The sequence below is a fragment of the Rhipicephalus microplus genome, chromosome 1 (genome assembly GCF_043290135.1).
Source record: "Rhipicephalus microplus isolate Deutch F79 chromosome 1, USDA_Rmic, whole genome shotgun sequence".
Taxonomy (NCBI): Eukaryota; Metazoa; Arthropoda; class Arachnida; order Ixodida; family Ixodidae; genus Rhipicephalus; species Rhipicephalus microplus.
In genome coordinates this window covers 135,908,256-135,980,344 of record NC_134700.1, presented here as the reverse complement: position 1 = coordinate 135,980,344, position 72,089 = coordinate 135,908,256, and the positions used below count along the sequence as shown (strand labels likewise).

Here is a 72,089-nt window from a genome sequence, read left to right as displayed (position 1 = left end):
ATCGGTTTTGAGTCTCGGAGGGACGGAGCGCCGTATACGCTGCTTGCTTTGCGGCAGGCGCCGTTAAACAGTCTTGACGAGGCGCGGAGCGCCGTTACGCTGCTTTCTCTGCGGCGGGCGCGAATAGTGGGCTCGAACCAGCGTGTGTCGCTGAGTCCCCGGCGGATTCATATTTGCTGGACCATGACGGGCTCCTGCTGAAGTATATAGCCACTGACGACGAGTCCATAGACCCGTTTAAGGTTGTTATGCCCAAAAGTCTGAGAGCCGCACTGTTGCGATCCTCTCACGACAAACCCATGGCCAGTCACCTCAGTGGCTCGAAAGTTTTTGCAAAACTGAGCCGCGTTGTGACCTGGCCCGGCATAAAGCGAGACATTTTTCGCTATTGCCGTTCTTGCCACGTCTGACAAACGGTTGAGCCAAGGGTAGGAATGCCACCCGGTCTTATGAACCGATTGTCAGTGAGCGTCCGTGGCACGTACTAGCTGAAAGATCCCCTTTGGGAAAACTCAGCCGTGCCACATCGCAGACCTGAAGCCCTTTGTCACGGTCTGACGAGCTCGCGCCAGTGCCCTGCGGCACTTCGCGCAAGCAACGGGCACACCCGGAGCGGCGGACCGCATTCGGACCCCGCACCGGTATAATCTGAGGAAGCGGTCACCTCTGTGATTTCACGCCGGACGGCGGACTTCTCCGCAATCGAAGGAACTCAGTTTACTGTCTAGCCTCAGTATAGGTTAGCTTCTTTACGGCCTTTTCTCGTAAAGAAGTTGACCCCGCCCAGTCTGCTGCCAGTGTTTCCTTTATAAGTGTTCATGTGTATTTGATGTTTCTTTTGTCTAATCTTAGGTGTTATTTGTATTTTATGTTTTTTGCCAGATGTTGAGTGTCATTTTGCTCTGTTTTTACTTTTTTTCCCGTGTTCGTTTCGTCTACCCCGAAGGGAGCTGTGTGTGACCTTGAGTGTCGGTGCTTGCCGGGGAGAGACGAAAGATGCTTTGCGCCTACGCTCGCGCAGCTGTCGGCGGTGTGTGTGCGTGCGTGCTTCTGTGCGTGTGTAAGTGCGTGACGCTTCAGGGCAAGCCCGCGAAGTGTGCGTCATGGCTTTTCCCCCATCGACGCGGACACTGGAGGTGCTGGGGGGGCATTGACCCACTGACGTCAGACCGTCTGGCTGTGCTCTGCTGTCGTCGAAGAAGCCCTGCTGCCTTTCTCACCATGGCTCCTGCGCGAGGCCAGCTGAAAGCAGCTATATGCTGCCGGCCAATGCCAGGGCGCCTCGCAGCCAATTTTGGTTCGGCCTCCCTGACCACTGGAGAGGCCCGGCTTCCCGCAACGTCCAGCTCCTTCATCGAGCCAGAAATGCGGGGCCTCCGAACAACCGAAGCGGCTTTCGTCGGACTCGCGGCTTATCAAGAGCAGCAACAAGCCATCAGTGAGCCCCCTCCCGCACCTCTGACCTCGCACTCGGGCATCGCTCCCAGCGGACACTGTCACGCCCTTCCGCCCCTCCGCGCAGTGGACGTATCCCGCTTCAGCACCACGAACACTAGTCCCACTTTTCTGTGCTCCCTTCCGCAGTTAATTTTATAGTGTCATGTGTTTATTTTGTTATTTATGTTTTGTTTCTCCGTTGTGATCATTTTTTTAGCAGCAGTAGCAGGGCTGGACTGAGGTTAGCTGTCGCTCAAAGCAGTGTCATTTTAACTGCATGGCTGACGTCCGGCTGCCTTTTGCAGACCGGTAAAGGGCAAATGTAGGAGAGGGGGATGTGGGAATTGAGGCTGGCCTGCGGCCTTTGCGCGGGCTTTCCCGCCTTTTCTGCCGTTCTCATGTCCCGACATGTCTGCCCTCCTTTGCTGTCTGCCGCGCTGGAAAGGGCGGAGTGACGTTTAACTCCCTCACCCGGAAGCGGATGTTGACTGTGGCGCCGCGCGTGGTGCCTCCCGAGAGGTTTTTGCGCGCTGCGTCAGGGGCAGGCAGTACTCTCCGGGACAGCAAACGGTGATCCACGCAATCTTTTCTTTCCGTCGACTCCCGTCGTTCGGGGCTCGTCGGACTTCGCTGACGGCGCCTCGCGCCAGATGCGAGCGCTCACCTTTTGTTGCGCCGCTGCGTACGCACGGCCGGAAGGTGGTACGGTGTCCTAGTGCGTGGCCTGGCTACGCCGACCCGTCTCCCTTCGAAGCCAACGCGAGCGCCTTTGCCCTCGCTCGAGCAACCGGGCCTTGGTCCCGGTGTCTCCGTGGATCACCTTTACCGCGGAGACGTGCTCGTGGCACCCTGTGTAGTACTTTGTGCCCATGGCGTGGATAAGCCTACTTGCTTTCCCGCCGCGCCTTTTAGATGCGGAGCATCTAATACTCGAGGCTTGTAGTGCGGCGCCGTCCGCAAGCTTCCTCCTCCTTCTTCCACCATCTGTGCATCCCTTCCTCCTCTACACACCGCGCGCGCTTCACTCCTCCACCATCTGTGCACCCTTCCTCCTCTACACACCGCGTGCGCTTCTCCTCTTCACGAACATTCGCTAGCTGTATAATGTAGCGCGCATGCGCCGTCACGCTTCGAGAACATCGGCAGCTGACGCGCGCATGCGCCGTCGCGCTTCGAGAACATCGGCAGCTGACGCGCGCGCATGCGCCGTTGCGCTTCTCCCCCTTCTCGAACATTCGACAGCTGACAGTGCATGCGCCGTCGCGCTGTATATATACTCAAGGTCGGCGCTCGCTCGCTCAGTTGCCGCTCGTCGGTTGGTTTGTACGGCGCGTCGACGTCCAAGGTCACGGTGAAATGAATTTCAACGAATCCACAAACACAATGATCGACGTCCCTTTGACCAGCGCCGCCCTTTCGCATACGTGTGTACGTGTTCACTCATTTAACACCCCCTCCTACAACCACGTTAACCAATTTAGCCATCGACCCAAGTAAGTCGCAATTTAACACCCCATTTCACAACCACGTTAACCAATTTAGCCATCGACCCAAGTAAGTCGCACTTTAACACCTCTTTAACCAATTATATGCTCCGCATTCTCCTCAGTGTTCCCCCGAGGGAAGCTGTGGGCAATTTTTTGCAACGGGCTGTACTGCGTTTGGTGTTGCCACAATAAAGTGTTGCGACTTTGAGCAGTATCGTGTTCTCGCCACGGCGACGGTTAACGCGTGCCCTGCGGCTCGCTAAGACCGGACCTACGCTGGTGGCCGTAAACCTTCGGAATACGCGTACACGAAAAATGCTACGCTTGCTTCGGCGAAGTAACATTCACTGATGCGCTACGCATCACCAGCTTCTACTATGAAGTAATTCGCACTCGTCACTGACCAGAGGGTGTGACGGAGCTCTTACCAGTGCTTATCAGCCACCTCAGCATTTAATTTGTATAGGCGCCAAGTTTACCAAGAAAATGAAACGCCCAATGAGCACATGGAGGCGCTAAAGTGTCTCCCTCCTTTTCAACAAACGATTCCGGAGTAAGTGCGTGATCGCCAGAGGGGTGCTGCATATATGTGTGGCCTTCCTCCTCCCCCCCACCTAAATAAAATTGGAAGCATGCACTGGCCAGGTCTAATTTTTCTCCGTCTATAATCTAGGTTGCGTGTTTTGGCACAACCATTGATTCTTGAGAACTGCGTTGTCGTGTACCGATAAAGATTGAAGACCTATGACAGTCCGTCTACAAGGTACGTTGATCAAGCTAGAGTGTCTCTAATTAGGTTAGGCAAAAAAGGGGCCATCACATGTGGTGGAATTCGACGTACTGTGTCAAGGTCATTGCTGCGCCTGCGTTGTCTCGCAAGCGACGCAAGCTACCATGAAGGCCCACGCAACATTTTATTTTTATTTATTTGGGGGGAGGGGCAACGCGAATGCTGAAGCCTAACAGTAACTTTGGTTATATGCATGCACCAAGGTGGCTCGCGAGTTATGACGGACCAAACTCTCAAGGCCCAAGTTCGGCCTCCTTAACAATACCTAACGTAGCGCAGGAGGAAGTATGTTTATTTACAGAAAGGCAGAGAGGTCGGCCTGAGCGATAGTTTGCTCTAGCCTGCTACTCTACACTGGGGGAAGGGAAAGGGGAAAAGAAAGATTAATGGATGACGATGGTGAGATAGAGAGGTGAGCATGTAGTGTTTTTTCTAGCTGAGACACATTTTAGAGCCACGCACATAGTCCAGTTGTTTCTAAAAAGGTAATAACTGCTCTTGTGACCGCAGTTGCACTGTTGGTGTCTGGCCAAGGGCCCAACATGGTCTCATCAGTTAATGACCTACTGCGATATTGTTCAGTAGAAGAAATCAGTGTTTGTCGTTCACGTGCGTATGCTGGGCAGACACAAAATATGTGCTCAAGTGTTTCTGGCACATCACAGTGTTCACAATTAGGACCGGTGTCACTGCGACCGATGATATGTGCGTAACGTCTAGTGTACGCTACACCAAGACGAATGCGGTGGATCATACTTGTGAGTTGCCGTTTCAATTTATGAGGCTTGCGGAACCTCATTTCCGGGTCCCATTTGTGAAGTCGCTGGTGTCGCCGTTCCGGTTTGGTCCAGTGCTGAAGTGTGTAGCTGCGCATCACGCAGCGAAGCAGGGCGTTGGTGTCAGCTCGTGAAAACGCAATGCGTACTTCAGGGGCACTGCTTAAGGCATTTTTAGCTTGAGCGTCTGCCTCTTCGTTTCCCATCACGCCGCAATGAGCGGGAATCCACTGGAAAGTTATAAGATGGCCATTTGTTGAAGCAACCTGAATAAGTTCTGTGATTTCTATTGCCTAGCTGTAATATTGACCTTGTTTCATGATGCAATTAATGGTTTGCAAAGCGGGTTTGGCATCACAGAAAATCGTCCAGGCTCGAGGTCGCTCTCCGTAAATAAACCTTACTGCCTCTCGGATAGCGACAAGCTCTGCGGCAGTTGATGTAGTTTTATAGTCCACTTTGAATCGTCGAGCAATATCCATGTCTGGGATGACAAAGGCTGCGGTGGAGGTGTTTAGCGTGGTTGATCCGTCGGTCTACACGTGCAGAGAATCACTGTACGTTGTATAAATGTGATATAGGGTCAGTTGTCTGAGGCCAACAGAAGAAATGAGCGACTTCTTTGTAATTCCAGGTATTGTAAAAGAGATAGGTGGTGTAGGCAGAACCCATGGAGGCACTGCAGGGGCATTTGGCGGAGAAAACCTTGGTGGTATAATATTTTCATGCCGCAATATTACTTTTGAGAAACTGCAGTCTGGGTGAGTGGCGGGTAGTACTGACAGTGGGTGCTGCCTGTGTCTGCTCAGTAATCGTAGGTGAACTCTAACTGGCTCGCAGAGCATGTAAACACTGATGGGACAAGCCCGAGCCTCTGCGATTGTCCCATTTGTTGAAGTGCAGCGTGGTAGACCCAAGCATCTTCGTAAGCATTGAGCTTGAACACTCTCGAGTGTCTTCACACAACTAGGTCTCATATTGGAAAGCACCGGCATGCTGTATTGAATGTATCCCACAAACAGAGCATTGTATAATTGAAGTAGCGATGATTCTGATGGGCGCCATCTTGCTCCTGCTACGTGGCGAAGAATGAGAGCAAAGCTCTTCAATTTAGATTTAAGTACGGCGACATGCCTCGTCCACAATAGATCTCTGTGTACGACAACCCCAAGGAACTTGTGGTGCGTTACAGCAGGTATCGCTGTCCCATGAATAAATATCGGGTATTGCGACATATGCTTGCGCGTGAACGCAAGCACTGCGCATTTGTCGATTGAAAGAGTGAGCCCCTGACGTCGTAGATATTTGTATGTGATCGTCACTGCACGCTGTAGTCGAGCTCGCAATTGCGGACGAGTAGTTCCGGATGCCCATATGCATATGTCATCAGCGTATGCAGTGATCTTCACCGTGCTGGGAAGTTCTGCTGCTAGGCCGATCATTGTGACATTGAATAGGATCGGGCTGAGAACTCCTCCTTGGGGAACACCACGATGAACCTTATATCGATCGGTGTCTCCGTTACTTGTCGTAATGTAAATGGTGCGGTCCCTAAGGTAGCTAAAAATCCAAGCGTACAGTCGTCCACCGATGTCGAAATCTTCCTGTGCGTCAAGGATCGCATAATGCAGCACATTATCGTAGGCACCCTTAATGTCTAAGAAGACCGCCGCCACTAGTCTGCGTCAGCTTCTTTCCTCTTCAACGCTGGTGATCAAGTCGACCACACCATCAATGGCAGATCGGCCTCTTCTGAAGCTGTTCATAAATGTAGGAAAGGAGTTGTTGCTCTCTAGAAGCCACTCTAATCGTGCCAGTACCATTCTTTCAATCACTTTTCCGACGCAGCTGGCTAACGCGATTGGTCTGTAGAAAGAAAGTGCATAAGGACACTTCCCCGGCTTGAGCAGTGCAATATAGCGACTGCATTCCCAGTTAGCTGGGACTTCTCCTAACTCCCATGAGGTGTTATAATGAGATAACAGGATACGTCGTGCTTCTGTATCAAGATGGTTGAGTGCAGCATACGTGATTCCGTCAGGTCCTGGTGCCGATGATCGGCGGGAGGCAGAAATCGCAGCGTCAAGCTCATGTATTGTAAAACGTACATCAAGGCGCTCGTCAGACGATGGAGGCGCAATGGTAGCAACAAGCTCATTAGTGGCAAGATCATCAGTGGTGTCCACGATGAGGCTACAGTAGTCACTGGCTATCTCAACTTCTGTCCGTCCCTGATGTAGAGCAACAGCTTGAAATGGTTGATGTTGTTGGGGAGTTGTCTGCAAACTTCGTACCACCCGCCAGATCTTAGATAGAGGTTACCTGGGGTCCAGAGATCCACAGAAATTTCTCCAACGTTGCCTGTCAATCTTGTCAAGATGCCGAAGAACATGTCGTTGAGCTCGACGACAGGCGGAAAGGTCTGAAGGTGACTTCGTTCGTCTGTATCGGCGTTCGGCACGGCGACGTATTGCACGAAGGGCCTCGTATTGGGAGTCAACTGCTGATCTCTGCATCGGTAGGTTAACCTGTTTGGTTGTGTCACGCAGTGAAGAAGCAATGATGTTTTCTACCTCGGATGGATCAGTCGTGTGCTCACAGCCAGACTTGACAGATGCCTTGAACAGTGTCCAGTCGGTTTGACGGATGTAGCGTGTGTGTGTGCGGCGAAACCACCTGAACTGAACATAGGTTGGAAGGTGGTCACTGCCGCGAGTGTCCAAATTTGTGCACCAACATGCGGAAGACAGAAGGTTTCTGGAAACGAAACAGAGGTCGAGGCAGCTGCTGTAGGACGTGCCACGAACAAATGTAGGTGATCCATCGTTGAGTACGCTTAGTCCATAGTTGTATATAAAATTGGCTAAATCCTTTCCGCGATAATTCGTTGTAGTGCTACCCCAGAGAGGATGATGAAAATCGCCAATCACAATGTGTGGCTTTTGTGCTGCTTGAAGAATGGTCCCCAGGTGGAAGCAGTCCATCTGTGCGCTTGGGTGTATGTATCCTCCTATTACGGAGAATGTTCGCTTTTTATGTGTTATAGTCAGGCTCACGTAATCACTGCTGGTATGCGACGCGACTTCATGTCTCAAGAATGTCAAATCACGGCGTATACAAACGAGAACTTTGCTCGTACGTTGATCACTGCGGGACCAAATCTGGATATATCCAGATATACGAAAAGGTGAAACCATATTCGGTTCACATATAACGATAACAGAAAATTTATATTTAAAAACCCATTGTCTGAAGTCTGACAGACGGCCACGTAGGCCACGAGCATTCCATTGAATAACAAGCGACTGGCGCATGCGTTCTTCGAACATCAGTGCCATGTTCACTTACTGAAGAACCAGTAGAAGAGGCTCCAAAACCTCAAGTAGCTGCACAGCCCCCTTAGCAGCGGGAGTCTTAAGGCTGCTGGGAATCTTACGCATCGAACCCATCAAATTTTTAAGCATAGCCTTGACATCTGTGTTGTCGATCTTCTTGTTTTCTTCATTGGAGGTAGGGGCACTATGTGATGATGGCGCTACCGTAGCTTTTGACGGTAGTGAAGGCCACTGAGTCTCCGACGTGGGGAGAGCCAATGACTGATTACATTGTACTTGCGTGGACTGTATTGGCATTTGAGCATCTGTATCCTCCTTTTTGGCCGACAAAAGTAGGCTAGGAGGTGGTGAGGGCACGGTTTTGTGTGTCGAATTCGATAAGCTATGAGCACTGCTGCTTCGTATGCGTCGATGTCACGAACGATGTTTACGGCGCCGAACAGCCCTTGCAGCTTCTCTGTGAGTGGAGTGGTCTCAAACCATCTTCTTCAGGATACTAATTTCATTCCTCATTTTGGGACATTCCTTTGATGTTGCGTCATGGGCGCCTGAGCAGTTTGGGCATTAGGCTACAGCATTGCAGTTATCACCATCATGAGGGCCACCGCAATGCTTGTAGGTTACTGCACCCTTGCAAACTGCACTAACGTGCCCAAATTTCATGCATTTATGACATTGCAGAGGTTTTGGTACGTAAGGACGTACCGAGTGCCTCACGTACCCAACTTTTACATGTGTGGGTAACGTCTTCGACTGAAACACTACTTTAACACATCGCGTGCGTCCAAAGTGGTGGAAGCCAAGCACGGGAGCCGACGATGACAGCAGTTTCTTGAGACTCGAGTCTGTTATCTCCTCATCGACATCGTATATAACTCCTGTTGTCGTTTCTTCGTCGTACGCGGAGAATGCGCGAACCGGAATATTTCCTAATCGAACAATCGCTTTCAGCGTGTCCATTAAGGCCTTCGTAGTGACCTCCACGGACAGTATGTTCTTTCGGGTATTTATGCGTATTTTTACGACTTTCCCTGGAGCGATGAGCTCAAAGTACTCTGTCAGGCTCTGCCTATTTTGAGAGTTCAAGATGTCTGTCTTCGATGTCGGCACATACGAAATGGTGTACGACCGCATGCTACTCGCCTTTGTCTGTGCTTGCCGGCTAGTGGGCGATGTCCGGCTGATTTTCCTCTTCAGTCGTCGGCTTGGTACGACCACGTAGTCGCTGTCCGAAGCCATATCTTCAACGGAGGAGTCATCAGAATTGTCATCGTGGGCCCCGCTTGGGCCGGGGTGAGAACTTGCGTCAGACGCACTATGATGTGGTCGGCCCGGTCCCGGTTGCTGGATGGGGTTTTGATCCCCCATTCTAAGAGGCAACGCCCCTTCGAGGTGTGTTGATTATTGAAAAAACTTGGCAAAAGAATTAGAAAACTCACAGAGCTCGAAGCAGAGGCTTTTCTCTGTGATAACTTCTTCTTCTTCCCCAGCACTCCAACGTAGCGCAGGGCTGCCTATAGTAATATATAGGTTACTGATTCGACTGCTTACATGGGTAAATAGTAAACTATGACGCAGCTTGCTTAGGAAGCAGCGCAGTATCGTTCTCCTAATCTGACCCCGACCCTACTACGCAGTTACGACAGATAAAGAGAAGCAAACCATAGTTCCACCACAACACGCAACCATATATCCCGTCGACGATCAGCGGATAAAAAAAGTAGGACACAACAGTTGCCAGAAGAATCAAATATTGTCGTTTCAGGCACATGACAGCTCAAACATCACAGTCTGAATATATTATACAGTTGGTTCTTAATCATATTTGGCCTCTAAAGCGTTGTAGCTCGGTCACACACGTAATGCTAATAGGTGATGTTTCACTACATCAGAATCAAACAAATGTTAAGTGGAGTGGTGAGGCTGATGAAAATGCAAAGTGGTGCGATTCTAGGTTGCGAGGTTTGGCTAACAGCTTTGTTCTTGTAAGTGCGCCGCGCGATTTTTCACTTAGCTCATCGATCCTTGCCATACCAGTCGCATTTGGACAGGGGTGCATTGCTTGAAGCCCTGACGCTGTGTGATATCGGTGCACGCTGAAGAACGCCAGGCAGTCAAACATTTGCGGAGCCCTCAGCTGCGGTGGGCCTAATAATCATATAGGTTTTGCACGTAAGACCAACAATTATTTTTAAACTTAGTCAATGTTATTAACTGCAAATATATTGACGTGCCATGAGACCATAATTGTGTGAATATATGTGGTATATTATCACTCCACCAGTGCTCGACTCAAAATGCAATCAACTTGGTCATGTTTACCAGAGGTTCCCGAAATAAACATGAAGTACATAACACTTCCGCGTAAAGCGACAGATTTCAGCTAAGGTGCTAAAATGCTAACCCAGTAATTGATGATATAAATCATTAAAAAACAAAGAAATACACACGCGAAGCTGCATTTTATTGCAGACACGTCGCTACGGAATCAATCAGCACTGAATCGTCAACCTATTTTCGCACATTTCTCGCGTGATGTGACACTTGAATAGCATGAAAAAGGTGGCTTATCTTAGAACTATTCTTGCAGCACCACTACCGATGTAAGGGCTCCTGGAGAAATGGGCATGGTCCCGAAGCAATGTGGCTTCCGGCAACACCAGATCCCGTGGTCTTCAACCAACACAAAAGTTGTCAGTTTGATCATGGGCAAGTTTTTGGCATCTTCCTGTGCTACTCATGTTATAGTCTTTCAGACGAGTTCATTTTCCATAGCAGTCTACTTAAGCGTAAGCAAACAACCAGAAAGAGAAGTGATGACAACAAAAGCGATAACTGCAGAGGGATCATTTATTCGCAAAACTGCATAATATGAACACTTTCGTCATGACGTCCTAAGACCGTGTTGCCGATATTGCGTAATGTTCCAGACACTGCGTTTGCTTAGATTACAGAATAGAGGGGTGGCCGCGGACCCACGACTTAGCTACTTTTGTAACGAAATCAGCCTCTAAAACGGCTTTTACTTCTCGCTGCCACCCTAAACGCAATGTGCAATGTTAACAAGGCTTCCTGTTCTGAACCCACACCCAGGTAAATTACAATACCGCCGGTTCTCCAACTACCTCTTTTGTACCAAAGTCTTTTCATTCAAACGCCTATCAGTCTATCAGATGTAGCTGAAGCCGCGTTTTAATGCGAACTCAAATAAACTGAAGAGAAAACATAAATCTTCTTCATAACTGGCTCTAGAACTACCTGTAGCACTCTGAAAGGGTAACACATGTATAGCTATCTATATTCAGGTGTACATAGCCGGAAAGCTTATTCTGTGACAAGGAATAATATAAAGCTTGGATGCCCAATCAGCATGACGTGAAAGCTTTTTTCAACAATCTTTTCCTAAAAACCTAGAAAATTTGTTTTAAATTGGGGCTGTATATGGCGTCATCAATTTGTAGGTCACTTTTTTGGTAAGAACAGTGCAAGCGAATTCTGCCACGTATTAGTCGCTGATGCCGTGAAGAGCATTTAGCTTTATGGGTTTCGATCAACTTTTTGGGGTGGCTTTTTGAGGAACGACCCAGCGGAGATCGGCACGTAGCGAAAATTGCTAGTTCGGCTCCTACAAGAGAAGGTAGAACTAAAGGTTTTGACCCTTTTAAGAGCCCGATTTCGGGAAAAGTGTTAAGTGATCTGAGAGTCAAACTCGAGAGAGCTTTCATGGTAGGCTTATGACGTAAATCATTTGTGTTATTCGTTTCCACGAGAGAGTATCCTCAGTTTTGCGGCAGAGCGCTAAGATAACTATGAATCTGTAGCAACTCAGAAGGCTGCATACATGTCTAGAGCTAGTTTTCTGGATCTGCTATGTATATTATTTTTAGGCTAGTTATATTGATTGGAATGATCTAGCCTTTGTTCGAAAAGCGGAGTTAGTATTGGTTCGTGTATCGCTCCAGTGCAAAGTGACCTGTTTTTGGTCTGTTGTAACAGATTGGTCTTTCAGCGTCAAAAGCTCACTGACGACACCGTTTCCCTCGCCGTCATCGACCGTCAATTGCTCATTGATGTTCGCTTGTTCTTCTCTGCCAGTGCGATCGAAACAGTGTCATCATGGAGGGCATTGTCAAAGTGAATGATAGATGCGCAGTTTGGTGCATTAGTTTTCATTTCGCCAGCTAAAATAGCCAAAACTGATTACTCCGTAGTGATTGCCAGTAGCCGCCTTTCCAAAATTTCAAAGTGGCTGTGGACTATTCGAAGAACGTACCTTATTTCGCCTAATGGACTCGATCAGCTATTTCCACTGGTTAAAATTTTATTGTTTATTTTTTAATTACTGCCGTAATTAAAGTTTGCACACACCTGGAGATCTCTTCCGCCAAAGTAAATAGAACACCGTTGGTAGCCAGCAGAAGCCTCTTTTTTGTGACTTTTAAATAATACTGAACACATTTCTTGAAAACCCTGTATAGTGACTGTCTGACTTTATCGATCTGCACTGCATATTCAGTTCTAATTCAAAGTATTCTTGACTCGATTTATTTTTCTGCTTACAGTGCTGATGTGGCCAGAGTGGAATTGAGCTAGGGTAGGTGGATGAAGCTGTTCGGCGCGAACGCTCACACATTGCCTGTGAATAGCCGTACCCGCGTGGCCATCCTTTGAGCAAGCACTCCGCCTCGCAATTCGCCGTGAACGATGCGCGATAAAGCCGCCAAGTCCCACACAGCTCAAGGCCGAAGCCGAGTCAAATCAAAGGCCACGAGAGCCACAGTAGAGAGCGAACAGACATTGTGGCCACGGGGTCGGCCATATAGTAGGCGAAGCGTAACGACGGTGGTAAATCGACGCGGCTTCGCCTGCTGAACTACCAGGATGTAGCCGGCAGCACCTCCAGCCAAGCGTCGCCATCTCAGGACGTTGCGGACCATGATATCGGTAGTGGTGTTGGTGAAGCTGATTGAGGGTGCTTCATTGACGCTCCTTCGCCTGTTCAAGTACTAGAAAGCAGCCGGCAGTGTCAGATGCCAGGCGTCCCCAGCTGAGGACGTTGTCATTTGTCCTCAGAACACGATCTTTCGTAGGGAGTTATAGCGACGGTCTTGCACCCGTCTCCTGTGGCGAAGTAGATTTTCCGTCTCCTGTGGCGAAGTAGATTTTTGCGTCTATATTGCGTTTTATTCGCCGGAAGATATTTATTTTTATTTCGCATTTAGTGTTTATTTGGTTTATGCTGTTATCGGTGGTATATGTCGTTTAATTATGGTGCTATACTTAATCTACAAAAATTGTGCTGTTAAAGGTGAAGAATTCAGCAAGGTTTGTCATGTTACGAGATATGGAATGGTGACCTTGCGAGTAGGCATCGTAGAATATCATGCCCTATGTGACAGAAATCTATAAGCTCTGTATTTATTGAGTATCTTCCAAAAGCGTGTATATGCAAAACATTCGTGCTTTGTTTTTTATAGATAACCCCGGCTATTTGTTTTCTGTATTTGTCCACAATGTGCATCATTGTGTGTTTGTTTTACTATGTTCGTTTAAAGTTTTCTTTAATTGTTTTATATTTCTGTATTTTCGCCCAATATATATTTCTGTAAGATTTTCGAAAAGTTTTCGAAGCTTTGCATGCTGAGAAAAATTAGCGGCAGTTTTCTGACACGGCATTCTACTAATTGGGTTTTTGCGGATACTTAAAACGAAAGTTTCTTTGGGTCTCCTCTTCATCTGCTGTCGAACTTCATGCTAATATACTTGACTTTGTGACGAACGCTTTGATGATGTGCTCTTCACGTTTATGTTCTGCTTTACCTTGATATCTCGTGGAAGTGGGTGGTGTGCCTGTCGGACTTAACACCAACTTTTTTTTAATAAAACATATTCCTTAGCGAACCTTTTTGTAACGATATATGCTCGTGATACTTTCCACTGTTCTATTGCTGTTTAGAGAAAGTTGACTCGTGTTGAAGTTGGTTTGAATTTGTGCTGTAAATCAATCACGTACAAGAGAATAAGCATGTGCGTGCTCGAACAAGCTCGACTTTATAGTTTGCAGCTGAAACGGAGGCACCTGCAATATTTACGATGGTGCTCCGATTGCAAAAAAAAAAACAACGATGTAGGTGTGCGATTCAATGGACCGCATGAACTAATGTTTTGAATTTCATTCCCGAGAAGACTCTACACTGGTGTCATGTCGGCAAAGAAATCGCTATAAGGTATGTGCAAGTTGTGCTATAACGCATAAAAGATTCCGTCTATAATCATGCCTGAGGATTCATAGACCACAATGGCGCGCCGAGTTCAGAATAAGTCGAGTTCAATGACCACCCTACTGCCGGGTTGGGTGATCTCATTCGCACAATAGAGGACAATCTGCCACACTGAGAATACTCCAAACGAATTCTCACGCCTCAAAGAGCTTCCTGGGTATGTTACATGCGGAGATGAACCCAACATGTTCAGACTGCGGAGAAGTCATCTCACTGAAACGCGTGCGCTGGCGATGCCCTCCTATGATGCAGACCTGCTGTCAACAAGGAGGAAGGAAAAATGTAGGAGGGAGCTTTGCGCAAGGCGATTGAAGCCCACCAAGTCGGCCCATTACGTGACCAAAAAGTCAGCGCACGCGGTAAGTTTTAGTACTCTTGGTTTAGTTTTGTTTTAAAAAGTGAGTCATCGCTCGTAGCGTAGAAGCACTACCGCGAACGCTGCGCTCACGTTTCTGGACTTAGGCGTCAAATCACAGTGTTTCATGGAACCAAGAGTTCTCTCTGTCGACGATTCTATGTAGACACGTCTCAAGAAATGCGGCGTAAGATTATTGCGACAAGTTCAAGAGCGAAATTCCTACTACGTGGCTGAACCCTATTGCAGGTAGGGTTGTTTCTGTGGTAAAGTTGCGCTGCGGCTCGTGTTTCTGTACGTGGTGTATGTTGCCATTTCAGAAGCTAAGCTCTTAAGTTGTAAATCAAGGGTAAATAGCGCGGTTTTTAAGCCTCCCTTTATTAGCGATGAACAAAACCCCGACGTTGCTATGCGAATGGCTGGTAAAACCACTACTGGTTCGTAGTATAGTCACATGATGTTTCCAAAGCAGGCTATGGCGTGATCAACTCAATCTGTACCACCAAATAACTGTCCACGCGGAAATTGCGGCTGGCCGCTCGTGGAAGCAAGCATCCGATACGATCGCCTTGTGATGTCACGTCGTTGCGGTTTCGGTGGTGGTTATGCTACAGTGTACTAGTTATACCGTAAACAAATCAAACAACCGGCGAACAACTGTACTGGTGTAAACCGGTGGCACTCTTCACTTGACCGTCCGCTCGCAAAAAGAAGCTTCAACAGATGTCCATGCCAGCAAAGCGCATTTTGCTACGCGAAGCCTGCATTCGCCATGTGACTGCAGCCGGCTAATGACGAAACACTGCCGGCCAAGTTCCACACGCACAATTTTGCCGGTTGCCGAGCGATTATCCACTACCAGGAAGGATACACAATGATAATATTTGCCACAAAAGTTTTAGGAGTACATGCGTCCTATGCTCACAATGATGTGACTACTTCGACTGAAGTGCACGCCTAATGTTGGTTCGGGTTCCTTCTCTGACTCGCCCTAATTTCGTGCTCGCACGGAACGAATGAAGCGGAACAAGCACTGAGAAAAAAGTAACAAAACCACGATCAGAAGTGCAGGCGGTGACACCTAGCACTTACGTGATTCTTAAAGAGAACAGACGAGAAAAGTGAGTCCCGTAACTGTCTGTATCAGAGTGCGACACCTCAACAGTAGCTCACGAGGGATGGGGGTAAGGAGAGATTAAAATGATAGGAATAAAGGTAGAGAGATAGAGAGGGGTAAGGAGAGAGCGAGGCGCAGGGACAGCGAACGACAGAAAACGACGGAAGTAACCAAGCAGCGTATGAATCAGCTGGGCGCTCCACGAAGCCTTAGAGTTTCTCAATATACACTAGAGGGAACTCTGGCGCTAGTATCTATGCGAGCTGCAACGCATGGCGCTTCAGCAAGCATGGGAATGATGGGTAGTACATACAATTGTGTAATATTCGTACTTCTGGCCAGAATTTGGCTCCGTGTGTGTTCGTGTGGCTTCGAGCTGTTTTTTTACGGAACAAATATTAGCAAACGTTCAGCGGTTGCGCTTCACCATTTTATCCTTTTAGACTTACCTTTCCCAATCGGGTCCCGAAGTTCAAAAGGGTTGAATTTTTCTTTCAAAACAAAACCAAAACACTGCAATAAGCGAAGCCGCAAGTACGATTCGCCACCCGCAAGTACAAAGACTAGACACATGTGTATACTACCCATTGTTCCCATGGTCGCTGAATGATCGCAGCGCCAGAGTTTCCTCTAGTTGCCTTTAGGAAACTCTATGCGTGAAGTGGCCGAACTGCCGCTCTCCCACTAAAAACTACCGAGAACCAAACGAGAACATCTCGGCAAGTCTTGCTTATTGCGTGATCTCACAGCAAAGGGTACCCTGGGTGCGAGGGGCATGCCACATGGAGCGGTAATTTCACCCCTTTTCTTTAACATAGCCCTTACAGGCCTCTAGGAGCGCCTCTCCACTGTAGCCAATACCAACCATGCCTTATATGCCTACGACATTACAGTGTGGTGCATGGGCGGTTCAGATGCTGAAATGAAGCAGGCGCTCCGATCTGCTTTGTCAATGACAGAACGTCTTCTGCAGGGTACAAGGCTTCAGCTATCCGCCTCTAAATCGGAGTTGCTTCTATATCAAACAGTTCGACCCGGCAGAAGGAACGAGTCACCGCTTGATCAGGTGCAGATTAGTATAACCACACTGGATGGGCAGTCGATTCCAAGAGTGAATTGTATGCGGGTGCTAGGCTTCCTTCTTGAATCTAACGGGAGAAATTCACAGGTTTTAGCTCGCATCACCTCCAAAATGGTGAACATGCTCCGACTAACATTGAGGGTTTCAAGGCGCAGGGGAGGGCTGACGGAGAGCAATCTCCTTCGGCTCCTCCATTCATTCCTGATGAGCCACAATAATTACGAGGCATCCTCGCTAAATTGGTCTAAACGCGAGGAGAATAAACTCGACACTTTATTGCGTAAAGGCATCAAAAGGCTACTAGGCCTACCTATGAGCACCAGCACGGACCGGCTCATAAGTCTGAGCTTGCACAACACCCTCACGGAGGTGACCGAGGCACAGACACTAGCTCAGGCCACACTACTCTCCTCCACGAAAGCTGGGCAGCGTCTTCTACAGTCGCTGGGTTATTGTCATGCGGCAGGAGAGAATCGGAAGATCTCCTTATCACAAACAATAAAGGGGACGTACGAGGTGGCACCCTTCCCGCGTAACGTTCATCCACAGTACATTGTTGGCCGGCGAAAGGCACGGGCCAAGTCTTTCCTTGATTTCGTGGCTAAGTCCACGGGCAGTGTAGCTTTCGTCGATGCGGCGCAGTACGGCCGCTCCGATCGTTTTGCAGCTGTGGTCATTGATCATCGCGGTCACGTACTCTACTCGGCTGCCGTGAGGAAAGCGTTTGCCTCCGTAGTAGAGCAGGTAGCGATAGCCTTGGCGATGACGGACCCTTGGCGTCCAGAGATATTTACTGACTCCAGGGCTGCTGCCCGTGCCTTTGCCTCGGGGGTAATCTCTAGGAAGGCTGCCGCTATTCTAAATTCCAGGGGTGTAGTAGGCCACCACACACTCACCTGGTTTCCGGCCCACAAGGGCTCAGAGGTGCATCCGACTCTTCCCAACGCCAACGAACATGCCCATAACCATGCGCCTGAAATCACATGCCGCGGTGGTCCGGGCGGGTATGGAGGTGGGTTCGCGGATAGCTTTAAAGATCCACTTGACACCTTTAACGAAGTGACGCCCCATTATGAGTTGTCTAGGCGGAGGTACCCGCTTCCGCATTCCAAGCTCACTCGGCCACAGTCGTCGGTTCTTCCGATGCTACAGGTAGGTTCATTCCAATCTCGTAGCACATTCAGCCACTTTGCTGATGGCATACCTCCAGGATGCCCTAGTTGTGAGGCACATAACTGCCCACTCACTCACATGCTCTGGCAGTGCCCGACGTTACATGGCGCAAAGGTCACCACAGAAGAAGACTGGGAGAGGGTTCTTAACAGCCCCGAACTCTCAGTCCAATACTCGGCAGTCCAGGAGGCCTGCGTACGGGCGGAGAGCCACGGTCTTCCAGTCCCGGTGTGGACGCGGCCAGCAGCTGCGGCGGACACCTCTTAGGGGGGTGTCTGACCAGTTCTCCAGGACCAAATAAAGTTCATTTCACTTCACTTCACAGCAAAGGGTGACGTGTTTGGCCGATTTTGACGGCTTCAGAACGGGTTGGCTGCCCAAGGCTGGGTGCACGACATAATGCTCTCTCCTGGTTTAGAAGCGAAGCTTCTTAAGGCGTGGGCTGAGTGTCTCGTCGTAATCGTAAGTAGCCACCTCTCGTTAGTTCTTGAACCAGCCGTAGAGAATGGTACTTGTACATATAACGAAACACATATACGCAAAAAATGCAAATAGTACGATACTAGAGGATGTTACATGTAGTATGATAAATAGCGAAAATCACAGCATATTCATGGAGTGAATGATGATAAGTGGGGCGAAGCGTCCATCATTTCGCCCATGCTTCTGACCGTCCGTTCGTTCTTGCTTCCGTCGATCCATGCGTCCGTCCATGCGTCCATCCATGCATCCGTCTATTCATGCATCCACCCATGCGTCCACCTGTCTGTTCATGCGTTCACCGATCCTCTGGTGCGTCTATTCGCGCGTCCATCTGTGCGCCCATCCGTCCGTCCATGCCGACGTTCCTGCGTTTGTCCATTCTTCCGTCCGTCCGTGCGTCTATCTGTTCATCCGTCCATCCATTCGTGCGGCCGTTTGATCGTTCATGCGTCCATGCGTCTCTCCGTCCGTCAATGCGTCCGTCCGTCCTCTCGTGCGTACATCCGTGCGTCAATTTGTGTGGCCGTCCCTGCGTAAATTCATGCGTCCATCCGTCCGTCTATTCGTCCGTTCATGCATCCATCCCTGCTTTCGTTCATGCGCACTCCCGTACGTCCATGCGTCCATCCGTTCACCCATGCGTTCATTCCTCCATCTGTGCGTCTGTTCGTTCGTGCATTCGTCTATGCGTGCATCCGTGCGTCCGTCTACTTGTCCATCCGTGCGTTCAACCCTGCGTTTATCCCTGCATTCATTCATTCGTCCGTCAGTGAGACAGACAGAGACAGACAGACAGACAGACAGACAGACAAACAGGCAGACAGACAGACAGGCAGACAGACAGACAGACAGACAGACGAACGGACGGATGGACGCGGCGAGTGGATGATTCACGGTTTGCCGATAAAATGTATGATACGCAAGGCGGTGGCGGCTCGAGCTCGAAGACGGAACCCCAATGTGCGAGTGCGCGAGAAAAGAGCAATGATGTCACACGAAGACGTCGGCGATAGCGTGTTAATTGGAGGCGCTGTACAATAGCGGGCGGGGTGTAGTAAAATAAAAGCCGTTTTGGTGAGCGCGTGCGTTCAGAATTGCGTTGGTTGGGCAAGGCTGCAGAGCGGCGTGCGCGCAAGGAAGTTGTGGCTTCCGCTCGAAGACAGAGCCCCGATGTGAGATCGTGTAAGGCAAAAGCGTGTCGTGATGCTGCGCGGCAGCGCCGACAAGATTCCGGCGTACGATAACGGTAGGCCGAAGCGGCGCGGGAGTGGCGTGCGGACCGAGCTTCACTCCACTCTCTACAATTCAACCCGTGAATATGCTGCCATTTTTTCCCTTCCTCCATGGCTGTCAAGAATCTTGGTGGACGAGTTGTATCAACGACCACCGCTAAGACGTCCAGCTCCTGAATGTCCGGAAGACTTGCGAGAGAGCTTAGACGCTTGGCCTCTGCGTCCCGGCATGAGTCCACCCAGGACTTGGATGTACAAGCACTTCATACACCTCCTTCGAGACAAAGTGAATCTGTTTGCTCTCTCTCTCGCTCTCACAATGCGAATTACGAAACAAGTGCGTGTCCTAGACCTTAAAACTCATTACGAAAAACGCACAGATGAATCTTTGTCATCAGCCAGAGGCCCATAGCTTCCACAAATGACACATAATCTTTAAGCCCTAACCACATGCACACGATTTACTAGCTACAGCGACAAACTTCCTCGCTCGTGACCGGGGCACCTGCATGTGCGAGACGAAGTGTCATTGTTGCTTGAATGGAAACTATCGCGTGCATGCCCATAAATTGCAAACAGAAATTTAAAAGTTGGTCGATGACAATATGCCTAATTTATTAGTATCTTGCGTGACATCAGGCAGCCACAAAAGCTTTTCACTACCTTTTTTTCGCAATCTTTGGTATAACCACGACAGGCTGCCCAGAAGCGTACGCTACGACGGCTACGACGCAAGTCACATGACGATTTCTCTTTGTAGCAAGTGATCAAATTACCGTTTGCTACAATGCGTTGGGTCATCAAAACAAAAAGATATAAGACAAAACACGGCCACACTCTCACTGTCCGCGTGAGATGATAATTTAGAAAAATGTAGCCGATAAATTTTATTCCTTGAATTACGCGCGGATAACAACCATCGAAAACAAATTGCCACCGAAGCGGGAAGAAAGGGACAGCCATGTTGCCGGAAATTGCCGCGCTCACTTCTGGCCGACAGGTGATCTTTTATAGTTTTTCAGGAACCACGCGACGCGACAAGCGGCGGCGATATATGGGCCTCCTCGACAGCCAATCTTGTGACTCTTCGCTGTCGTTTTCACTGTCAAAAGAAAATCACTTGCATACGGCAAGGATTTAATGACAACAATGTTTACACTGTCGTGTCCTTGCCGTGTGTTACGAGCGGGAATGGCGTTTTCTGTTCAACATTTGTGAAGTGTATTGTAACGAGCTCGCACTATTAATTTTCTGTACTGTTACTTGCACATTTTATTCACATGCTGCGAGATCCAGCTCTCGCTTTTTATAGTAGGATCAATCTTCCCAATCATTACCAACAATTTTTAGGGTGACGATTACAGACCAGGGCCCGGATTCACAAAGCTCACTTACGAAAACATTTTTGCGCAAGAGAAATTTTGTTGCGTAAGTTGATTCACGAAACGAAAAAACGTCGTAAGAGGCCATAGTTGTCACATCGGCCGCTGCAAATAAAGCGCGCTGTGACTGCCCGGGAACATGTCAGCGATGGTGATGCAGTTGCTATATTTGCTTACGTCACCGAAAAGTGCTCGTAAGTGGATTCACGAAGCGAAATTGTGCGTAAAAACAGCATGGCTGAGAGAAAATCCCAAGAGTGGTCCGGACCACTCTTAGGAACAATGTGGCTACTTATAACCTGCTGCCACAGCGGTATACTTTGGTGCCCTGGCTGGTTTTGAGATAATTCACGCCCATTAAGGGCTGCCTGATGTCTGCTGGTGCGCTTTTATCTCTTTCGGCACTTTGAGTTTCGCGTGTTGTTTCCCTTGTACGTAGTGGATGGTGTTGACAACCACCACCGTCCAATAAGTTCGAGTCGCAGTAATTGAAGAATTCTATTGGGCGTCAATGGCATAAAACTACGCATGTAAAGATTTGTGGTTGGATGAAAACCAATGTGATACGTGAATGGTCGGTGCATTCGAACGCGACATGACATAGGATCAACCTTATTTGTTATGTTGTTGTGTTGCGCCCCATCTCATCCAATTAAAAGTGGGACTCGAGATCCTTGCCTCATTGGTGGAAATTACCACCAAAGAGGTTAATGGGAGCACATTCTTTGCAAGCTATTGGAAATAAAAATGAGAGAAAGTTTCCAGTGAGTGGTTCCTAAAGTTTGTGCTCTAGTGTACTTTCATCGGCTCTAACTGTCCAATGGTTGCGATCTCTGAAATACAGCTGTCGATACACTTTGACACGATGTGGAACAAAGCGTACTTTGTAAACCAAAGCGTATTAGGGGTGCGCGTGATTACGCATGGAACTACAAACAAATCATGCATCTTCACCTTCACTGTTCAGACACCGATATGGACCGTGATATTATGGCAAGCAATCGGAATGAAATGACCCTAGTAACTTTGTATGACACCGAAAATATGCAAACCTTCACGATTCTGGAGCAAACCTTGGCTGAATTCATCCCTGCGTCAATTACCAGTCATTTAACTTGGCGCACGAACATCATTCAAAGGTAGAGCGAGCCACTGACATGTATTTTGTGCGACGTAGTGACCACTTGACCTGAGAATAATAGCGTTGCGAAGGCGAATCCCCTGTCGCATGCTCTGATCGAAGCAGACGACAAACGCGAGCAGACGACGGCTTGGCCGACAGGCACAGCTTGTTATTGGTTGTGAAGCAATACCCTCTACATCAGCTCACTCCGTGACGTTGCCAAAACACTTCTTTCATCTGGCACGCCTGTCCTGTTCGTCATATCACCCCCCTCGCACATAAGAGAAATTTTTTTCACGCCGTGAAAATAGTGCAAGTACTTTCTAAGAGCTCTCTTACGTGCGGTGCAGTTGTCGAAAACAACATGGCGTCGTAAACAGCATATCGGTCGGTGCGACTTTCAGCAAATGCTTCTCGCACGAGTTACTTCAGCGTTTGACCTGATGTGTTGTGATTACAGCAGCTCTTTCAGTGCGTGTGAGCAGTGCGGAAAGCTGTGGCAGTGCAATGGTGTACGGTGAAGCGCAGCGAAGCCTGTGCGTCGGTGTGGTTATCAAGCGGGGATCGGCGTCGATGTATCGACGGCAACTAGCACTCGAGAAGCCTGCAATGTGTGTTTGTGTGCCGGTAACAGTTCGTTCGCTTGACTTTCCAGTCTCTCAGTTGGGTGCTGTGCGACATTTCGGATTGACAGCGTTTTGTCACGTTACTTGAGTGACCCCAAGTACGTACGGAAACGTATGAACTACGCGCTCGGTTCTTGCTTCGCCACTAGTTAGCCCGTACGCTTCTATTTACTTGAGAGCAATGTACTGTTCGGTGGTGCTGTGTTGACGTTCCAAGACTTGTGAACAAGCTGTGCTCGTGTGACCGAAAACTGAAAGACAGCGTCGATAACTGTTTGGCCGGCGAATTTGTGGTGGGGCAGCTTGGCGCTTTTGTTTATTAAGTCGTCACTTCTCCTTTTTGTGATAACCATAGTCCTAGCGCTGTGATGTGATCAACCAAAACTGCGAGATGCTACTTTCTGTTGTGGATCGTGTTACTTTGGAAGCGCACCTAGACTGTTCTTCGTTAACAACTTGAGAGTTCTATGTGGCAGCGAGAGCCCGTGAACGTCCAACTTCCCTTCGGCCCTCAGAAAAAGCAAAGATTTCACCGGTGCCTTGCTTTGGATGAAGTTGTAGGCCAATATCGCCTAACAACAGGTTTCCGAATTCGTTTGGCCATCGTTTTTCACGGCACTAGAGCCTTGACAACAGCCGGTCATGGCCAGTTCTTACACTTTATCAATGGACGTGCACGCCTGGCCAGCCCTTCATTGCTGTCATTGGCAGCTTCCAGTCTGCAGATGCCCTTTGCCTGTTGGCCGTACTTGGTTCCTCATGACACCGACGGCTACTAAATGCTGCCATCGGTGAGTTCACCTTGCAGAACTAAATTTCACCAGTACTATAATTCACGCAGTTCTATAACGTGTGCAAGTTTTTAAGCCCATGAGATGTAATGTTTCTCTATGGTAAGTTGAAGCATGAAAAATATACTACTACTGTTATATACATACATATATTATGGAGCAAATACATAAAAAGTTTTTTGTGATATGATACAAGTGAGCTCTTGTTTGATTATGAGGTTGGGCCTATCGATTGACCACGTTTGATAGTTGGAAAGTTAATGTGAATTTATTTTTCAGAAGCCAGGTTGCACTTAAAAAAATTTATGTTATTTTGGAAAATTAGTTCTATAGACGATTACCACTGTGCTAGTACTATACTTCAGTAGGACATATATATTGCGGTACGTAAATTTTACATGAGGCTTCAGTTTATTTCAAAGTGATTATAGCAGATTTTGGTCACATTAACGAAGTGATAGCTTCCTCAAATAAGTATTAGAAGTGAGTGCTTTAATGATTGTTTTTAAATATCTCGTTTTTGGCTCTTCACAGATCGCAGAGATTGGTTTGTTAAGGTCCTGTGATTCATCGGTTGAACATTCTGGCACATCAATCCTCATCATTACTTGGAGCACCTGTACAAAAATAGGAAGGACACGTTCTCCCTAACTATGGAAGCCTATGTCACTGCTGGGACTGTTATCATTCAGCGGATGGGGCGTGGAAGCATGCATGGCAGCCTCATCTGGAAGGACTGCGATCTGCTAGGGAGCTTCGAGCGCACGAAACTGCCTAACGGCTGGCTGCAAGGTTAGTTTTTCTTTAATACATACGATTACGTGAACACCACTTACTGTGCACAAATTGAAAACCCAAGCATGGTTGCTTTCAGTGGATACCTGTAATATTCTTACACATAATTCTTATTCAACATTTATAGAACTAAATTGCAAGATAATTGAGAATGTTGAAAGCTGAAAGCCTGCAGCTTATGAATGAAACTCCAATAATCTGAGGCTCAAAAGCTTGTGCTTTGAAACGAGCACAAATACTTTGATTCCTTATTGAGCTCTCGAGCTTGTGACTCCCTCTGTGGATCAAGTGCTCTGGAAGGAAATAGCAAGTGGGTGAAAATTGCCTGGCTGTTCACAACTTGTAAGGAGAAAGACCTATTGAAGAAGCTTCAGATGACATAGGGCCAGTAACTGCATCTTTTACCTAATGTAGCTTTTTCTCTCTCAGTGCTGTTGCTTATGTTTCAGCCGAACATGTTCACCACGATTGCATATTGATATATATTTTTCTACAAATTGTACCTGACCTAAGTATGCATTGTTGATCTCTAAAGGTGACGTTCAGTGTGTTTCAAAGCCATGGCTTCTCGTTTCTCTGTCTGTGGCTAGCCTATTTCAGCAGCAGAGCGATGCAGCTAGCACACATGCAATCCAAGTCATGGAGCGCTCCTTTGGTGTTCTGTGCAGGACGCAGCATATCCATCCGGCAAGACACTGGTATCAACAATAATGGTGAGTGTTGGTGGCACCTGTAGGTGCCCGTTGTGTTTGTTGCGTATGATTATTTCCCCTGATGAAGTGCATTTTTGAAAGGTTTTCTTCATTTAGAATAATAGATGTCAGCAACAAGCACACTCGTAATCCACAAGTTCTTTGTGTCTTCTAGACTGCCCATTTGCTCCTATACGCAGTACGGTGAGCTGGCTATGTTAGACAGCCTTAAAGTTAGGAACATTGGCTGTTGCGTTGTAATGCAGTCTAACTTGTATTTCTTAGTGAACTTATTTGTGGTCTGCTTTTCGCACCTAGTGTAAAAGTCAAAATAGAAGAAACTTTATAGGCTTTTTATGTCTGGCAGAAGTTTCATGCCTTCATCTATAACATTGTAGTTTTGCTCTTGTATCATATTAAATATATTTTCAGTCTTCACTGTTTGTGTGTGTGTGTGTTGAGGCTTGTCATTGGCTTCTGAAAATACAACAATATCTGTAAATATGAGCACATAATTGACAACTATACACTCTTGCATGTAGCATGGTTGTAACAATGATCTGTATTTTTCTAAGTTCCAGCAGTAACAAGGGGTTTGGTGCTCCACGGTCATGTACAGTGTATCAAGAACAGAGCACAGAAGACCAACAAGTATAAAGGGACTGCCAGTGACTGTTCTCCTGCTCAAAGTTTACAACAGCAGAAAGAGCACATTGTGATGTCAGGAGCAGCTGCTGCTTAACTTGTTAGCAGTGCATTATTCAGCAGTTCAATTGCTTGCATTCAAAATTATTTAAATTTTGCATGGAAGATACCAAACTATGACACTAATTTAAAGGCTGCTGTAGTGTTAGTGGGCAAATATTTTTGAGCTGAAGTTTTTAACATGTGTGTTAAGTGCCTGCGTGCCTCTACATTTACATGCCAGAAATCACAGCATTCATGGTCGCCAATGGTAACTGTGTCTGCATTCTTTGTAGTACAAGAAGTAAAGCCATGGATGCAGTAATCATGTACTTAGTCGATGTAATCCTTCAGTGTACACTCATTTGTATAGCACCAATGATGCCATGAGTGTATAAGCTCTGGGAAGTGAATCTATGTGGATTATTTTATTTGGAAGGAAGTAGATCATCACTACTCCTAGTATATCTTAACAGAAGATTTTAGTGCTTGGGTATTATCCCACTGCCTGTCCGTCCTTCAACAGTCTACTTATCTACTGTGTAAGTGTAACTTTTTAAATGTATACCTTGCTCGGATAGGTTTGTTCATAATGTAATGCAAGTGACTTATCATCTATGCAGCTCTACTCAGACTAAAAATAAAAGTACTTATTTTTATATGTAGCTATACTATGCATTCACTTGTGTTTTTCTAGGTGCCTGTACAATTGTTTATCCCTACAAAAGTGCTGGTATACTCTAATATTGAAGCTGGCATCTTAAAATAGTTTGTTAGTGGAAGTAAGAATGTGTTTACAATCAATATTACTATCCTCAGATGAACTGTGAAAACTCTGTGGAAATTTATTTACATTTTTTGAACTTTGTGAAGGCAAATGTTGTTATGTTCTTTTATTGTGGTCCCTGTTTCATGCAAATGACACATAATTACTTTGCAGTGGCATAGTATTAGTTGTTATTTTACACATATGTGCTGAGCAACATCGCAGTTGAGGCCAGCAGCAAGACATACATGCAGTGCACTGGAGCATCCCCTCACATAGTGTGCAGTCTTTGCCCACCAGTAAACTCAATATTTTTCAAGCAGACTAATAGACAGCTGTATGGGAACTGTGTTGATGTGCAAACTTTGAAGTCTTCTTGAGGAGTGTTTTTCATCATTTTTGTCCAAGTGAAGTAGCTACCCAAGGCCACAACTGGTGGGAATGGGGTGGTTTCCTCTCTCCAAAAGCACTCTTACCAGCTGCCTCAATGTTAGCATGGGGTGAATTCACGAACTGGAAAAATAATTGGTCTTTGTTTTCTTGGCCGAAAGAGTCGCTTCCACCGTTGAGCCACCACGACGCGCCAGAATAGAAATTTTTAGCTAAATAAAGTTGATTCTACTTTTGAGAAGTGTTTTGGGGAAACGAAATGGCACCTATAGCTGTCAATATAAACACTGTTTGCACCAAGGAGCTTAGTAGCTTATAATTGTATTATTCATGTATTGTCTAGAATTTACTCGCGCTGTGCCAAATTTCAGCCCAAGTGTCCTAACATGCTTTGTTAGTGGGTTGTGAATGAGCCAAGCTATGTAAATAAACAGAGTGATATTGCAGACATGTACAAAATATTGATGCACAGCCATTTTCTTTAGCATGACATTGTCAAGGGCTTTATTCTTGTGTTTTTTATAAAAACTGCTTGTCACTGGGCAGCAGCAGAAAACTATGCATCAAGCTTTTGCGAGATAATTCGAGAAACACCGTGTTCAGACATAACAGTGCCGGTGGATATCTCTCGTAAGTTACTTTCTGTAGTATATTCAAAATGAGTGTATTAGAATTGTTGTTTTATAGCCATTCATTTTAATATTTACACATGAGTGTGTGTACGTATGTATGTATGGGTGTACATATGTATATGTGTGTGTGCGTATATGTATGTATGTATGTATGTATGTATGTATGTATGTATGTATGTATGTATGTGTGTGTGTGTATGTATGTGTGTGTGTGTGTGTATGTATGTATGTATGTATGTATGTATGTATGTATGTATCTTTTAAATGAGAATCCGTTTATCATTGGTGAGTAAGTTTGGTAATGATTTGGCTGAATTTGTTTCTAGTTATTTCTCTTTTGAGCCATTATACATTTCAATTTGTTTTGTACTGCATAAAAATAAATGTAACCTTACACAGAATATGTGTGTTCGAAGAAGTTTCATTTCCCAACCTACAGTCATGGGCAAGAAATTGGGTAAAATGGAACGAACCTGCGAAGATTAGTCTCGAGCATAGCTACTCTACATGGCATATCTCGTAGACATTGCGTTGGTTGAATATGTCAATTTGAACCTTTCAATTTTAATCAGAATAAGCAAGCTATCACCCGTGGTTGTATATGTGTGTGATATTTATGCATACTGTGATACCGGTTCGCAATTACAATTAAGGTCACAAACCTAGTCAAGCTGAATACACGAATTTTGTCCATGCACCTTTCATCTGCACTTGAACTGTTGTTAATAAAAAATAAACTTCAGTTTAGAAATTTATTCTAGTAACCAAAGGCAGGGTATCTCTTTATCACACAAATCAAACTGCCATTGTTCTGTTCCATTCTGGACAATAGGGGACCCTCTCAGCAGAACTCGATTACCTGCTATAGTTCATTTTAACCATTGACAGCGACATTACACTGAAGCGTGCAGCATGACAAATAGCGGGAGAGAAGACACAAACTAATCACTCTGTTTGCGTCAGCTCTAACTGTCCGTGCTCTTTGATCTTGCTGCATGTGATGATGCCCACCAAATTAGCACGAAAGCGTGTCCCTACAAAGGCAGTCAACTTGGCTGCAAGCAGTTAGCTCACTGCATGTGTAGATTTTCTTCAAAACACCGTGAAGACTGATTGCTGGTCGAATATCCAAAGACGTGAAGAGTAATATACCAGGTGTGATATTGGTATTTCAGCACTGGACACTTTTGCGATAAGAGAGGATGGAGGAGAAAATTATGAACCCTCAATTGTTTAATTTTTGAAGGAGCACAGTACAGCGCTTTTGGGTCAAAAGGGGAGTGAAAGAAGCAAGTGCGAAAGCCTACTTCTCAAAAAACTAGTACCAGCCACCACGCATAATGTCAGGCCGGGCAACCTGTTGAAAAAAAAAGTGCTCAGTGATTCTGCGAATCGAACCAAGTACCTCCTAGATTGTAGTTGAGCGCTGTAACCGCTCGTCCACTGCAGCTTTTTTTTTCTTTATTTCGTCCACTGCAGCAGTGCTTGTGTTCGCCCTATTGCTGATATATCGTCATTCCTTCGAATGAAGCCAAATGCAAAAACGTCCCGTGAAACTTTGTCAAAAATAGAAAAAATAGTTAGAATGCGTTTTCCCAAGGTTACTAGAAGATAGAAACCGCCACGTGTGACTGTATAACCGTGCGCTATTTATTCTTGTACATTACTGTCATTACGCTGGGATAGCCGGCTCTAACGTACGCTACCTTCTCATAGTTTGCCAAATATAGATAAGAAAATAAAAATATATATCGGCCTGTGACAACGCTAATCAACTATTATGAGTTCACTGTCACTAGTGTCACTTTCACTAGATGAATGCTCAGTTTGCTTCCATTATCGTTATTTAGGAAAGTTTTGACTCATTAACTCAACTCTCTTAATTAGCATTGATTCTCACACCTAAGGACAGTCACACATCATCTCGCTTTCTGAGTGGCTGTCCCTCCCATATAACGCGTACTCCACTTTTTTATGCTCTCCGAGCATCTGACCCTGCTTTGCGGAGACATTCCCTGACGTCTGCTGGGCCAGAAAATTGTCTTTATTATCTATCAATTTCAAGCTTTCGCGAAGCCGAAACGAGAGTCTCTCTCTCTCTCTTTTAATCCTTTTCGCACGTGTGACAACGTCTCTCGACCTCAAGACTCGTACACACGTCCCTTGCTTCGTTTGCGCACTCAAACAACGCTGGGCGAAATATTTGCACCGTGTCTTGTGAAAAGCATTAGCACTGAGACACCTCCCGACGAGTCTCCCTCATTTTACGTAGACATATACCTAAGCGTAAGCGTATGCACGTTCTCGCATTCCGGCTTTATAAAAACGCTGCGGTGCATGGAACCAGCAAAATTGCGCTCACAATTTCATTTGATTACTGCTGTTATCTATTTCCGCACAATTCGTCTGCAGGCACCAAAGTCGCTCATGTGTCTTGTAATAAGAATATTGTAACAAAGGCTACCTTTGACTATAGGTACAAAACACCCTTACGTTCACCACTATACCGTGCTAGATCGCACCGAATTAGTTAAGTAGCAGCGCAGCTTCAATGAAATGTAAGGTAACTGGTCGCGTTAAATAGGGGAAGACATTCGAGGCACATTTTCAAACATTGCATGCATCGATTTATGTGTGGTTTTATTTATGTGGTCTGGAGTGTTGTTTACTTGTACTTGGCGAGATAGTGCATGGATTGCTCGGTGGCTTAAGGCCATCGAGCAATTATTTTTTTAGCTACAGTCGTTAAATAAAGGCGAGTGCTTGGCTTTGTACAGCCCACCAAAACGTCTATTACAACGTACGCGGCATCCCGTAAGCGCTGTAGCAGACGCTCGCGCAACTGAAACTTAGATGCAGCAAATCATTGGCTATCATCGTATACTCTCGATGCTAGACGCTTTGCGTGCTACCTTGATATTATCGGCACACAGTTCTTTCTTTCCTTGTCGTTTCATCGGCTATCGTGTGTCCTCCTTGCCCTCCTAAGTGCCGAATAAGTTAAATTCATACCCGCGCTATAGTAATCCCTCCAGATAAGAGAACTTTTGGCTAAGAAAATGCGTAGCCAAAGAGAAAGCTTTGTGAATTCGGCCCCAGATAATAGGCAAATGCCTATTTTCTTCCATGCGTTCCTAAATCAACTTTTTATTAGTAATTACCATGAAGTGAATGCTAAGAAGGGCTTTTGTACTGTTTTAGAGTGCGTGTAAATGACCATTATTATTGTTTGCGTCTAAAATCCTATAGGCGCATATAAATGCTAATTTTGAAAACAGTGCCAGTACAAAGGCCAATTAACGTCGCTATTTATTTCCGAGTGGAGTTTGTGATTCAATCAATCAATCAGTTTTATATTTGACCAAAACAATGTCCACTGGGAAAAAAATCAGAAGATGCTGTTGACTTAGCACCACCAACACTGTGACAGCGATGACAGGGTGACAATAATAACGAAGTACAGGCATACCAAATCACTAAACTACACATAAATAAATTGATTACAAAACTTTACATATAACAAGTAATAATGCAAGCAAATGACAAAAGTAGTGACTTGGCAAAATATACAGAATAAAAAATTTAGAAAAATATACTTGATATGGATATGAATACAATAAACCTAGCACCGAGCAGAGCAACCATATTTAGGAGGATAAAGTTTATTCAAGTCAATAAGGCTCTGCTTCAAACAACTTCCTTTAAACAAACACTATACTCGCTCAGAAGTAATGTTGACAATGAAGTGAAGGGCATAAGTAGACGGGGAATTCACACACATTTCTTTTACTGCCGATGTAGTCCGTCGGATTGCATGCAGCCTATATTGGTTACTGTTTCTGTGTTGCTTGCTCACTGTGCTAGCGCATTTACGAAATAGTTCGTACACACTCAAAACGTCAATATTAAAGTGAAATTCTCAACAGTGTGTATAAGAACTTCTAGATACGGGCTATAGAGTGATATTCATAAAAATCTCCGCTTTTCTGAAGGTGTCACAAGTAATTTTTACAATCTTTGTAACGCTGAAGCTGTGGTTCTGTGCATTTGAGTTCGCACCAAAAGTGTGTGATGCATACCCGAGCCTATAAATTAGGCAAGTACGTGCTTCACGTAATGAAACGCTAAGCGACGAAACATGGCAGAACCGAAATGGGGAGTCAGTTGAAGTTGTTCAAGATGATGACCGCCACCAAGCGCACACTTCATCCAAATGTTCCTGCTTATTATTCTAATGGTTTTTTTGTTTTCTTTTGTTTTTTTCATCTTTCTCTTTTTTATGCTGTGTTTATGTTTATTTGCTGACAATGTATTTCAGTGTTGCTTGATAATTACCTTTTTTTTTCGTGGGAGGTCCCGCCTGCGGTTCTTACCTTGGGACCTCCCAGTGAATCTGTACCCATGCACTTTTCCATGTTCACACTTGATGAATAAAGTATTAAAGTATTAAAGTAATAAAACATGGAAATATCATGATGCCGATGAATTCAAAGATTTAGGAGTTTGCATTTAAGAGACATTCTTGAAGCACATATGACCCCTCCCCCCCCCCTCTGGGGCAAGCAAATGCTCAAGAGAAAATACAAGCATCAGTCTGAGGGAGTGATGACGAATGGGTGGAGCTAAGTTTTAACGTCCATAATGTTTACATTCAAGTCTCTGACTAGTAGAAAGGGCGGACGGATAAACAGAAGATGAACGGATGAACGGACAGATCAACGATTCGTTGGATGCATGGACGGACAGATATATGGAAATATGCAAAAGATGACGGACGAACAGATCGACGCATGTACGCATAAACGCACGGATGGACGGTCCGATGGACAGAAAGACAGACAAATAGCGCCAGTGGTTTTTTCACAGCCGAGTAGCAGGGGCTGCAATAGGAATGTGAATTCCGGTAGATCACCGGGGAAGGCTAACCAAAGGAGCTTCCCCGTTAAAGATAAGTACGCCGCAGAAGCCGCCGCAGCCGCTGTCGCGATGAGCGTCCGCGCAAGAGCTCGCTCTTTAGCTTCCTGCTTGCGTCATTTGAGTGAACTCCTCAAGGCTGTTTCGAATGCCACGATCGCAGCGGAAAAACATTTGGGAACCCTTAAGCTAGTGTGTGATAATCTTAAAGGCGAAGAATTTCTTGGCGAAATTCGGTTACTTTCACGGTATCTATCTATCTATCTATCTATCTATCTATCTATCTATCTATCTATCTATCTATCTATCTATCTATCTATCTATCTATCTATCTATCTATCTATCTATCTATCTATCTATCTATCTATCTAGCCGCCTATGACTTTAGATGTCCTGGCCGTTGGTATAATGGTATCGATACCAAACTTGTTATAGCATAACGTGACTGTATGGAGAACATATTTAATTAGTCATAACATGAAAATCATAATATGAATGACATGAATGCCATGATTTACATTTCATGGTTCTGCAGCTCTTGCGGTGGTTTCGGTCACATGGCATGTTGCCAAACTGGTGTGGTATGACCCGATTGCATGGCGCACACAACCGACAGACCCTAACATGAAAATCATGACATGCGTGCCATGTAACAACATGACTACATACCATGGTCATGATGCGCTGGCGACCGTTTCGTTAGCTTCACTTATACCAAATTTGGTATTACGGTACGTGAATGGATGGCGAAGGTAGGATACGGGTGCAAACATGATAAACATAAGATGCGTGTCATGTAATACTATGAGTACATGTTACGCTCATGGTGCGCTCGCGGCCGTTGTGCTAGCTTCACATGTACCAAACACGGTATTACGGGACGCGAACGGACGACATAGGTAAATGACACATCCAAACATGATAATCACGACATGCGTGTCATGTAACAACATATACTACATGCCGTTCTCATAATGCGCTCGGAGCCGTTTTGCTAGCTCCGCATATACCGAATTTGGTGTTACGTGTCGTCAACGAATGACGAAATATATGACTGGTGCAATCATGATAATCCTGACAAGCGTGTCGTGTAAGAACATGACAACATACCACGCTCATGGCGTGCTCGAAGCCGTTTCGCTAGCTTCATATATACTAAATTTGGTATCACGTGATGGGATTAGATGACGAAAGTAAAAGACACATCAGAACATTATAATCTTGACACGGCAGTCATTTGCGGCATTATTTACCTCCACCTCGTAACGTTGTGCTGATTTTCAAAGCGACACATCACTATTTATCATTCGTGCTTCGCATATAATCGATTTCCCCTATACGTGGGATCTGCCAATTTTTTTAGCTTTCTATGCACCGCTACGTGGCCTTAAAAATGGAGCTGTTTGTGCCTTTTGTGGTGAGTGACAGGCTTTAAAATATGAAGACGAATTCATTATAATAATCCCATCTTTGGACGCCCGATGGTATTGTACGCTTGTACAACGCATTATTACGGCAATATCTGTTGTAAAATGAAGCATGTATACAGGACGCGTGTGTTTGTAAAGCATGACAGTTACTTTCATTGCCTTTTCAAGCAGAGGAAGTTATTTTTACTGTATTCACAAGCAGAGGCGGAAGAACTTCTACCCTTTACCTGGACCTGCTAAGTATATACGTACGTACGCCTCTGAATGCTTCTGCAGTAGTTGTGCAATTCTTGTCGCTGAGTGAATGTATCCCCATCCGCCAAAGCATAAGTTATAATTTCAAATTTGCATTATAATAATTACCATGATAAAAGAAGCTGTGGCACGTGGTAGACCATCCACTAGCTACATAAAGAACCCACGTTTGATCCACACTCAGACTCAGAATTTTCGTTATTTTATTTGCATTTTTGGTTTTTTGTTTGTTATGAAAAGATGCTCCATTTTTTTTTGTCACACAAGTATCATTTTTCACTCACAACTAACAACGCCGACGTCGACGCTACCGCCAAAATTTCTGCAAAACGAGCTGTTTAACGCCGTCATGATAAAATAATTCCCTTCGCTTCATTCGCTCTGTTCACAACCCCCCTAATGGTGGTTTTGTTTCACATAGACTGGAAATGCTCTTAGATTTTCTCAAGGTGACTGAAGTCGCCAGCAAGGTTCCTGGGCACCGTTATTTCTGACCGACACTGCGGAAATTTTCTGTGCGTTATGATATGAAATTTCGATAAACGGTAACATAGAGCACGCTTGCTTTGTTATCTAGGATCACTTTTGAATCTAAATTCATTTGAAAACGTGTACACAGGCCAATACGGAAACATACACATCAACGCTATTTCGGCAGCTTGACAGGCCCGACTTTATATTGATGGGTTTCGACCAAAAGTTTCTCCGCTGGTGCGATCAGCACGAACAAATTCTTACATGTTGGTAACTCGCCATGGACCACTGCGGCAGGAGCGAACTGCCCTTCTTCTTTTCGGTGCGAATGAATTCACAGCCTGAAAAACGCTGCCTTTTGGGTCATGTCCAATGGCCTTCAGATAATATTATCAGGAGCTAAACTCCTTCACACCTTGCCGTCGCCACCGACGCCACTGAACCTACTCATCACAACCGCGACTCCCACCCCAGTGTTTTCTGACCCAAGTCAGTTTTACAGCTTCCCATACACGCTTGCATTGCGTAGTAAACTTTATGGGTGACGCAAGAACAAGTGGATCGAAAGTGAACATTTAGCCGAATTGATTGATTGATTGATTTGTGGTGTTTAACGTCCCAAAACCACAATATGACTATGAGAGACGCCGTAGTGGTGGGCTCCGGAAATTTTGACCCCCTGGGGTTCTTTAACGTGCACCCAAATTGAGCACATGGGCCTACGACATTTCCGCCTCCATGGGAAATGCACCTGCCGCCTCCGGTATTTGTATCCGCGACCTGCGGGTCAGCAGCCGAGTACCTTAGCCACTACACAACCGTGGTGGGGCAACGTTTAGCCGTAACCTGCCTAGTAAGAATAAGAATTAGGCAATTAGAAAACTCCAAGCAAAAATTGTATTATGAAACCCGACGGTTCGAAGCCAGACCGGCGTCATCCTCAGGGGTGGAAAGTCAGAGATGTGTGGCGCTTATATACGCTTGCTCGCCTTGCGTGAGAGGCTCGCCGTGTGCCGACGTAAATCCTGGCAGCAGAAGGAGGGCAATGTCCCCGTGGACTGGTTGATGAATACGCCAGAATGGGAGGATGAGTCACCGGCGGGTGTTTCTTTCCTTTTCCAGAATCACTACGCCATCCTGGCGGGTATGGTAGTCAAACCGTTCGCTGTGTTCTGCTACTTCGCTCCGTTGGCTGTTCAATTGACTGAGGTCATTCTCATGCTGCCGCATACCTCCATGGAAGTTCTTTCTTTTCCCAATATAGGAAGTAGGGCAGACGGTGCACTGGATGCGGTATACGACTCCCGAGACTTTTTCACATGTGCGTGATCTTTGGGGCGAGAAATGAAGCAGCCGATAGTGGCAGATGGCTTCTGGGTGACGTTAAGCAATGCCTTTTTCATTAAATGGGCCATTATTTCACTAGCCCTGTTGACGTATACAATCGAAGTGAAAGACCGAATAAGGCTACTTGGAAAAAACTCATAATACACGGTGCCAAAAAGCACAAAAACACAAGAAATTGCACAATACAAGCGCTGTCTGACAACTTAAAGTTTAACGAAAGAATCGTGTCATATATATGCACACAGGAAGGCATAAAAAATTTTGACAACCCCCACCAAGCATGTACAAAGGGATCCAACACCGGAGCGTGTGTCATCTGCTCGGCGCCATCGCCGGCCGGCTGCTGCATCTAGTTTCATGCAGGAGCCGTGAGCTCTGTAGGTGGCGCTCATTGCGGAGTTGCGCAGGAGAAAAAGAAACCGGTGGAGGCTCGAAGCATATATTGGTGGAACAAGGTTTTTTTTTACTGGAACGTGGCAATCAATACTGGTGGGCAATGAGAGACAGAAGAATACAGTGGGTCACAGAGACCGGCAGTCCGCTCTTAGTTAACACGCACGCGGCGAATTTTCACTGTTCAACAACCCACACGAGAAATCTCTTACCAGCTCTACATTGGACGTCAAGATGCAGCGCATGTGCATGAAGTCCAAGGCTGGCAAGAAGATGGTGTTTGCGTTGCGAGGAGAGAGAGGGGGCGTAGGAGAGGAGAGAGAAGGTAGAGGGCGTACATGTGCAATAAAAGTGGTCACGCCGCACGTGGCATTAAGCTCGACAATCGGAAGCTTCCCATCTAAAAGCCGACATCGGCAGCGTTGACCCGACGAACTCAAATTATAAATGTCACAGTCACAGCAGTAATCAAAGCCCACACGATGAATGCAAATGATAAATGTCACGGTCCCAGCAGTAATCAATACCCAGCATCTTGCGTGGCCTTTGTTGGCAGTACCAGCGCACAAACTCACGGGACGAAGAGAAGAGACACAAACAAGCGCTGACTCGCAACTGAAGAATTTCTTGAAATATACAAGTTATCTGAACACATAAGATAAAAACGCACAGAACATGCGCAGAGGGCCAGCGAAGGATCGTGTCGACGTCATTATTAATTTTGCGCTCCGGGTAACTGCGCAGGCGCGCCATATTTCATTCAAACAAACATGGTTTTCTTCAACACTTTTTTCATAAACAGCTGCCTATATGAAATATGTCATATTGTTTAAAGTGTTGCAACAATTGCATATATGTTTTGCGTCATTTCATTAGGTCTTGCTCAGAATAAAAAAAAACTCCATGCCTGCGCAGAAGGGGCAGCACAGTCACAGCGATAGTTAGAAAAGCGGCCTTTCAGAGCCTTTTCAAAACACTCTACGAGTAACTACTGCAAGCACACTTAATTTGTGCCCACTAGGTAATTAATATTAAATTTTTTGGAGTAGTATGCTGGCATTTGCTATGCAATTTTTTGTCATCCTTCTGATAAGCGTGGTATCCGCTAAAGACTTGCATAAAATTTTATGTCAATTGTTTATGCAGTGGCTACCAACGATGAAGAACTAAAGCTGAAGGGAGTATTGTTAGGCCTGAGAGCCTGCAGTGGCGAGACTCATAGCAGTGCCGCCTTCGGGACCATGTTGGCGTCGCGCCTCGTAAAAGTATTCGCAACAGTTAATAGGGGGACAAGAATAAGCTTTTTTATTGGGTTGGAGCATTGGACGGCCCGCTCGTTACGTCATGCGCATTGTGCTATAACTGGTTGTTCTTTCGCTTTTTTCAAACGCCAAGTCGCATTACCGCAATTGCTTTCCCGACATCAAGCCTGCCTAAGGCAAGTTTAAGAAGTCACTAGCACCAGCGCAACTCACTCCAATAAAGAAGACAATTGGCATAGCTCATTGGGAGAATACTGGGCTGGCACCCGGCGGACCCGGGTTAGAGGGCTACTGTGGCATTGGTGCTATAGTTTTTCTTTTTTTTTTTCTCATTTCACGTGATGTGGATAAGGACACCGGCGGTGGTGGCGGACAACTGCGCGTGACCCGAGTTGTAGCAGCTTTCGCTGTAAAATGACGACTCAGTCCGCTTCCGTCTACGTGTTTTGCATAATTGATATATGGGGTTTAACGTCCCAGAACCACCTTATGATTATGAGAGACGCTGTAGTGGAGGGCTTCAGAAATTTCCACCACCTGAGGTTCCTTAACGCGCACCCAAATGTCGGCACACGGGCCTAAAGCAATTTCGCCTTCATGGAAAATGGAGCCGCCACAGCTGCGGTCCAATCCCGCGACCTGCGGGTCAGCAGCAGAGTACCTTAGGCACTAGACCACCACGATGGGACCACCTATTTCGCATACCATCAATTCTCAAGGTACGTTGAATCTCCCGTTTTTGTTTTTTTTTCTTTCAGAAAAGGAATTCCTGCGATACAAACTGCTCAACAGTTAGCATTTCGGAATTGCGCGAAAGTAGCAAAAGGGCATTAAACATGACACGCAAAACGCATCTTGAACCTTGGCGTATTTCTTCCGGCTCCATAAAAAGTGAGAATGCTTTCTTCGAAAGCCAACAAGTATTACAGTGCCATTCACAATAGGGAGCGTTTTGATCATTCTGGAATTAGAAGGCAATATTCTCGTTGTACCTGCAAAGAAATGATTAATGTTGCCGCCCATAATGTCACAGCTACACTATGCACATTATGCCTTGCTAGAACAAAAAGATATCACCAGTTGCAGAGCCAACAGCCGTCGAACGTTTACTGTTGGGTGTGCAGTACTTTTGAAATATTCCTTCACACGTGCCCGCCGTGGTTCCATGGGACGTCAAGCATGCGAAGCATGGCTGGCTTGCCAAATGTCACACAAATAAAGGACGCACTAAGTGAACGAACAAAAACCTTACTGCTGTATCTTTTTTATTATTCACGAAAAAATCCGAAGCGCGGAGATAACAGAAAAAGGTCGGTCCAGTCGAAAACTTCCAGTGCACTTTGAAGGCGCCACGCTTCTGGCGAAGACTGAAGTGCATTTCGCGGTGCCAGGCAGTTGTACGCATAGACATGCTAGACCATCGCATTGTGTAAGCAGCCTGAAAAAGGATGGCAGTGCAGGCAATTGTATTAAACAATTGGCCGCGAGGGCCACCACTAGAGAAGACAGAGCACTGCGATCGTTTTGACGTGACAGGTAGGATAGTAGCTGTGGACTACGGCAACCTTGCTGTCGCGAAACCACTTGCATCATCACCCATGGGTGAACCAGGTATTAGTCGCAATTTCATGATGCAATGAGACACGAGAGTGCCACCGGGGGCATTGATTGGTAGTTTGCTTGCCCGTATTATTAGGTCTCAAAGCACCGAGCTTCAAAACAAAAGGAAGCACGCACGGCAAAAGTGCAAAAAATGCGGTGTTCTTAGCAGAGAACACAACGCGGCACCTTATGAGTGACGTCATCACGTTGGTGGCGCCACGGTATGTCCTCGAGGCCAATTGTCGTCCTTGGGATACTTTAACGAAAAAAAAATTCGGTCTGTCTATCTGTCGTCTGTGTTTAGAACAAAAAATGTTAATGATTTAGAGTACTTTGTACTCTACTACGGGAGAGCATAGAGCCGTCCCAGGAACTCATACGTAGCCAAGAAGGTTACGCCAAGCCAGTCTGTCATTTCATTCTCAGAAACGGCTTTTTTTCTTAGCCTTTTCATCTATTCACCTTTATTTGAATATCCAATGACATCTGTAGCGCTCACCAATATATCTCTGGTTATTGCGTTCATTCTTCTTGAGCGTATTTTAGGCGAAACATCAACACGTCATTATACAGTGGCGTCTTTCTTTACACTAAACAAGTGATAGAAAGTAATTGCAAGTAACATAGCATTTATTACGCTAAGCTGCAATGAATGAAAAACTGGGTAGTATTGAAAATTGGGCGAGTTGGTAAAGATTCTTTTTTTTATTGTAAACAGCGCGAAAAACGAAGACAGAGAAGTAGAAATGCACAGAAAAAGCGCTAGTCCTGTGTCTTCCTACTTCTCTGCCTTCGTTTTTTGCACTGTTTACCTTACAAATGAAAAGGTTGGCGTCTCCTGCGCTTTGCTAATACGATACAGTGGTGGCACCAACCCACTGCGCCCATCAAGTGACCTTAACGCAGCGCCCCCACAATCCCATTCACCAATTTTCTCATGCAGAACGTTCTAATAAATGTTATATTTACTCCCTACAGACGTAAGATTATCGCCATTAGATGAAATTTGCAGTAAACCATGCAGATACGGGGCTAATTTTTTGGTTTTGTGTTTGATTGTATTAGCTGGAGATAACTATCCTATAGCGTTTTATTACCCTTAGGGCATTTTTTTTCATGCTGTGCTATTCCTTATGCAATACTTTTATAAGTCGCCAATTAATCGCAGCATTTTTTGGTAGCAGGATGATTATCATCTTAGCCGATCCGGAAGCATTGCAAGTAGTCATGTTCATATTGCGTAACGTTGAGTAGTGGGCTCGCTTCGTTACCGCCAATGAAAGTGAGAAAGCTTCTAGTGCCACATTTTTATGGATGCATTGCGAAACGTTAGTTGTAGAAATCTTCCGGAAATGTTGGTGTGCATGGAGAATCAATACATTCACCAAGACAATAGATTGCGTGTGCAATTCAGCTTAGGAAAATGCATAAAAACTGTGAGTACGTCGTTTTTTTTTCATTTATCAAGTAAAATCTTCTCAACGAAGCCATCTTCGTTTCGTCCGCTTTTCTTTCTGGTAAAGGAGCGATGCCATCAAATTTCGAGGCTACAACAAGCCTCTTGTGGGCTTCTTCTATATGCACGAAACTACACAAAATGGTCAGACACAGCAAGCGTTCAGAACTAATTTTAATTAATCCTCAATGTGTAACTAAATTCTCATTCTCCTGACCGAAACCTATCGCAAGGGCATCCAGAATTGTCGTAGCTCTGTAGGAAGGGTGACGAAAATTGCATTGACGTCGCACCAGTTTTATAGTGAGCTTAGGCGTGCGCTGGTTTTCCCTTCACAGCGGACAAAGGTTTATCGCAGCGCACCCCCTTCCTGTTGTGTCAATTTGTAGGCCTGACTTCGCGCCCCCTCCCTCTTGTGGGTGACTATGAGAGTGACCCTTCTCCCACCTCTCCTGTGCGCCCACTTATTGTGGGTAGGTGTCACCTACGGCGACTTCCACCGCGTATGTTCCGGGCCTGGTGAACCAACGCGGCTGCTACAAGTCTATTTTACAGGTGCTTGTGCGGCACCTGTGTGCGAGAAAGCCAGTGGGAATAGATGATAATCAGCACAATGTGCATCACAGTCTTGTGTTACCACGTGACCAAACTACACTCTCACGTCAAAGCCCTATTCGGTGCCCAGAAACCAAAAGCCGAAAGCTGCACAGAGAGAAAAGCTGATATCAATTTATTCAGCGAGAGTAGAATAACGTTGGTGTGTGTAATATGCTTCCTGGAGCTATAAGAAACGCTTGTAACAAAGAATGGACATGCCAGAAAAATGGTGGCACCACCGCTTCAAGCAGTGCCCTTCAAAGAGGCCCTGAAATACTTTTTTGAGTAACCATGGAATTAATTCACTGGAAAAGCGTATTGCCTTAAAAGCTCAACGCCGCAAATATTTCAAGAATCTGTCAAGTACGAGTGGAGTTACAAAGATTTGTCACACGCTGCAATTGTATTCTCTCTTCTCCCGTCCCGACGAAAGCGCAGGAAGCTAAGCAGGGAGGAATGGAAGGGGCAAACAAACAAAAAAAAAGCGACGTGTGCCTCGTAACTTTGAGCACTTTTTTTTTTCTTCAATTATGCGGCTTTTTCAGTGCGATTGCACGCTCACGCGGGTACAAGTGACGACCTCTCATGGCGACCACTGTAACGAGCGAAAGCGCGACGTTCAAATCAACCAAAAGCTGATAGATAGGCTCGCTGCGTCTGATTTTGGGGTATATTTCGCGATTTGTTGAGAGAAGAGAAAGCAGTTTTGAGCCGACTTTGATAACTTATAGTGAATCCCAGGCCACGTGCTGCGTTATACTATTTGGCTCGTGTGTTGCCGGTAGCCTCTTCTACCGATCGGCAGCGTTTTCTGACCACGCTCAAAAAGTGTTTCAGGGCCTCTTTAAGTGTCGGACCTGCCACAGTGTTCGTCTGCTCTCATCCTGTGTATGCTGATTTCATGCGTGCTTTATGCGCGAGAGGTGGCCAGCAAGTTTTAAGCTGCTTGCGGTTCTTTGCGTGACAATACTATTTCCTGCTGTAGCGTTCATTTCTTCGCCCTTGTAGCGAAATACGCGCAGTAAACGCTCAACTTCCTTTGTGAAGGCAGATTACACTTTCTGTTCTACCGATTCTTAGATAGAGGGATTTACTTAAGTTTTAGGGGCGAAGCTCCTTATGGCGTGGCTTGTGCGTCCCTCGTAAAACGTTAACCATCAGTGGCACATACCCGAAATAGGTATAGCATTTGACCTCCAACATGGTGCCGGTGAGATATTTTTTCTGTGCGTCGTTTAACAATAGAAAATAGTGCTCAATGTACATGCCAATAGCTGCTAATGGGGAATGAGAGACAGGAGCATTCGGCTTTTAGTCAACGCGCACGCTGCGATCCCCATTAGCAGCCATTGGCATGTACATTGAGCACTATCGAACAAGAAAGGGTTGCTACATTATGCTCGCTGGGTGTAACCTCCTTAGTTTTAAAAAGGTTTGGCGAGCGTTGAGCCGCAGGGCCATGAATACAATGAACTAGTATATACCATGAAGGAATTTGAGGTGGTTAAAGGGGGGAAGCAGATACGAAGCGCAAGCCGTAAGAAATTAAAAGCTGAATCCTCCTGTCTCTCATTTCACATTAGCAGCCATTGGCATGTACATTGAGCACTATCTGACAGGAAAAGGTTGCTAAGTTATACTCGCTGGGCGTAACCTCCTCGGTTTTAGAAAGGTTTAGCGAGCATTGGGTAGCAGTGCCATGAATACAGTGAACTAGTATATACCATGAACTCAAGGTGGTTGAAGGTGGGAAGTAGACCCGAAGCGCAAGCCGTAAGAATAGGTGCATGTGCCACCTCTCGTTTAGTCCTTGGAATGTCCACTGAATGGCGGTGTTTCTATATGGGGAATATATGATAAAAAGATGCGAGATGGTGGGACTTGGAGTGTTGAATAGATGGACGAACGGACACACAGGCAGATGCATGGATGGACGCATGAACGGGCACACGAACAGACGCATGGACGGTCACACAGACGGACGCATGGACAGACGAATGCTTCACCCCACTCTCCATCATTAACTCCGTGGATATGCTAGCATTTTTTTTTACTAAGAAAAATCTGCCCAGCCAAACAAGATTTGTGACACTCGCACATTCATGAGAACTATACAGCCAATGCCACTATTTTTATTTGTGGAGAAGCGGCAACCACTTAAGCCTATTTACCGATCAGTTTCCAGGGGCGCCATTTTGTCTTGTACAAGCGTTGGATATCGCTTACCGCTTCAGCTGTCGCTAATACCCATTATGGTGTTTCTATCGTTACGCAACAGTAAACATGCGACTGCTAAATATATATGTGTGTGTACATCATTTGTACATATGTTTAGCTTTTTTTCATATTTTTTCACAGTCACGTTCCCTCTGTGTGCTTATTATAGCATGCATTCTCAAGGTACGTCAGATCTGCCGAATATTTGTTTGTTTTTCAATGCGAAGGAGGCCTCGGTTTTCCAGAGACTGGTAAAAAAGCAACAAGATAGATGAATTTCATAGGATATACTACCAACTACGCAATATGCATACTTCAAGCGCGGTAAAAAGCTGTCAATATTTGGCCTCCCAATGATAAATTTTATCCCTGCGTTCCTAAGTGACAAACTATCTTTACTCACCACAAATTCATATTATGTATAATATCGGGCAAAGACTAACGGACGTAGTTCGAAAGTCGGCTTACCTGCCACCAAGTGCACCACCGGCAACTTCTAAGGCATCGGGGCCGCTTCCGGAAGCATGTCATAGTTGTTGTCGTCATAAAAGTCCAAAGTCTTCGCGTTGCCTTTTTCTGAGCTTTCAGTTGTCACTGAGGCTTTGGTTTCCTTGCTGATGGCTGTGATTACGTCAGAGCTGGCTGTCTCTGTTGTCGCTAAGCCCTCTAAATTTTTGCTGCCGGCTTCAGTTGCTTTGCTGGTACTCACTGTCTCAAGTATGGCTAAGACCTCCGTTTCATTCTTAGTGGCTCCAGTTATTTCACCAAACCTGCCTGCCTCACCTGCCGCATAAGCCTCTGTGTTAGTGCCACCTGCTCGAGTGGTTTCGGCGGGGCTCACTATCTCATTCGTTGCTAAACCCTCCGCTTCCTTCTTCGCAGCCTTAACAGTTTCACCGTAGCTGCCTTCCTTAGCTGCCTGTAAACCCTCTATGTCGTTGCTGGTGGCCGAAGTAATTTCACCGGTGCTCGCTGCTTCAGTTGTTTGTAAGGCCTCCGTTTCTTTGCCCGTGGCTTCAGTGGTTTCACTTGAGCTGGCTACCGCGCTGGTTTCTAGCGAAGACAACTCTACATGAGCAGCACTCGTCTTTTCAGATGCTTCTGATGACTTGCGTTCTTCAGTCTCCGTAATTTCGGTTGTTTTAACTTCATTCGTAACATGTTCTGTCACGTTTCCTGACTCGCCGCTTATGGTAGAGTTCTCAGGGGTAGGAAAGTCTCCCCGCGTCAATGTCACTGGTTCGGGCGGTGCTGTTACGTCGCCCGGCACCGTCTCTGGATACTGGTCAGTTGGCTCGGTTATCACGGTTCGTTTGCTCGGATACCTGGTCACAGTCCATGGAAATGGCGCGGGTGTAGCCCGTGATCGAGGCCTAGCGGTTACCGAGAAAAAGGGCGGCGTCCTGAGCGTTGTACTTTTGGTGGTCCTTCTTCGGCCGAAGTGCATTTCGAACTCGAAGCTCTCTGGCAGCCGAGTTTGTTCTCGCAGATGCAGAGCTGGTTCGTTATTCGCAATGTTGCTTTCCTCGTCAAATCCGGCCTGGCTCGCCGCTGTGCGGTTGAGCAACGTGGCCACGAGAGCGGAGGAGGCCGCCAAGCAGAAAATGGCGAGCGCCAACACCCAGTAGCCGGCCGTCTTCTGGTCTAAACCAGCTGGAAGTCTCGTGAATGGCATCGTCGATTTCCTTGCAGCATTCACGATCAAAGAGCGCGCGCTGTATGTGCTGAGGAAGCTGCTGCGAGCGCTCGTCTTGCTGCTGCTGTGCCGGGATCTCGGCCTGTGATTTGCAATAGGCCAATAAAACGGATATAGCACACTCTACTTAAACACTCAAATGTTTAAAGATAGGCGTGTACTTCTAGGTGAACAGTATTAGAACATCGTGGAAATTTGATTTATTAATTTAAAAACAGTGGTGTCACACTAAGGGTGGCTGTACCATTGTTCGGAGGAGAGCGCTTGCAAAAACCCGTCTCCCGTTCCAGGTAACGTGCTTTTTTTATAATCGTTAGGATCACTTCATTCATTTCTTTCCATCATTGCCTATTGTGGAGCTTATGAATTACTAGATATGTAAGATGGCCACTTGAACCCGAAGGATTTGTGACCTCGAGTTTTTAAAGTGAGGGCTACTGCTGGATTTCCGCTGCATAAATTCACCACCTTCTTTGGTACACAAGCTTCCAACCGACCATATAAATGCATCATCGTTTTGATCATGTGGCCCATGGAATAGTGTTTATAATCGTAAAAATTAAATCAATTCTTTATATTATAACTTGAACATATTCCTTTAGCTTTAATAAAGCAACTGCGAATGATAACGTTCCATAGAACGAAACAGCGCCTTTATGAATAGTTTACACTTTTTCAGCATATCAACCGAAAGTCTTCAGAGCCCAGGCACGCATGAGTTCACTCAAGTATATACATGTGTCTCTCTTGTTTCTCACATTAAGATCTAAACGCAGTGCCTTTTCACAAGTGCGAGCCTTCTACCTATAGAAACTCCTTATGCGAAAGTATTGCATGTCTTGCTGATGGAAACATGCAGCGCCCATCTATCAGTCATCTGTGTACATGCATGAGGGCATGGTAAATATGAGCGATTCACGGGAAGAAGAACAGGAGGCGCCTGTCATTTGCGTCATAACGTAAACGACACAATAGCTGTGATCCACTGGTTCTTTGCCTGAGAAGGTCATTTCACGGCTTCTCTTTATTCCACATTGCTCGGCAGACTTCCCACAGCTGCTGTTATGAAAAACATAAATGCCAACAAAACTTATGTGTAGGCTGTAGTCGGCACCGCTAGGCTGGCTTAGTTTTGGCTGAATAGTGTACGTTCTAGGTACACTGCTGAGCCGCACAACTCTCGCACCTAGCGACTGGGATTTTCAAGGAACAGTGGATACACTAGCGTTAGCCTCTCCTCGCTTCGCTATAGTACACTATAGCCACGCTCAAGCAGCCGTGCTGCACTACTCTCAAACCAAGCGACGGAAATCTTTTTGGGGGGCCTGCTAGCACTATAGATGCTAGCCTCGCTCCTCCTCACTGGGGTACAAGTCCCGCTGATGTAAAGCGCGCTTAAAGTGCGATATTATCGGAGCGTTGGCAAACGTCACATGCGTCGGATCACATTGGCCGAGTCTAGATATACGTTGGCTGTGGCAGTGCGTCGACTTATGATCTGTTTTCACCAATATACAGTGTATCATCAACACAGTGCATGTGTGCGTCGACCCTACGTCGAACCATAATGGCACTTTACCTGTAGTTAAAAACATCGACGAAAAAAAAAACTAGCGCTCTATGCATGTGTTGTTGTTAATATAACCACATCAAGTGCTTCTTGTTTCCTTCATATGAAGAGCTCAGTTAAACAAGACATTTACGCAACAAACATGAAAAAGAATTTTTAGGCGCTAAAAAGCTCATATAGGCACGAAGCTTGAAATAGGCACTTACAGGCACAATATATATGTGATTAAAATGTTGCCCACCCCCTAGTTCGTGTTTATATGTGAAAGAGGCTCGAAATGGACTCCAGAAAAAAATAGGCATTTAGCCAAAAGTTCCGGTCTTTAATTATCAGGAACGCCGAAGGGAAGGGCTTCAGAAATTTTGACCACCTGGTTTTTTTTAAAATACATCCTTGTTTAAGCTGACAGGTCTCGACCATTTGTTCTTTGATCTAAATTGCGGCCACAGCCAGGGTTTGATTCTGGGGCCTTCAGTTATACAGTCGAGGGTTACGTGAACAGTGTACTGGTTGTGGGCTGTAGTGTTGATTCCAATGATGCAGGTTAAGTAGAGCGGCCTGTGCCAACCAGGCATATCTGCTAGTTCTCTGATGTGTTTTGCCACATTCCTAAGTTACTGCAATATGTAACTATTTTAGCATGCACGCGTTCTTCAGCAGCTCTGGGTAGTGTGTGCTGATGTTGTTTATTACATTCCTGATCTTTTACAATATTTAATGACTGTCGCATGTATTGTGAGCTAGTTTTGAAGTTATGATTGTTCCTTCTTTTATAGTCTGTAAGGCTGCATACATTTGTTATTACTCTTTAAAGCCGTACAAGTCCCTGTGATTCACTTTTCATATCGTTCATGAAATGGCTAATTTGGGTGGGCAGAGCCTATCGATGTAGACCATAGTGTTTTGAATACCTTGAAATTTGCCTTGTGATCAGAAGTTACTGTTGTGAAGAGTGTGTTTTTCAGAAATGAATGTAATATCTATTACCTAAAAAGATGTTGAAAAATTTAAACTTTTAAAATGTTAATGATGTGCTGAAGCTTCATGATGATAAGGCTGATCTGTTAATTTTATCTTTCTTCAGCCACTAACAAATGTACATTACCTGTTTGAATACGGTCTGTGAAATGCTCTAAACTGTAGTGTAAACGATAATAAATCAATAATTTTACTGAGTTTTGTATACATGTCCATGTACCATTGAATTACAGCAGCCGTATTATGCCGCAACATGCAGACAGTGCAGCGGGCCTTAATTTCTGGTCTGCATAAAAGATGGATACTTGCAGGACATATCCAGGACGGGGACTCAGAGGCGACATAAAAGCGGCGGCGAAATCGCGACAGCTGGGAGACATACAGAACGTTCACAAATGGGAAACATAGAGGACGCACACTTTGAGGCAACATAAAATCAGTGGCCAAATCGTTACAGTTGGGAAACATACAGGTTGCGTCCTCGTGTCACCTCGGGTAACCATACAGTACACTTACAGGACGTTGCCATTTTCATAGAAGAAATTACTAGGTGATGCCAACAGCGCAAGCAGATATACTTTCCCGGAGAGGAGTCGCGTTGGTATCCCTATACCCAAATTGCCCTGGCTAAGCCAGTCATCCATATGTCGTAAAAGCCACAATGTTTCGTTTCATCAACATGGAGGACCACAATGCGGATGGATGCTTGTTGAACGCAGAGCAATCAATCACGTGTGATTGTGGGAATCGCACAAGCTGCCGTGAAGATCATGCCCTGCCTAGCCGTACATCAGTTAGAGATAAGTTTGGTTAGTTTTGCATGATGTTACGTAGCACTAGATAATTTCAGCCTAATGTTGGCTACTATTAGTTCAGGCTGCTTGATCGGGATATAATGTTTTGTTACATTCTCGACAGGGTTACCTTATGTTGGGCAAGTTTTTACAATCTATTCACTAGGCACTGCGTATGTACTGCTATGATTTTGCCAAATATAAACTGCCGGCGCTCAACGTATTTAGGCGTATGCTCCACCGAACGCAGCAAAAAGAGCAATAATGACTTAAGCGGTCACTACGTGGCCAGCCTTGTTGCGGAGTGGCAACTCCGCAATGGGAATGTCCTCGGAATCTTTACACATTTTGTGATTCTTGAATGGAATTGGAATGGAGACAATGCTTGGAGGAATGACATGGGAATGGAATTAAGCGCAGTTTGCACGGAATCAAATCGGAATGGAATTGCGACTTTTTCAGAAAATAGAACGTGTTCTCGTCTACGCGCTGGTTTTGTTTCAAACTTTCAGCACTAGTAAGTCTCAGCCTCGAATTCAACAACAAAGCAGGTCTGTACAATGGCTTGGCTGATTACAAGCACGGTACATTTATAAGCAATGCGCCTATAACGATTCTCTCCATATATGCACTAGTGTTGCTCTGCAGTTTGTCTCTGTTTTTCGCGTAACCTCGGTTCTTTTTCATTCGTATCCGTCGAGCGCAACTATACGGCAGCAATAAACAGCCGCACACCCATTGCGTCTCATAATATTTTCCCCTAAGCGGCGCCCCAGCTGCCTGCTGTCTTTACACTCTTTACTACTTCGTTTTACATTGTTTTGTAATCGAACCGTTCAAGCGGCTGTCATTCGCACTTTGGGTTTTAAAACCTCAACAGCGAAGCTCCCAATTGGCTCGTTATATTTGCTGTGGCATTTTTATAAATAAAATAAATAAAAAACTTCTTTTTGCACTTTGCGCTGCTTGCGATTTTACTGCAGAATGCCAAAACTCAAGCACAAGTAAGCCATTTTAAGACGTAGTGGTTGTGACAAACTTAGTGACCGATTGTCGTACGTGACATAATATAAAATATTTTTAGTCGATGAAAATAAAATAAAAGGGGGAGGCCTGTATGTTGAGGAAGCTGCAAGCAACCGCTGCTGCTCTAACTCAGGAGATCTGGTGTTCCTGAGTCTCGAGCTGATAATGGGTCAGTCCGCACTCCCACTGCTCCTGAGTGGGATCATTTCATTATTATTGTTATCCTTTTTCTTGCACTTTTTCTTCGCTCTGCTGTTACGAACTTTGATTCGTACTACTGCGCTATTGTTAAAGTTAGTCATGTATGCTTGAGTACATTTTTTTTTAATCAAAGGCCGCAGCACAAGTTCTAGGTACGTCTTTAATTAGCCAGATACAAGGGTGTGAGATGTAAAAGTGTGAACATGTTTCAAACTTGCTAAAGAGAAATGAAAAGATAAGTTCCTGTACAAAAATTGCGTTACTGTACAAAATTGCCGAGATTCGATCGCGCGACCTGTGGGTCAGCAGCCGAGTACCTTAGTTGCCGGCCGATACCACTAGACAACCACGGCGGAGCACTGAAGGAAGAAATAAATTATCCCCGCGTGGTGGTTTCGATTGATACCCGAACAAACAGTGGGGAATATTCTATGTAAAACCCGATCTTTATCTTAAGAGCAGTTTAGTACACGACGTCATACAAAAATAACCTTTGTGACAAGGAAGATAATGCATACTCATGCACAGGCAAACACAGAAACGTCTCCTCGCGCTAATCATGCTAGCGAGGCGTTCTCGACAAGCAGTGCGACCCAGTATTCTGTACTCCAGGCAAAGGCACAAAGTGCTCGAGTGGGGCACTGTTTCAGGGTGCGATCCTTCCTAACTTGATAGAACTACGAAGATGCCTTTGTTATATGCTGAGAAATTACAGGAAATCACTGAATCACCCGGCCATTTCCGGAGTCGAAATGTGCTAAGTTTTTTTTTACTCCCAATATTTGGAATGAATAAAATTGGACCAAGTTCTTATTTGCTCTAATGTAATCGCATTTAAAAGGAGGAGCCCCTTCCGCAACACTGGTGGCCAGTAGTGATTAATTTATATTTAAACAGACATATTTAGTTGAACATCTTGACGAACCGCTTAGTTTCTTTTCACTGTTTTGGTTTAGGGGCAATATAGTGGGAAAGCAATGTTGCAAAGTTTGGGAATTTCACTGTGTAACCACAATAGCTAAAAGCGTGCTCTGTTTCGCAAGAGCAACAAATATTACTGGAGAGATACCGAGGCATGGTTATATGTAAATCCCTATAATTTATTTAAATAATTAGACCTGGGTTGCTTTATCAGCCCTAGACCAAAGTTGGTTCTACAAAAGATATTGGGAAAGTAAAAACCGTAATTGCCAATTGTGGAGTGGGGGTGTTAAAACCTGGATTGATAAGCTGGTTATTGTAAATTCTGATTAACTGTTAAGGTGAGAAACAAAACAGTAATGACGTTTGTAATATAAAATATTATTCAAGTAAAAAAAGTTTTACTTGTAATAAAACAACGTAAAAATGTATACAATAATGGCGACGCGAATTTTCCCATGTTACATATCTTGACAGGAAACGCCACATACTTAGGGTGAAATAGATAAAACACTTAAGGTCACATCAAGTTCCCTGATGCGTTCCCGAATTAGGTTAAGGTGGTGGAAACCTTACAACAACATCCACGTGAACTTTAGTGGCAGCCCTAAAGAATTGCCAGACAGACATTGCACGAACACCAAAAATAGCGCTCATCTGACTACTGTTGCACACTTGCAAAAAAAAAATTCTTTCTTTAGTTCAGTTTGGAAATCGTCCCGTAGTTGATTTTATTATAAGTAGTAATCACACTTTAGGTCTCATATTTTTCGTTTGACTTTATTAAAAAGTAGCTTACATTTTTTGCACCTAATTAGGGGCGTAAATATTGGGGAATATATGCATATTTCTTTGTGGTTGTAAGTCTGCGCATGCCCTTTTCTGCTTATTTGGCCGGCTCAAATCTGTTTTCAATGCTAGATATTTGCAGAGACCCTCAGCTTAAAAAGAAATAAATAAAAAAAGCAGTTGGAGTGCCTTAGCGTCACTGTGAATGTACTCAAAGTTATCGTATGCGTTCGATATCATTGCCAAGCGCACTATATAGCACATGTGGGGAGCGTTTCCCAAGCAGCTTCAATTTTAAAATGTGAACCCTGCAAAATATGGCAATAATGCACCATGTGTGGCCCTGAACCACCTCAATCAAATCAAAAGTGCGTGGAATGGTAGAGCCGTTCGCTGAGTCACCTTCAGCCATGCACATGTAGCGTAACGAAATATTAGAGTTGAACAGAGATTCAGTGAAAAAACAGGAAGGAAAACAGTTCCATACTTTAAGCTAGTTTCAGCTTTCGGTGAAAATGTGTGTTTATGCTATACAGCAACTCGCCCAACGTAATAATTTGTAAAAAATATAAGTAGGTGTTTCTTGTAAACGCCGAAAAACTTTGAACCTAATAAGGACTCAAATGTATGCTCGTCAGGGTTACGTGTTATGCATTTCACTATGCTTACCTCGAGGACCTTGAGTAGGAACGGGAGTACTGTGACAGCGACCCCGATCTGGAGCGGGAACGGGACCCAAACCCCGATCCGGACCAGGATTGGGTCCGCGGATGAGGTGGCAGACCACTCGCTCCCGGTGTTGCCGCCATGGTGACGAGTCGACTCGACCCAGATGGTGACGTTCCCGATGAAGCCATCGCAGGCTGCATATCGGGGCTGGAATATGTCGGAGGTGGCGAACGCGCCGTAGATGGCACTTGGAAGACGGTTGAACTGCCTGGTGTCACTTGCATCTTCTGAGACATGAACCGGCGGTCGGGCGAATGCACTGGTGTCGCGGATGCGCTGAAAGATCGGGATGCGTTGGAGTATAGGGAACCCTGCGGTGACCCGTAGTTGGAGTACATGATGCAATGTTTAACGTTGGCTCGGTGTTCTTCCAATATCGCCGGTGCTGGCTGATGCTGATGCTGATGCTGATGCCCTTTGATGGATGGCGCTTACCCACAAAGGGGGATGGGCCAAGAACCGGGCGGCAGGATACTTAAATGAAACTAAACTGAAAATGAAGCCAATCTGAAAAAGTAGCTTAAAATAATACTACCAAAAAACAAAAATGTGTGCTGAGCAAGCGGTCAAACCATCTTTTGTTTTTGAAAGACATAACTACGAATCATAAACTAAAGATCTGAAAAGGTAGTGGTTCACTAGCATGGTAATCTTTTAGTTGCGTTGATGTAATGAAACACAGCGGAGCATACATCCCTGTGGCAGTAACCAAATGAAGTTCCGCCAAGTGATAAAATTACTGGTAAATTTACTTGTATTCCGAGCTTTTGTAATGGGGTTACTAAAAATCTTTTTCTCTGATAAGAATAACGATGACAGAATAAAAAGAAATGTTCAATTGTTTCAATTTCGTTGCACCAAATGCATAGCGGTGACGCCTTGAGCTGAGCTTTATTAAGGTAATAATTTAGTTGTGGAACTGCACAGCGCAATCTGGTATAAGTGACCTATAACTGACGAGATACACACCACTGTTTATTCCAGCAATAGCTCAAATGCTCGAAATCTTTAAATTTATCCAAATTACCTTTTCCCCATTGCAGGCAAGCATTTCGGAACCTTAGCGTGGTTACGTAAGCCGTATCTGGCAAAACTGGGATGGTGGGCCCACCCAGGGATACTGCTGCTAAAGAGTCCGCCATTTCGTTCAAATATAATCCTCGGTGACCTGGTACCCATAGCAAATGCAGTTTTTTTACGTTTTTCGGTACTAAATGCCGAAACGTATTCATCAGCTCTGAATTTACTGCCGTAGAAAGTGCATTACAAACTGATAACGAATCTGTAATGATAACTGCTAATGATTCGCTTGAGGGTAATTTGCGTAGGGCAAAAACAATGGCCAATAATTCTGCCATGAATACCGGGGTATAATCTGGGAGTCGAATCGAAAAAGACCAGTCCAAAGAAGGAGAGAAGATGCCAACCCCAGCCTTTTCTTTTGACACAGATGCATCAGTCGCTATGATATTGCATATCTCTTGGTGGGCTAGATAATCTGCTAACTGGTCATTTAAATACCTATATGCCAATTGTTTCGCGTTATGAGGAAATATATCATCGAATTGTATGCTAAGCATTGACTTTAGGTTGTGTATTGGACCAATATGTCTAATTTTTACATTCAGTTGCTTTAGTACCGCTTGTGCAAATACTATTTGCGGGGTGTGTAGTCGCGACCAATGGGTTTCGAAAAATAAAGTCGGTTCTTGAATGAAAGCGTAAAATGAGAGTCTTTGGTGTGAACTGTATATCTTTAAGAATGCTTGCACAGTAAGAATTTTAAACCTATTTAGCAGAGAAGGTAGGCGAGCTTCCATATACAACACGTTATTTGCAACAAACTTTGGTAGACCCAGACACAAACGCAACGCTTCTCTTTCCAGGAGTATCAGGGGTCTCATTTTATAGGCTGCGCTGCCAGAAAATAGTACACATCCGAATTCCATGATGGGCCGCACATAAAGTTTATATATCATTATTAGCACATCTCTTCTTAAACCCGCTTTACGGTTTGCAAGCTTCCGTAGCCTCCCCATGGCCCGTGTTGCCTTGGAGTACACATCATCAATGTGACTTCTCCAATTTAATGTGCCATTATATATGATGCCCAAATATTTAAGGGAATTCGCCTGCGGAATGAGCTCATTACTGTACATTAACGAGATGTTGATAGGCTGCAGAAAAGAGAATGCAAGGAGCACACTTTTCTTTACGTTCAGGGTCATATGAATATTTTTAAGCCATCTTTCTATCATATTGAGATAATTCTGTAGACTCTCGTATAATGATTGAAGGTCGGTATTACTTGCGAAGAAAGCAATATCGTCCGCGTACACATATAACTGAATATCCTTAGTTGATGGAATGGAGCTTAAGAAAATGTTAAATAAAACTGGCGACAGGACAGCCCCCTGTGGTACGCCACGTGTCTGCTTATATCTATTCGATGAGTACCCATCTTTAAAGCGGTAATATTCTTTCCCTCTTAAAAACTCCGACACCCACGCAGTGATGTAGTTGGGAAAGTGGTGATTTGCCATCTGTTTCAATAAAATTGAATGCTCAACCCTATCGTATGCTTTAGCCAAATCTAAAGTAACTAAAGCACAGTATTGGCGCCGACGCCGAGCCAGTTGTATTCGGCTCTCTAAATCAACATGCGCACACCATATTGAGCAACCGGATCTAAAACTAATTTGACTGGGGTTTAATAGTGCGTTATTATTAATATATTTCATTACCCGGGCATTCAAAACTCTTTCAATTAGCTTAACCAGATTTGACGCGATTGATATTGGCCTTACATTGTCCAAGGCGAATCCTTTTTCCTGCTTTTTAAGAAGTGGAATCACTTTAGACAGCTTCCAATCCGCAGGTATCCAAGCTTTTGTCAAAGAAAAATTCACCAGATTAAGTACTTCAGTTGGACAAATCTCGAATATTACTTTTATCATTGAATTTGTTACCCCGTATGGTCCAGGTGCCGAAGGAGATAAGTGCCTTATTATCTCTGCCAGCTCATCTAAAGTAACCTCCTCGAAATCCTCGCCTGCCATTGGGTTCACAATGTTCAGTGGTAGAGTTGACATAAATCTATCTTGGAGCCCTTTCGCAATATTTTCTACTAAATCAGAGAGCTCACGGGGGGAAAGAACAGAAGAGTCAATATTTTCAGCGGGTGGTAACATCTTCTGAGATCTTAAAAATCTGAAGAGCGCTTTTTTGTTTTTAGCCCTGGAAAGATACTCATGTCGTTTCATATTGTAACCATCTTTTGCTGTACTTACTGTGCGTTTGAAGTCTGCTGCTGCGAATTTATAATCACACCAATTTTTTGGACATTGGTTGACCAGCAGTTGTTTCCATGCAGCTTTCCGTTTTCTATAGCTCCTCGTGCACTCTTCAGTCCACCATGGACTAAAAGAACCTCTTGTGGCCGAGTCTAATTTAAACGTTGCGTCTTTTACTGATCTTTTCAACACTGCACACAGACTCATAGCCCTAATGTCACCTTGTATGTCCTTGCAGCGATCAAAAGTAGCCCTCAAGTCTTTTTCTAATTTTCTATAGTTGAGGAATGAGCGGGCCTTTTCGGCGACGTGTATTCTTGGAAAGTTCAGTACAAAACTAATAGGCAAGTGGTCACTGTTAGTAGCACAGTCTAAAGTTTGCCACGAACATATATTTAGAGAGGAGCTTGAAAATGTCAAGTCAATTACAGATTTAGAGAGACCTCGGACAAAAGTAGCAGATTGCAAATTTAAACAAGATAAATTCTTGTCAATAGCCCATTCCCACAATCGTTTTCCGCTTAAATCTGTTTTAAAACCCCAGGCCACATGATGTGAATTGAAGTCTCCAGTGATTAATATATCCTTTCTGCAGGCAGAGAACATATCGTCTAGACTACGTGTGTCTTGCACCCCGGCTGGGAAATACGCATTTACAAACGACAAGGGAGAAGCGTCTGGTAATATTATGTCTACTATCAAAATTTCACAATTTGGAGTCACACAACGATAAGAGATCGTAGCTTTGTGACTAAACTTAGTTGCTATCAAGACAGCAAGCCCACCACCTCTGCTAGGTCGGTCCAATCGAAATAGCCGATAATTTTTTAGGTGAAACTTCTGGCTGGTTGAAAGCCAGGTTTCTTGCAGTGATATAATATTCGGGGAAAGTTGTGAAGAAAGGTATGATAGGTCTGTGGCTGCGGAAAATATAGATCTGCAATTCCACTGTAATATGGTTAGTGAACCTATTTTGACGACAGAACCGTCGCAGAAACTGCTTGGTCCAAAATGTCCTTTCGCAAAAAGTCTTTCTTAGACATGTTCTCAAAGAATTCTTTTTTGGATAGATATTTTTTATATTTCGAATTATGCGAAGAGTTTTTTGATTGGGGAGATCGGTTTCGCTTCAGAGCCTTATGAGAGTCCATATCCATATCTGCACATGCTTCCGAATCATCCGTAAGATCACCGTCTTCCGTTGTTTTGGAAGTCCCTGCCTCAGGAGAAACCGCTCGCTGACGTGTTGTCGCACTTTCTATTTCCGTACGCTGCGATACCAATGATGTCTGAGGAGCCCAATCGTTCGTAGATGCTACACCTAGAATTTGAGATAGTTGATTGGAAACCAATTGTGCCAAGCTTTCAAAAAGGTTGTTTGCGAGGCGTTTGCGGTGCTGGCTCCGCTCGAGAGGGCAACTAACCTCGTTATCGTCTTTGTCGCGTGAAAGCGCTTGACGCACTCAAACCACTGGAATTTCAATGAGAAGTTTGCCGGTCAATAGCGAAACATAGCCACTGCTGCTGCTATTACTACTGCTACTACTTCTACTACTACGAATAGTAATAACGTTTGTTTATTATTATTATTATTATTATTATTATTATTATTATTATTATTATTATTATTATTATTATTATGTACTCTAGCTGATATGGCTCACCCACAAAGCAGAATGAAGCTACATGCTGGCGGCACGAGCCATTTTTACGCTTGAGGGAGACCCTGAAAGGCTGAAAGGGGTCGTTCATTATGTCATGACAATAGTAGCATGAGCAGTTGAAAATGAAGGCCTGTATATATGTACCTCACACCAGCTGTAGAGGACTGTTCGAGAAAAGTGTGGAAGGTTTGATGTATGAATTATATGACTAATGCATTATGTAACATTTTCGAACTTCATGGCGGGCGAGTTCTAACCTATCTGTGATTAGAATATTTGCGAAATTCCATTGGACTAACACAGGATAGTTTGTGCTCTTTTCGTTTACTCTATTTCCCTCTGTGTTTGTCTGATCGAATCACACAATGATTCCCATCGCTGAATAAATGGTGATGCTAATTTTCATACTTAGTATCATAGATATTGCAGCGACAAGGAAGCAACTAATGAGGAGGCTTTCAGGATGGAATATTTGAAATAACAAGTCTAATCTAATTTGATTACACAACGCTTTCAGAATGATTCTTCTCGGTGGTTGCACGACAATAAATAATGCTTGATTGTTTCGTTCTCGTTACAAGACGGCGTCGCCATGGTGGTCGCCGTGGTGAGTTGCCTAAAGTGACGACTGAAGATAATTTTACACTTCGCCTAAGCACTGATGTCCAATGATTTAGTATTTTAATCACGACCTCACGACCTAAATCACTGCATTGGTGCCGACCGCATCAGCACCTAATAACACTCGCCAGAACTGTTGTTGGTGGCAATGACAACGGAGTGCTTAGGCCTATAATTGGATAAGTAAAACGTTTGACGCAATCGTTTCGTGGAATCAAAACTGGGGTTAGTATTGTGTTTCATTTTTGTTTTCTGTGGTTTTCCATTGAACATGTGACTACAAAGATCACTGGGGCTACAAAGCACGACCGCAGCGCCGCCTACCATTTTGCATGTGGAGTTTCGGCACGCGCAGGTAGGATGTCTATATCAAAGTCTCTTTCGTATCACTTCCTTTTTTTGCTTTTGTGAGTTTGTGAGCTGCACTTTTTCATACGTGAGGTACGCTTTTCATCGTTCTTGAGAGGGTGCAATGCACATTCGCCGCTCGTAGGGTGGCTCACCGAACAGGTCGTGAACGGTCAACAATAATTCAACGCCTTCCTTCTCCAGAAACACATTTTTCGGGATAAGAGAAAGAAGTTACAAGGAATGTTGTAAACAAAAGTTGGCAGCTCCCACGTACACTGGGAATCGAAGTTATACGAAGCATGTGGGGGAAGGCGACCATGTTGTAGTTTTCATATAGAAACATGCCATAAAATGACGCTAAATGTATGTACAATTGTTGCACGCAATGACGAAACGAGCATATGCTCGAAAATTGTAGATTTTTATATAAACAGTTGTTTGCACTAGTGCAATGGTGCCAAGAGGAACATGACTAATAGGAACACCAGAAGCGATAAGGTGATACGAAGTGCTGGTGCTCGCGAGGATGGTAGCTACATAATTCAACATTAGTGCGTCGCAACTGACTACAGTTCATGTAGTCACGGCTGTATTGTAACCCTACGTCACGGCTGTATTGTAAGTGTACATATGTAATGTATGTAAAATAAATAGTCAGCACAGCAACCACAATTGACGTTTCACGAACAGTAGGGTCCATATAAAAAGTAGTTCCGAGACATAGCGTGTTTTGTGGTGAAATGCTTCGTTGCCATGCAGAATGCTTAGGTTAGATTCCAGCTAGGGACCGGACATAAACTCTTTGCAATCAGCGCGTCAGTGCTGCCTATGTAAGATTTGTCTAAACACTTACGCGTCAAAATTGCCCATGTGTGTTCTCGCCGTTACTGGGTAGATAAATGTCAATCACATGTGCCACCTACGCGCATACCAGTGGCACATACAAACCCACGGGTATACGCTACAAGCGCACTTGCAGGGTACCCACTATGCCCTAAATATTCATAATTTTTGTGCAGTAGGCCGGCATTTACTGTGCTATCTTTCGTCATTCTTCACAGAAGCGGTGTATCCGCTACACTCTTCCAAGGAATTTGGTACGGTATGGCACGAAGAACTTTATTTCGAGATCTGGAGAAGTGCGACCTCTTAGGGCGACACCGCAGGCCGCTTCCACGTGGGAACAATTAGACCTAGCCTGACCGCTACATCGCAGACTCTCTGGACAAGACAAAGTTGATGCTGATATTCTGAGCTCTTGAGGACCGTGCTCCATTTCTGTTCTGTGAGGCCCTTATCCGCACGTAACAAGGGACACCGCGAAAGCATGTGCTCTAAATCACAAGTTCTCCCACAGCGAGAACACTGCGAGCTGAAGTCACTTGGAATAGATAGTGTGCAAATTTCTTTCTGCCATCACTGATGACGATGAAGAATTATGTGTGGAGGGGGTATGCACCACAGTTATTAGTTCAACTCGCTTTTGTAATGGCTCGGATGAATGGACGGCCCTCTCGTTACGCAGTTCGCATTGTGTGACGCCTGGTTGTTGCTTTGCTGTTTTAAACTGGCCCTGCAACACTTTTTGAGCATAGTAAAAAAACGCTGCCGATCGGTATTAGAGGCTCCCGACCACACGCAAGCCAAATACTATAGCGCAGCACCACGGCCTGTATTTCGCAACAAGTTATCCAAGGCAGCTAAAAATTGTTTTCTGTTCTCTCAACAAATCACGTTATAAGCCCAAAACCACACGTCAATCACCCATTTATCAGGCATTGGCTGATTGGAACATGGCGCGCTCGCTCGTTACAGAGATCACCGCGAGAAGCCGGTACTTGTCCACGCGTGTGCGCGTGATCGCACTGAAAAAGTCACGCATTCTAAGAAAAAAAAAGTGCTCCAGTTCACGGGCTATCGGCCATACCATGCTGAATGCGCCGGTTCTCGTTCAGTTCACGAGGCGTGGGCGATATTTCATTTCCCCTGCCACAACTCTTTGCTTAGCTTCTAGCGGTTTCGTCGGGACGAGAGAAGAGAGAATGTAATCGCAGCATGCGACAAATCTTTGTAGCTTCATTGCAATTTACGGATTCTGAAAATTTTTCCTGCGCGGCGTTCGTGAGGCAATAAGCTCCTCCATTGAACCATAGACAAGTCATTCCATGGTTACTTGATAATAGACAATTCATTCAATGGTTACTAGAAAAAAGTGTTTCAGGGCCCCTTTAAGAGGCTTGCTTACTCATACTAACGCGATTTATTTCCCGACATCAAAGCTATATAAGCTAGTTTGCAACACAGAATGCAGCACCGGCGTGGCTCCACAGCAGATTACTGGGCTGGTACACAGGGGACCAGGGTTCTAATTCCGCTGTGCCCTTTATGCCGTTATAAATTATTTTTTTTTACTTCGTGTGACATAGCGGCTACAGACACCAGCGGTAAAGGTAGTGGTGGACGCAGTGCTGGTGGTGGTGGTGGCGGTGGACAACTACAGTGCACGTGATCCTTGTGATCTCATAACAGCTTTCACTGTAAAGCGCAGCACCACTACGAGAGTTCATTTTTATTTCACACGTGTAAATGTCACCAGCGGCGGGCGACGCTGATACTTCCTCTCAAGTCCTTGCAATTGAGCACTTGCGGTAGAATTGCTGGAGCAAAATCAATAATAAAGGATGTATGTATGTATGTATGTATGTAAGTATGTATGTATGTATGTATGTATGTATGTATGTATGTATGTATGTATGTATGTATGTATGTATGAATGGATGGATGGATGGATGGATGGATGGATGGATGGATGGATGGATGGATGGATGGATGGATGGATGAACGGACGGACGGATGGATGGATGGATGGATGGATGGATGGACGGACGGACGGATGGACGAGCGGACAGACGGACAGACGGACGGACGGACGGGTGGATGGATGGATGGATGGATGGATGGATGGATGGATAGATGGATGAATGGATGGATGGATGGATGAATGGATCCAGCTGTGCGCTTTAGACCGGGTGGTGGCACACGCCACCTAGCCACGATGGATGGCTGGATTGATATGACTATACCCTTTAGATCGGGCGGTAGCTAGCACCACCAAGCCGTAATACTTTATGAACCATAAACTAGATTTATTTATTTTTCCCCTTTAAATAGTGAGGTTGAGGACTGGTACTTTGCAGTGAAGGGTTTCATTTTCACTCGTGCCTTGACTTTAGTCACCAATCAGATAACCGGCTTCTAGTTAATTCTACGCGCTTAAAGACTATTTTGCCCTTCCTGTCCCTAAACCCCAGCGCTTTGGGAAACTCTGCGCCTTCATCGTGAACTATAAGGCTCAGCCCTTTACAGAACATTATCAAGTGTTCGGCAGTTTCCTCCTCCTCTCCACATGCACTGCATACTATATCTACCCCTTCGTATTTGGCCCGATATGTCTTGGTTCACAATATATACTCCCGTACTGGCCTCAAACAATAGAGAACACTCCCGAGTATTATCATAGATCCTTTCCTTGGATATTTCCAGCCTAAAAGTTCAGTAGATCTCTTGTGCGAAATTCTTAATCTTGCCAATGCTCCACATATTGGTCTCAGCTTCTTTCACCTTCTTCTTAACTGATAATTCTTTTTGGTTTGACCCCCTGCTGTTTTCTAAGTATTTACCCTTCAATTTTCTGGTTCGCTTCCTCCGTTTTGTATCGACATTCTTCATCTACATGTCGCTGAAAACCTTCCAAGTCCAACGCTCCTCCCCCATTTCTCTCAATCGCTTCTCAAATTTTATCTTGCTACTAGCTTCCCTGCCCTCAAACGATGTCCATCCCATGTCACCTTGTACTCCCTGATTTGGTGTATTCCCGTGAGCTCCTAAGGCAAGCTTACCTATTCCACGTTGCTTAATTTCTAATCTTGCTTGAACTTCTGATCTCACGCACAAAACCGCATTGCCGAACGTCACACCGGGAACCATGACCCCTTTCCATATTCCTCTCACTACATCATACCTATTATAATTCCGCAGTGCCCTATTTTTCATCACTGCTGCATTCCTGTTACCTTTAGTCGTCGCGTATATGTCGTGTTTTCTTAGGTACTCGGTTTCATTGCTTTTCCAGTCAATTATTATACCGAATTGCGTATATGCAAAGCTAGCGAAACGGCCGCGAGCGCATCATGAGTGTGGCTTGTAGTCATGTTGTTAAATGAAAAGCATGTCATTATATTTATGTAAGAGCCTGTCGCTTCTGTTCGCCATGCAGTTATGTCATACCATACCAGTTTGGAACATATCATGTAAGTGAAACCACCGGAAGAGCAGCAAAACAATTACATGTAAATCGTGACATTTCTGACATACATGTGATGGTTTTATGTCATGACTAGTACGTTCTGTTCGTCACACAATCATTTTATATCAAACCAAGTTTGGTATTGATACCATTATCCAAACGGCCAGGAAAGCTATAAGTCGTAAGCGGATTCATAGATACATAGATATATAGATAGATAGATAGATAGATAGATAGATAGATTAGATGAATAGATAGATAGATAGATAGATATATAGATAGATAGATAGATAGATAGATAGATAGATAGATAGATAGATAGATAGATAGATAGATAGATAGATAGATAGATAGATTGATAGATAGATAGATAGATAGATAGATAGATGAGCTGAAAGTTTCCGACGTTTTCGAAGAACTTCTTTACAATAAAGAAAAACGACACAGCGCGGACAGAGCCTTAGTCCGTTTCTAAGCCGTTGCGCTGTCGATTATTTTATGATAGCCGAGTTGCATAAATGCCAGCAACACTGAAAAGAGCCCCGAAATGTTCTAACTACGCTAGACTGTGCCTTCATTGTGCATGAAAACAATAAAAATACGCAAGAACACGGCACTTGTTGAATGAAATAGGTATATAAACGGCTGAACGCTTTGTGTGGTCTAGGTGGTGGGCATGGCGGCCAAACGCACGGCACTTCTCATGCACAATGGCGGTTTTTGGCTGTTTTTTGTACATACTGCTGTGTTCGGGATTCTGCCCAGAGGACAGGAGCCAGCCAGAGTCTCGGGGAGATGTCAAGGAGAGGAGCCCGGAGTTGTTACCAGTAACTTTTAATTACAATATTTACAGGTAGCTTGTTACATGATGGTGGTAGCACCATGGAAGCTCTCGACTGGAGCATAATTGGAGCTTCTTCGAGCTTGTGGGAGCCTGTCGGGAGCTCCTCAGCGCTTGCGTTTTATGTCCTGGCCTTTCCAGGATTCCCTGCTCGAAAATCAATGGAGGCCAGGACAGTCCAATGAAAATTGACACATTTACCTCGGATCTCGAAAGGGGAAGGTGAAACGCCACCTCCTTTCCGACAAAGGAATATGGAAAAAAACACGCCCAGTTCAGCCCATGGCGAGGGAGAAAACACTGCACAACGCGCACGACACAGCACAGGATGAAGACGTTGAGTCTTATGTGGAAGTGAATATCATGGTCTGTTACAATGATGGGTGTGTGGTGTCAGGCAGACCCCAAATTGTGGAAACAGTGGCATCAAGGTACCACGGAGAACGTACGTGGCAAAGACATCCGCAGACGGTTGTGAAACAATGGGCCTTTTGCCCAGGGCACCTTGACGACAAACCAAGTCACTTCGATGGCCAACAACTCTTCCTAATCCGTGAGTCGGTCAGGCGTGTCCAACAAGTTTTACGAGGGGCGCCGACGACCTGGGATAACTAGAACAATTTTTCTGTTGTCGCCTCTCTTGGTGCATCTCTGGGAGCACTGACTCGGAAGAAATCAGGGTAGGCCCAGCCACAATGTCTCATGCGTCAATGTGGCGTCAAGCCAGGCAGGCCGATCATAGCCATACGTACAGATGATGCTGTAACAAAATATTTTTGAAACACCTCTGTTAATAGTCATCAACTAGCCTTAATTGCGATTTTGCTTTGGGTGCGTTCAAAGCTGGTTGGGCTTTTAAAACTGGGCTGATGAGTTTTAGTAACAAGATATAAAATGTCTTTGGCACTTCACCTCACAGACAGCTTTCTTAGAGTTGGAGCCATGGTTACGCCATCTTTTTCTTCCATACATCTTAATGATTCTACGTGGCAATTTGAGCTGACCATGAAGTGCTTTCTCCCGTGTTATTCTACCAACACCCATTGTCTGTTACAACCTAAGCATAATTACGTGCTCCGTACCCAGTGCTGTAGCGCGTCTGTCGTTCACCTGCGCAACAACCAATGATTGTCGATTTCATTCGCAACCATAAGCACTTTTCGCTGATAATGAAAATTCGCCAAGAAGTGAAATTTTAGACTGAAAACTATCGAAATGAACACATACCTGTACAGCCAAGTTATAATCTTTAAATACGTGAAAGGTCCTGACGTCACGTAAATAAGCGTTCGAAATTAGTTGGGCATCGGCCTGAGTGGCATGGTGGCTGCCGCGGGAGTAGCTTACATTTATTTTTAGGCTGCAACCGACTAAAGAGTCACGGAGGAATAGCATGTTCCTGGAGGTATTTCTGATTAGTGGCGCGAACCGTCTGTCTGTCTGTCTGTCTGTCGGTCCGTCTGTCCGTCCGTCCGTGAATAATCTGTGCTGGCTACGCCAGAGGGATGGACTCCCATAGACCATAAGAGGCTTTGCCCTCTAAAATAGACCTATTCCCACAAAGGGACCACGTGTGAATGTGAAGCAGCGGGTGCTAACAAGGACACAGGGGGCAAACTTGACGCTGGCGCTCATCACGGCGCAGTGGAAACCCGGGGAAGCGATAGCCACGTAGTGATGGACCGGTGTTTTCTACTGAATCTTGCCAGTTGCTGCCAATGGGCAATAAGAGGCAGATTACTACATAAAGTCAGAGACCTGCAGTTTGCTTTTAGCTTAAGGGACACTAAAGGCAAATATTAAGTCAACGTTGATTGTTGGAATAGTGGTCTAGAAACGTCGTAGTATTACTTTTGTGTCAAGGAAAGGCCTATGCTGAAATACAATCACGTTTTAGTGATCCGCATCGCACTAGCGCACTTCAAATTACCCGCCTCAAGAAGCAAACCGACCAGGACTGACTCACGTCACTGTTGCCGTGCACAACTTTGCCTAGTTGCAGCGGACCGGAAGCAGCGGGAACCTCAGCTGCAACAATGGCTATTGATCAATTTCCCACCATTGGCTTCGAGAAGAAGAAGAAGAATAACTTTATTTATGAAGTCCAGCGAAGTTGATTTGGGGCGGGCCTAGGCGTCGGCCACGAGCCCTTGGGCTCGGGCGGCTTCCTCGGCTCGCTGGACGGCCCACAGTTGTTGTTCGAATGAGGAGCTGAGCAGAGCCCCCTCCCAGCGTGTCCTGCGGTCCGAAACTGCCTCTTCGTGGTTTTCATCGTTGCTTTCATCTAAACTCGAGCATTCCCATAGTATATGTGAAAGTGTCGCCCTTTCATCGCAAACCTTGCATTTTTCTGTTAAATACAGATCAGGGTAACAGAGACTAAAGAGAACTGGATTCGGATAAGTATATGTTTGCAGTTGTCGCCACGCAACTGCCTGTTTTTTATTTAACCTGTTGTGTGGCGGAGGGTACTTTCGCCTTTCTAGCTTATAGTGCTGCGTTATTTCGTGGTAACTAGTCATGCGGTCCCCCCACTCCCACTCCCCCCCGCGTGGAACTTCGTCCGAGGCGGCGTCGGCGTTCGCAACGGCTCGGTTCGTGAGTGCTCGAGCCGCCGCGTGCGCCGCCTCGTTGCCGGCCAGCGGGGTTTGTGTGTGTGCGGGGGTCCATATGACGAAAGTGTCATTTTTTTTCCCGAATTTTGTCTTCGTTAGTCATTAGGATTCGCAGCGCCTCTCGGGAGACACGACCGTTCGCATAGTTGCGTATCGCTGCTTGCGAGTCACTAATTACTACTTCGGCCTCAGTGGTCGCCACCGCGAGTGCTATGGCCACCTCCTCGGCCGTCTCGGTCAGTGGCGTTTGCACCGTAACGCTCGTCATGCATGTCCCTTTACCGTCGACCACCGCGGCCACGTAACCACACCTTCGCGCGTATCTGGCCGCGTCCACGAATACCGCTTCCTTGCAATTTCCGAATTTTCTCTGCAAGTCCTGCGCTCTCTGGTTTCTTCGGCCGGTGTGATGTTCCGGGTGCATATTTTTGGGCAACGGCGGAATCACTATCTTTTCCCTTACCATCACGGTTATGTCGGCTTTTTCGCCTTGCTGCGTGTGATAGTGGATTCCCAGTTTTTCGAGGATGTACCTGCCCGTTTTAGTCTTAGAAAGTCGTTCATACTGTGCTACGTTGTGCGCTTCTATTAATTCGTCAAGCGTGTTGTGCAAGCCTAGTTCTAATAATTTCACTGTGCTTGTGTTCATGGGTAAGCATAAAGCTTGCTTATACACTTTCCTGATTAAGCAATCTAATTTTATCTTCTCGGCGACGTGCCAATTCAAGTAAGAGGCAACGTACGTGATTCTACTGAGGACAAAGGCTTGCACAAGTCTAATAGTGTTCCCTTCTTTCATACCACTATGTCGGTTCGTAATTCGTTTTAGAAGTCGGATTGTCTGATTTACCGCGTGTTCCAACCTGCGAACAGTTTCGCCATTGTGGCCATTGGCTGCAATATACAAGCCTAACACGCGTATAACGTCTACTTTGGGAATGACGTGGCCTTCCGAGGTCGTTAGCTGTATCGCTTCCTCTGCGTGATTTGCGTTTTGTTCGCTGTATTTGGGCTTTCGACCTCTGCGCGTAGGTCTGTAAACCAGTAGCTCCGATTTCTCAGCCGAGCAGGTGAGGCCCGTGTCCTCTAGGAATCTTTGAACCGTATCGATGGCTCGCTGTAGCGTCTGTTCTATTTGGCCGTCACATCCCCGAGTTACCCACAGAGTAATGTCGTCTGCGTACAGACTGTGGGAGAGCCCGTCAATCTCTTCTAATTTAGCTGGTAACCCTATGAGTGCGAGGTTAAAGAGCAAGGGCGAAATCACCGAACCCTGAGGAGTGCCGGCGCTGCCCATCTCTATCTCTCCTGACTCTAATTCTCCCAATGTGATCCTCGCTGTCCTGTCCGTTAGAAAATCACGGACGTAGTCGTACGTCCTTTTACCGAGTCCTAGTTCTATTATTCGGGTAAGTATAGTCGAGTGCTTGACATTATCAAACGCCTTCTTTAAATCTAGGCCTAAGATTGCTTTGGTAGAAGTGGTCATGCTGTCTATTACCTGGTGCTTGAGTTGTAGCATGGCGTCCTGCGTGGAGAGGCTCTTCCTGAAGCCCAGCATGGTGTGAGGAATCAGATCGTGGTCCTCGAGAAAGTTTGTTAGTCTCGCGAGGACCACGTGCTCCATGACCTTACCAACGCAGGACGTCAGCGATATCGGCCTTAGATTTTCCAGCTGTATGCGCTTTCCTGGTTTGGGTATCATAGCGATGCGGGCGGTTTTCCACTGTCGGGGAATACGTCCCTTTTCCCAGCATTCGTTAAGGAAAACCGTGAGGTGCTCTATCGATGTGTCATCTAGATTCCGAAGCGTTTTGTTCGTAACCCCGTCTGGTCCGGGCGATGATTTCGTGTTGAGCCTGTGCAGCACCGCGCGTACTTCAGCAATGCTGAAAGGTCTGTCCAAGCACTCGTTCGCAGTGCCTTTGTATTCAGAGTGGAGCACGGGTCTAGTCGGATTAGTGTATCTCATCCTGAGTTCATGCAAGAGTTCTGCGTGGGTGCCTTTGTAGACGTTGATTATCTTGTTGACATTTTGCCTATATGCTGTTTTAGTCTCCTCTGGATCCAGCAGGAACCTGAGGAGATTCCACGCCTTGGTGAACCCTACCCGACTATCCATGCTATTACACGTCTCTTCCCACTGTGACTTGCAAAGCTGTAAAGCGTATTCCTCGATGTCTCTATTCAGTTTAGCTATTCGCCTACGTAAAGTCCTATTGTGTCGTTGTACTTTCCACCGGGCTTGTAGGCTACGTTTAGCCTCCCACATATGCAGAAGCTTACTATCTAGGACCTGGAGGTTTGCTTCAGGAGGGACCTCATGCGTTGCTGCCGCGACATCTTGCCTCAGCATTGATGTCCACTTTTCTATATCTTCGATATTTTCCGAGGAGTCAATCCTATTTTCCCTGTTTTGCCTAAACTTGTCCCACTCTACAAGTTTTAGTAGCTTGCTTTTCTTTTTGCACGGCCCCGCATTGGCACGAATTTCTACAATAGTGTGATCACTGCCCAAATCCTCCTGTGTATTCGTCCAGCATACGTTTGTTATGTTTTTAACGAACGCGAGATCTGGTGACGTATCAGCACAAACACTATTTCCTTGTCGCGTAGGCGCGGAGGGGTCGGTAATGAGAGTGAGACCCTCCAGTAGAGCATCCTCCCATAGGTTTTTGCCTTTCAGGTTTTCGTATTTGTAGCCCCATGCGGAATGATGAGCGTTAAAGTCTCCCGCTACGAGGAGCGCTCGGGTCCCCGCGATGCCGGCCGCCTTCTTGAGTAGCGCGCGGAAGCGGTGCTTAAGTCGAGGGCTACTATACACATTAAGAATGAAAAGACTATTGTCTCGATTCTTTGGAGGTACTATCTCCACCAACAGGTGCGGTATCGCGTTTACCTTTATCTCATGCTGCGTTACGGTTAGGTTACGTTTGACTAGCGTCGCGACGGCCGGTTTGTCCCGAGGAGCGCTATCCTGAAATGACCTGTAACCGGATAACTTAGCTTTAACGTTAGTTTCCTGTAGAAGTATCACATCTGGCTTCTCCTTGTTAATCAGGTACTGTTGAAGATGTCCCCGCTTTCTAGCGTATCCTCTACAATTCCATTGCCAAATTACGTAATTTTTAGTATTGTGAGTAGCCATGATGATAGTAAAATTTAATATTTGCCAGTGTTCTCCCTAGTCTCTGTGTCCACTGGTCTGTGGTACGGTTTCCCAGTCTGTTTGAGGGGCCCGCAGCTGCTAGCTGGTAACCTTCGCTCGTTGTTTTCAACCCTCATCTGCAGGGTGGCGAGTTGTTGCTGTATTTGCTGCATTGTAGTTGTTATCTGCTGCATCGCGCCTGTAAGCTGGCTAAGCATTCGTTCCATTTCTGCTTTACGCGTGTTCTTTTCATCCTCTATTTCTTTCCTGACTATGCTTATGTCGTCTTCGACATCGTGCCGTTTCCTATCCCTTTCCTCTGTTTTATGTGTTTGAATTTCGGCTTGCGCCGGGTCCACTTCAACTGCCCTGCGTTTCGAGGGGGTCGGCACCGTTTCATCCTTAGATAGTACCTCCCCTGGATTGTCCTGCAATCGGATCGTTCCGCCCTTTTTAGCTACCTCATTTTTTAGACTAGCATTTTCCTCCCTGAGTTCCTCAATTACGTTTTTGTATCTAATGTTATCTCTCTCCAATTGCTCGAGTCGTTTTTGAATTTGCATGATCATGTCGTGTTGACCTTCACTGTTAGAAAAGGCAGTGCCAGACCGCGCACGCTCGCCGGAGGCGGCTGCCGCCCAGCTCACCTTGGAGGCTTTGGGTAGACTGTCGTTACCACCGGGTCCGGCAGCTCGCGTCGCTGTAGTGTCGGTACTGGCGGGAGACGTGCCCTGGGACTTAGGTCTGTCCTTGGCTCGTTGGCGCTCGGCGTTCCTCGACCGAGAGCGGGAGTGAGACCGGGACCGGGAGCGGGAGCGAGAACGCGAGGCGGATCGGCCTCGTCTCTCCCCACGCAGCGCCGAACAGGCGTGTCCACTTTCGCCGTACACCCTATAGCTCTTGTCTGCGTCCTCCTCACGTTGCCTTCTTTCCCACTGGCGTTTCTTCACTATGTAAGGAGTTCTGTACTTGGCTTGGCATTTCCTGTCTCCGGTAGGGTGGTCCTTGCCGCAAAGTCGACATCTGGGCTCACAGCAGTGGTCTTGCGGTGGATCATCACAGCCACAGCCTCTGCATCTTCTACTCTCTGGGTTGGGGCAAACGTCGGATCGATGTCCAAATCGGCCGCAAGCGTAGCACGTCTCGTACTGTTTCTTGTAGAGCACGCAACGGTGCTCCGTTCCGTTGTAGTATATGTAGCGCGGCACTACACTTCCTTCGAATACGACGATAGCGTGTGCCGTGCTTCCCATCCTCTTCGCATGCAATAACGAAGGGTTGTGCTCGTTGACGAGGTGTCTCTCAATATCCTCAGGAGAATCTTCGTCGGGAATCCCACGGATGATGCCCTTGGTTGTATTTTCCGGCGCGGCTGCATATGCCCTCGCTGCGTAATCTTTGTCTCCCATGGTTAGCTTGGAGATTTCACAATATCTTCTGGCTCTCTCTTCCGATGGAGTACTCACTACTACAATATTCTGTCTTTCGTTTACGCGAAAGATATCGCCTCTGGTTTCCTCTTGGTTCAGTCCGGCAGCGGCACGTATGCTGTCGCCGATCCGAGCAGCACGATGTGTCCTGGTGCTGAAGCCATCTCTAGGGCGTACGATGACCTTGATGTCGTCCACCGGCAGATTCGGTTTTTTGGTCGCCATGCTGAGTCGTCGCACGTTTCTGGCTGCTCTTTTGACAAACGCTTCATCATCGTTGAGCGCGTCAGCGGTCTGCGCAGCAGGGTCAGTGCCCGCGACGCGCGCCTTGCGTTCCTTGTATTTGGCCCGAACCTCGAGCCAGCCATTCTCCTTGCGGACATCTGTCGGCGATATTTCTTCACCGTCTACGTGAACAACTTCCATTGCAGTCGAGGATAAAGCCGTTAAGCGAGTAGCAAAGGGGCGTCGCACTGCTCGCTGGGTTCGGCATAGACGCCGGCCGCGTCTGCAGCGCGAGCGACGGCGTCTACCGGTGCTGCGTTAGGCTTAGTTCGTGTGCCAGTGTGGCACCGCAATAAATGAGCTACAGTGTCCAGAAAAGCGGCTCACCTCCGAAAAACTTGATATAGGCAGGATTCGCTGACCTTCCAGAAACTGCTGAGTAGAATGCCGTTGATCGAAGATCTGAATTTCTGCCACAAACATAAAACATCCGCGGAACCGACGTGAAACGCGTCCGCACCCTCTGGCCCCCTGGCGGCATCTCCCTTGGCTTCGAGACTGCAGATGTTTTTGTATTCAACTGCACCCCGCTAGATGGCACCAACTGTCTATTGTAACTACGCGAAAATTGAATTTTCGAACTACTCGCGCGATTCCCATAGTAACGTTCGGTGGTTCTTTTTTCAGTAAATTCAACAGAAACGAGCAGGCAACAATTTATTGTGTCTCTTGATTCACGTAATGTTCGTTATTTAGTGCAGCTAGATCGATTGCTAGTGAATAATTGTAGGCAGTTCGTCTGATGTTATCGAGATAATTTTGAGAATGTTGTACAACGGCGCATGTGTTCTTGTGCACTTACCTCAATTTCTCGGTAGGTAGGGCACTGTTGATAGCATTTTTGTTTCAGAAATTGTCATACATTGAGCTTTCACTCTGATGTACATTGTTATATGATTTTAGTAGTTCTTCAGCGTGCACGCTAAGAACTTTTATTAGTTATTGCTCACGCTGCGAAGGTTTATTAAATGCGAAGGAGCTTTTTGACTAGTCCGTGTAACGTTGTCCCTCCGTCCACACCGCTTCCCTCGCTGCAGATGTTGGATGGTGCCAAGTATCTCACGCCCTCCTAGTAGTGCGTGGTGACGTGTCTCTCCCTTACCTACCACGCGCTCACTGCGTGACAGCTCTCTGTTCCTTCACCCTCTCCAGCGCTCGCGACGCTCGAGCTCACTCCTCACGTGGTCATCAACTCACCGTCGCCGCCTCTCTCCATCAGGCAGCGTGAAGAATCCGTGAGCTCGCGGCAGTGCTCCCCGCGCGCCCCACGAGAATCTCGCGGCGCCGACAAAGTAAACAGCGTGCCGCTGTTTGCCGCGAGATCGCACCGACAGGCGGGATGCCATCCCGGCATGCTTCTCGCTAGTGTGCGCGTACATTTCTCGGCTGACACCGGCGTTGCGAGTGTTAGCGAAGCCGACCACATTTGCAAATGGCGCAATGAACGCCGACGAGA

The 72,089-nt window shown here is 45.7% G+C and overlaps 1 protein-coding gene across 1 annotated transcript; it reads right to left on the bottom strand.

Annotated features, from left to right (window-relative positions):
• Positions 1 to 38,791: 38,791 nt before the first annotated feature.
• Positions 38,792 to 52,464, bottom strand: LOC142768818 (uncharacterized). The gene is made up of 3 exons (XM_075871104.1): positions 52,020 to 52,464; positions 43,844 to 45,153; positions 38,792 to 38,941 (listed from the first exon to the last, which is right to left on the bottom strand). The coding sequence occupies exons 1-2, from the start codon at positions 52,415 to 52,417 to the stop codon at positions 43,872 to 43,874; spliced, it is 1,680 nt and encodes a 559-aa protein (XP_075727219.1). The 5' UTR covers positions 52,418 to 52,464; the 3' UTR covers positions 38,792 to 38,941; positions 43,844 to 43,871.
• Between the last annotated feature and the right edge of the window lie 19,625 nt (positions 52,465 to 72,089).

Excerpts from the sequence above, each read along its gene's own strand:
- LOC142768818 (XM_075871104.1), bottom strand. The coding sequence starts at position 52,417 with ATGTACTCCAACTACGGGTCACCGCAGGGTTCCCTATACTCCAACGCA. Across the intron at positions 45,154-52,019 it reads TCCTACTCAAGGTCCTCGAG|GCCGAGATCCCGGCACAGCA; the intron begins GTAAGCATAGTG and ends TGCAAATCACAG.